The sequence below is a fragment of the Gracilinanus agilis genome, chromosome 2 (genome assembly GCF_016433145.1).
Source record: "Gracilinanus agilis isolate LMUSP501 chromosome 2, AgileGrace, whole genome shotgun sequence".
NCBI classification, from domain to species: Eukaryota; Metazoa; Chordata; class Mammalia; order Didelphimorphia; family Didelphidae; genus Gracilinanus; species Gracilinanus agilis.
Window position 1 is genome coordinate 720957389 of NC_058131.1, and position 65406 is coordinate 721022794.

The 65406-nt window shown below is 46.8% G+C and overlaps 2 protein-coding genes across 2 annotated transcripts; one reads left to right on the forward strand and one right to left on the reverse strand.

The window, feature by feature from the left end:
- The first annotated feature begins 2943 nt into the window (after positions 1-2943).
- ZRANB1 (zinc finger RANBP2-type containing 1) lies at positions 2944-42436 on the forward strand. The gene is made up of 9 exons (XM_044659235.1): positions 2944-3790; positions 24622-24809; positions 30540-30693; positions 32848-32919; positions 33521-33719; positions 38601-38721; positions 39901-40030; positions 40349-40578; positions 41072-42436. Exons 1-9 carry the CDS (start codon positions 2974-2976, stop codon positions 41288-41290), a joined length of 2130 nt encoding a protein of 709 aa, XP_044515170.1. The 5' UTR covers positions 2944-2973; the 3' UTR covers positions 41291-42436.
- A 303-nt stretch (positions 42437-42739) lies between these two features.
- Positions 42740-55469, reverse strand: CTBP2 (C-terminal binding protein 2). Its single transcript, XM_044660348.1, has 9 exons — positions 53888-55469; positions 49618-49772; positions 49156-49300; positions 48851-49057; positions 48182-48396; positions 47953-48083; positions 47518-47645; positions 47292-47409; positions 42740-46498 (listed from the first exon to the last, which is right to left on the reverse strand). The coding sequence occupies exons 1-9, from the start codon at positions 55467-55469 to the stop codon at positions 46318-46320; spliced, it is 2862 nt and encodes a 953-aa protein (XP_044516283.1). The 3' UTR covers positions 42740-46317.
- Between the last annotated feature and the right edge of the window lie 9937 nt (positions 55470-65406).

Sequence of the window (65406 nt, forward strand, 5' to 3'; positions counted from 1 at the left end):
GCCTTCCTGGAATTCAGCATGATTTTGGGCTGCCTTTCTCTACTGACACTTGATGTATTTCTATTTTTCCCCTCCAATTAATGCAGATAATCAGTTGACCTACCACTATTCTATTAATATTTACTATAATCCTAAATCCTACCTATAAATAGATATAATGCCGAATTTAAAGACATCTTGGCATGTCTTAATTTTGTTTGACTATTATTTAGTCATGTTAATTTTAAATAAAAAATATAGCAGTTCATTATTAAGAAAAAATGAATAGATTTAATTTGAAAGTGATGGTAAGAGGAAACCTTTTCTATAAATTTAGGTCTACTTGGAGGTTTGAAGTAAAACTCTGCTTTGGTTCTCTTTGCAGAAGTATCTTTTCAGAATCCAGAAGGATATTTGCAATGCCTTCATGAGAAAATCAGGCTCTGAGCTCACTTGAAGATGTAATCTTATCTTGCAGAATAAAGTAAGGTTTATAAATCAAACCACTGAACAAATTGGAAGCTATAGTTTAGACATTAAAACCAAAAGAGTAACTATCTTTTAAATAATCTTTTTAAAATTTATTTTTTCTCAGTTACATGTAAAAACAAATTTTAACACTAATTTAAAAATTTTTTGAATTCTAAATTCTCTTCCTCTCTGCCTCACCTTGAGAAGGCAATTTGGTATAAATTATACATGTGCATTTAGAAATAGTTTTTAATATAATAAATGTGGAGGTGAGGGGCATAGGAAAGGGCATGGGAACCCCTAGAGTAATTTCTGGTTTATTCTTCAAGCCTCTGGAAGGAAAGGTCAGGAAATCCTTATTTCTCTGTTTGTTTTTTACCTCTAGTCACCTTCCCAGCCATAGACTGGTGGCAGAAGAGGTGACTCAAGATGGATTTAAGGAGCTCTGGGGATCATAGATGGGGTCACAGATTGAGATCTCTCAGGGCCCTTTGAGATCATCTAGTCCAACCTTCCTCTTTTACAGAGTAAGTAGAGGAAGCAGGGCTGGTATTGTGTGGCTAGTGTATAATTGCAAGTTTTCATTACATTTCCTGCATAGGGTACTATATCTTATAAATTATAGAACTTTACACCTGAAAAAGGTCATTCTATACATTATATCTATTCAGTCTTTTCAAATAGCTTTTGAGATAGGGTAGTACATGGCCTGTCCTCATCCCATTTTGTGGATGAGAAAACAGCTGAGATCATGAGCAATGAATGATTTGACTAAGTAACCTGACAGGGTATTCAAATTAAGGGCTTTTGACTTAAAATTCAGGGCTTTTTCTGTTACAGAATTAATTGTCACTCTCCTTAAAAAAAAAATTCTTCATTGCTGAGACCCTTTTTTTCAAAAAATGAATGGTTTACTTTACTCATTTATTCATGAATTTGTGATTTCAGAGGTGTCAGATTCTCCACTGACATGTATTACCACAGCTTTGCATCTTAGTAGATTTTTGCTCCTTGTGACCAAAATGGGGATGGCTTTTTTGATGAATTTTGAAGTAGCTCTTGGACATAGGCCCTTATTCATGAAGCCTTTCCACCTTGGGAGAGAGTGTGCTGGGTTTGTTTTCCCTTTGAGAGAACCTAGGAACTTTTTTGGGGTTCTTAGTAAGCATCAGAGTAGGACTGTAGTGGACTGAATGTGTTTTTAATATGACGTATTTAGAATTATTTAGACTTGACACTATGAAAGTAGCATCAATTTGATAATCCCAGTGGAGGTAAGTAACCTCCCTATGTGGTCATCAAGCGATTCTGAGTTCACGTAAAGGTTAGCTCTCAGATACCAAGTTCCTTTCTTGGTTAGGAAGATTACTAGAGTATTAGGGACCCCTCTTTCAGATTTTACTATTATACTTAATAAATGGCAGAGAATTACATCTTAACACAAGCTACATCATTTTACAGGTTAGGCTCTATATTTCTTGCCCTCCTAATCCGATAAATAGAGGTTTCATACATTATTATCTTAGTAAGACTCCCATTGCCTTAGGCAAATAAAAGACTGAGTGGATTTAACTGAAATGATCTGAAGAAATAATAGAATTGATTATATTTTACTTTTTTAATTGTTAGAAAAATGGAATCATGTGATTGATTATCTGTTCTGAAAAGCATGTGTGTTTGTGTGTAGCGTGTATATTCTCTCCTTTTGGAATTCACTTTTAATGCATTTTCCCTTTATATCAAATTGCCTGCCTTTTTAAGAACTCAGTGTTTCTAAAGGAGTTATAACTTTTGTAATTTATTGTTTCATTATGAATTTTACAAGCAAAGTTATTTTAGGAATGGTACTTTTTAAAATGCTAGAGGAAGAGCAGAATGCAATCTTTTTGGAAATGAGAGGAGTAAGTCCAACAGAGGAGGCTGGTGGGTGAGCTAGCTTTTGACCTAGGAAGCTTTGGAAACTGTTGCCGCTTTACATTATTTTCAAGAGAAATATCTGTTACTTGTATGTGAAAAAAGGATAGTTGATAATAATTGGCTTTTCATTTGTTTCCAGGCATTGTTTAGAATTTTTTCACCTTTCTTTTTCCATTCCTTGGTTTCTGTATTTTTTGTTTCTGGAAATTTGAAATTGTGTCTCAGTTGAAAACTGTTCCTCTTTTAGCATATTCCTTTTTTAAACCATTCCTTCCTGTGTAATTTCTATTGAAAATTCTTCTATGTACACTTTTCTTTCCTTCTTTTTCTGTTCCCATAACTAGTTTTTTAGATGTAACTTTTATTACATTTAGAGCCAAAGCTTTCCTTAAAACTTAGTCTGCAATTTTATAAATGAAATATGTGTGTGTGGGAGGGGGTGGGATTTAATTCAAATTTTAAGAAACTAATTTTTTTCTTGATATACCTGTAACTTGTCAGCATCTTTTCAAAAGTGAAATTGTTTTGCAGTCATTATACTTTAATAACCATATCCTACTTATTTATAGCTTCCTGCCTGACATAATTCACTTCAAGAAGTGCACAATGTCAGAACGTGGAATTAAGTGGGCTTGTGAGTATTGTACCTATGAAAATTGGCCATCTGCAATCAAGTGTACCATGTGTCGTGCCCAAAGACCAAGTGGAACAATTATTACTGAAGATCCATTTAAAAGTGGTTCAAGTGATGTTGGTAGAGACTGGGATCCTTCTGGTACTGAAGGAGGAAGTAGCCCTTTGATATGTCCAGATTCCAGTGCAAGACCAAGAGTTAAGTCTTCGTACACTGTGGAAAATGCTAATAAATGGTCATGCCATATGTGCACGTATTTGAACTGGCCGAGAGCAATCAGATGTACCCAGTGCTTGTCCCAGCGTAGGACCAGGAGTCCCACAGAATCTCCTCAATCCTCAGGATCAGGCTCAAGGCCAGTTCCTTTTTCAGTTGATCCTTGTGAGGAGTACAATGATAGAAATAAACTGAACACAAGGACACAGCATTGGACTTGTTCTGTTTGCACATATGAAAACTGGGCCAAGGCTAGAAAGTGTGTTGTTTGTGATCATCCCAGACCTAACAACATTGAAGCTATAGAATTGGCAGAGACTGAAGAGGCTTCTTCACTAATCAATGAACAAGACCGAACTCGGTGGAGAGGAGGGAGTTGCAGTGGCGGAAATGGCCAGAGAAGGTCTCCTCCCATACCTCAGCGGGACTCTGAAATGAACATGGATTTTCAGAGAATAGAATTAGCTGGTGCTGTTGGCAGCAAAGAGGAACTTGAAGTCGACTTCAAAAAGCTAAAGCAAATTAAAAACAGAATGAAAAAGACTGATTGGCTATTCCTCAATGCTTGTGTGGGTAAGTGCCTGTTTCTGCATTATTTGAGTGGGCAGAGAGAAGGAGAAGAAGGAGAGAAAAAGAGAGGAGAGAAGGAGAGAGGAAAGGGAAGTAGAGCAGAGAGTTGAGGGGGAAGAGAGGGAGACAGAGAGAAAAGGGAGAAGGAGATTAAAAATGACATGGAAGTTGTTCACTGGGATCAGTTTTCTTCAGCATTTCTATCCTCATTAATAACATGCATGTGCAATTAAATATTGCTTTCACCAGCATGAATGGACCTGGATTTCTGAATCTTTCTTTGTTCACAATCCTCCTTCCTCAATAAACTTTATCTGAACTTATTTGTAATTGAATAATAAATGTCTGTTCCTGTTGAAGTACCTTTTTAAAGAGGAAAGATTTAAAAAAAAAAAATACCAGTATCAGATATTTACCTGTGTTCAAAATTGCTATGTTGTTTACTTTAGCAAGATGTGACTGTGGAACACCCCAGCTGCAAGTTTGGGAGTGTTTGTAAACAGTGTGAGCATCTTGGGATGATAGAAGCTTTAGTCAGATGTTAAAAATAACACAAAAATGTGATTCAAAGATGCTGTATGCACAATAGTGACCTTGAAGAAGCTGATGTTAATAGAATAGGAATGTCTTCTTATAAATATTTACAAGCTTGAGGAAACTACTTTTTTATGGCTACTTGATTTCATGAAATCAAATTCTGATTCGTGTTTTGTTTTTAGTGCTTTCCTAAGGCATTTCTGGGTATTGGTCCCAACACTAGCTCAGAGCTGTTTAAAAAAAAAAAAAAAGAATTACAAAAGCAGGGTTTTCTCCATTATTGACCTTGTAAGTTTGTTCTTTGTAATGAAATTTCATAACTGCAAGATGCATGAGTCCTGTGGGTTTTCATGGAGCAGATGAGATATTTGAACTTGATAATGCAAATATTTTGAGTAGGGGTGACTAGAAATTCTGTTTTTAAAAAAATTGAGCCTCCATTTACTTTACATGTAAAGTGAAAGACAAGTCCTGTGAGATGGTGTCTTCAATATTAATTCCCTTTTTCTAGGACTAATTTAAAATATTATTGTTTCATTCCACGAATATATTTTAAAAAATGGAAAAGATGGAGCTATTTGTATATGTTGGGTAATACACATTTGAAGATATTTTACATTTTTTATATGCTAGCTTTTGATCTGAAAGAAAAGACCTTTTTTAGGGTTTGGGATCATCCAAAAAGATCTTCTTTTCCATTTATCTGTGCTCCTCCCTCATGTCATTGAGATATTTTCTTTGAAACATGATAAGGACACACCATACTTATGGGCAGACTTAAAAATACACAGTAAGAAGAGGGCAGCTACAAAGACAATGCTCTTTCCTTTGAATTAATCCTATATCTTTCTAATCATCTTAAGAAATCTTAGTGATTTTTGCATACTTTAATAATCAAAAGTATTTCTTAAAGTGGATATAACTTTACAAATGGAAATTACTTGAGCTCTATAACTGTGTTGTTTCCTGGAATCATGGAAACTAAAAGATGTGCCTATTTCCTTAACTAGTTCTAGTATCCTGCTTACCTTCAGCAATCTTTGTTTGGTAGTCTTGGTACTTCTTACCAAGTCCTGTTTCTGGCTCTGTTAAATTTATTTTAGTTCCAGGATTTATATGAGGCTTCCAGATATTTCCTACTCCCAGATGGGCTAGCTGCTCCTTGAATCCATTGAACCCTGATTCTTAGTCTTAAGTTTCTTATTTTTAGTACAGTGTCTGATATTGTCTCCTTGTTAGTATTGTATTCATTCAACAAATATTTTGGACCTGTTAGAGTAGTGTGTTCTGAGCATATTGAAGAAAGAGAACATCGTTATTATTTAATTGGCACAAACAATTCCATCCTGCCCTTAGTCATTACCTAGATACAACACATTTTTAAGTCCTTATTTCCACCAGTAATTGGCTTAAGCAATGTAGTAAGTATTCATAGTAGTAAAGAAGTCTGAGATGTGGATGAGAAAATCCATGTTAATTTCAGTTTTCATTTTAGGCTCCTTTTGTGCTCAGACAGGGGAAAAGAGTTCACTGTTAGGAGTGTGGGGCTTGCTTTTGATGGAATCGTGGGACAAGGGAGATCTGCACCATGTTTGGAGAATGCTCTGAATAGGAATCTCAGACCTAATCTTTCCTGCCTTTCTGTGTCTCTTTAGCCAAGTCATTTTACTTCTAGGCTCTAGTTTTCCTTTTGTTAGACTATCTATTTCCTAGGTCTGTCTTCTATAAATGTAAGCTATACAGCCTCTCTCAAATGTAGGACTGTGGAACTTATGAATCTGAAGCCATGAAAGAAACTTTTGCCAGATTCTTAGCTAATTAATCTGAAACAAGGAAGACTCATTTGTCCAGGCACCAACATTATGTAAAAGTGCTCAGAATGAGGCAAATTTCACTTAGGTTCCAGGATGTATCATAGCAATATATTTGTATAGCTTCTAGCTGCTTTGTACATGTAGGTTTTTTGTTTTGTTTTGTTTTGTTTTTTGGTGGTGGTGGTGGTGGTGGGTGACTGATAGAGGGAAGTACATGCAGTGAAGGTCTTCAGAGCTTTCTGTCTCATTAAAAATGGTAGAAATTAGATGATTTTACTTAAGAAAATTAAAGTCTAGATTTTAGAGTTGAACAGTTTCTTTCCTTTTCACTAAAGAAGTGATGATACCCACCACAGACCCCACATTTCTCAAATAAGTATACACTGGGAGCTATTCTCCTGGGTTGTTAGATTTTGCACCTGACTGTACTCAAAGATTACAGGTGGGTATCTTGAAATGAGGTATTGAGCCCCAAATCCTATTTCTGTAGGAGTAATCCCTGATAGCTATCTCCCTTTTCAGACTCCTGGATCTTTTGAGATCTGCACTTTCTTGTAGTGCTTGTTTCTTCATCAACTCCCAAAACACTGAGTGTCCCAACCTAGCTGAACCATCCCAGCTTATGCTTTATCTGATTAGTTTATGGAAGGTATTGTCTCTTGCAATTGAAAAGAGCAGAGGGCTTTAATATGACCTCAGACACTAAGCATTCCATTGGTAGTAAGTCTTGTTTAAATACCCATACTCTCAGCAAGTCCCCGTGTCTCACTTTTGTTGATCATAAAATTATACCTTTAAAGCTGGAAAGGGGCTTCCAGTAGTCGTTATTCATTCTAGCTAGCTCATTTTATGGATGAGAAAATGAGGTCTTGAGAGGTTAAGAGATTTAGCCCCTATCACATAGCTAGTGTCTGATGCAAGATTCTACCCCAAAGTTCAGCCCCATATCCACTAGACTCACTATATCCATCAGCCAATACAAAATCTCTCTAGTGCACATGGTTCTGCCAAAAATAGACTAACCCAAACTAGGTACTTTTACTTGAAATTGTACATAGTAGTCATTGAATAGATTGGATTCTAGTAGTAGTTTTGACTTTTTTGTTGTGAGAAACCAAAGAAAGGTGGAGAGTTTTCTCTTCTTGCTTGTCTGCTTTTGCTCTGTGAGATAGATTTAAAGGTGAAAGAGAGGGTGTTGTGTGCATGTGCGTGCATAAGTGTGTGTCAGTGGTGTGTTAAGACTTTGAAGAGAATAGATTGAACTTGAGTTTTTTAATCAGGTTGTCTTAAAAGGCAGGATTAATTGATGCCTTGATATATGGTACTACTAAGCTGCATGCTGACAGGATTATTGTATCAATCATTAGGAAATTTTGTTTTCTTCATTTAAAAATCTTAACATGGTCTGTAACATTTGTGTCCTTTGTGATTCTTCCCTCCCCCAGTTATAAAAATATTAGGGAGAATATGGTATCGTTAAGTAATTGTTAAGCAACTCTGATGTGATAGGATCATTATAAAGACCATTTGACTATCCTCTCTTTTTTATTAGTTTTTTTTTTAAAACAAAATTTATGATTCTAGAAAATTGGACATGCACATAGGTTACAAAAATGTAACCAAGGGGCGGCTAGATAGCGTAGTGGATAGAGTGCCACACGTGGGAGTTTGGAGGACCTGGGTTCAAATGTAGTCTCAGACATCTAGAGCTGTATGACCCTGGGCAAGTCACTTAACCCCAGTTGCCTTATGGCCAAGCCCTTGCTGTTCTTGTCCTAGAATTGATACTAAGACAGAAGGTAAAGGTTTAAAAAAAAAGGAAGAAAGAAAAAAAGAAAAAAGAGCACAATGTAACCAGTAGTTGTTTTTGTGGTAAAATAAGGTGGGTGATCTTCAAAACTCCAAGGAACCGTACTTCCTTCAGTGTAAGTATTCCCTCTTTGGGCCTCTTTGTTTTAAGCCAATAGCAGTTTTGAGTTACTGTATCTAAAAAAATTAATCACCTTAGATTTACATCCTCCCTCCCCCTCAGGACTCATTTTGTTTTTGTAATCCTAGCAGTGCCACAGTGCCTGGCATCTAGTGTGGGTGCTTGATAAATATTTATTATTTGGTTGGCTAACCTTCTGATGAGTTTCTGGACTGATAGCAAAGATGGTGGACCTACAGTTTGTGCTGCCTGGGGCTAGGGCTATTCTTGAAGGTTGACCAGCATAGAACAACAATAGTTGTTGTATCCCATTAGCAAAGCCTTCAGTAAGCCCAGGGTCTTCTTTACTCTGTGATAGGAGATGTTGGTCCAGCTCTTTAAAGGCAGACAATATTTCTAGCTTTTAAAAATGTCAGTTTGCTCAAAATTTTATCACTTTACTTTTCCATGGTTAGGCATTTACCAAGAATATATCTTATTGGCTGTAAGCATTGAGGGAAAGTCTGAAAAACACATTATTAATGGTGTGTATTATTTTTCAAACTTTAAAATATTTTAAAAATATTTCTGCTTGCCTTCCATTTGATTTCCTAGGGTTTTTTTTTTTTTCCTTACAGTGGGTCTTGCTGATTTTCTTGGCCAATTTTAAATATCATGCTACTTGGATATTTTTAGCAGAATTACATTTAATCCTCAATATGTTGAAAGCTGGGATTCTTAACCTATTAGGGCCTATGAATCAACATTTTTTAATAACTATTTTAGTGCACATAATAGCTTTCCATTGTCATGTTAGATGCTTTATTGTATGCACTTAAAAACATGATCCCCAGAAGGGCTCTATAGGATTCAACCAGATTGTCAAAAGGGGTGCAGGACACACAAAAGGTGAACAAAACCTCTGTCCTAAGGGAATGTTAGTGGTAGTTTCACTTCATATTTAGGTAGATTGAGGAGTAGAAAGGTTAAATGACTCACTTGGAGGCTGCTCTGTGGAGTATCTGTTTGTACTTCCTGGGCAAAGAGGTGAAAGATAGGACACACATGAGTGTTGAGGCTTAACTGCGAAGGCATTCTGTGCCCCACATTCTCTCCTATGCTGCTCAGTAGTTGTTTAGTTTAGGCTTATGGCTCCAGTTAATACCTGTACAGTTGTTGGGTGGACTTGGGGATGCCTTTCAGACCACACGGACACCTATGATGACCATTGGCTAGGATCGTTGTATACTGAGTTCTGTCAGTTGCTCTTCCCCAACATTTCTTCTTTTGGAGCTTCATTGCTGTAGGTGCTTTCTGAGCCTAGTCTAGCAGCCTTGCTTTTGACAATATATAAAAATCAACCTACTGGTCTTATCTAGTGAAATTGGTCTTCTGCCAAGTAACTCTTAAGGACTTTACCGTCCTGTTATTTGTGTATCTAGTTTTTATGCTTTTAAATGTTATTAATCATAGCTTCAATCAAGTAATAAGTATTTATTAAGCACTTACTACATCAGGCATTGTGCAAAGCCCTAGAAATACAAAAAGAGATAAAAGATAGTTCCTGCCTTCAAGGAGCCTATAGGCAAATGAGGGAGACAGCATGTGAACAGATAGACATGAAACAAGCTATATATTTGAACAAATAGGAATTTTTTAACAGAGGGAAAGCACTGGAATGAAGAAAGTTGGGCAAGTTTCATGTAGAAGATGGAATTTTAGTTGGATCTTAAGGGAAGCCAGGGAGATCAGTAGTAGAAATGGAGGAAGGAGAACATTCCAGGAATGGGGGACAGCCAAAGAGAATGAGAATGCCCAGAGATAGCATGGCTTGTTCATGGCACAGCCAGGAGACTGGTGTCACTGAATCAGAGTACATAATAAGAGAAGGGGCTGAGTTAGGGTTTTGAACCTCAAGCAGTATTTTGGATTTGATTCTAGAGGGAGCTACTGGAGTTTTTTGAGTAGGGAGAAATGCTGTGTGTGACATGGTCAGAAGTCTAGGAAAATCACTCTGGTGGCTAAATGGAAGATGGATTGTGGTGGGAAGGAACTAGTGGCTGGCTGGACCCAGCCTTTTATGTGGGATTAGGGTAGCTATAGGTGGTGCAGTGGCTAGTCAGGAAGACTTATCGTCCCCAGTTCAAATCTGATCTCAGACATTTATCAGCTGTGGGACTCTGGGCAAGTGACTTAATCTTGTTTGTCTTGGTTTCCTCATTTGTAAAACGAGCTGGAGAAGGAAATGACAAACCACTTTAGGATCTCTGCCAAGAAAACCCCAAGTTGGGAGGGAGTGGAGTGTACCACAAAAAAATTAGACACGACTGACTTGTCGTTTTGATGAAAATACTCTCAAAAGGTAGGTTAGTTGGCTGGGACAGGATGATTAAGTTGTTGTGGGTGTTTAAAGAAAAAAGGGGTAAAGATTGTTATGTTTTTTAGGCTTTGGCATTATTTGCTGCTTCCAGACTAAATCTCCTGAAAGTCATTGAGACTTTCTGATTTGCTTGGGCTGATAGTGTAGCAGATGAATCATTGTTAAAGCATGACAAAGAACCTATAGGCCTTATGTAACTTTTTAGGCATTGTTATTTTTTTAATCTAATTAGATTTTTTTCCTCTTTAAATAATATGCTCCTGTCTTTTTCTTCAAAACTATTGAATTGCCGTGCTGAGATAATAGAATTATTGGCAAGAGAGGTACTTGCATCAAGTGGAAGGCATACAAAGAAGGAAGCAAAGAATGAATGTAATTAGTGACTTTGAAATCATGGGAAAATTCTGTATTTATTTCCAGAATTATGTCTTAAAATAAAGCTGTAGGAGACTAGAGACTGGAACTGTGATTTCATTGGTATAACAAATTTCTGAATGAGGAAATTCCCCCTACTAGTGCAGGTAGGCATCTCAGTCTCTTAGTTTCAGAGAGATTCAGAGCATGGAGTGAAGTGACTTGCCCAGGCTCACACAACTGGAGGACAACTATGTGTCAAGAGATGAACCTGGGGGCAGGGGAGGGGGGGGGGGTAGCTGGGTAGCTCAGTGGATTGAGAGCCAGGCCTAGAGATGGGAGGTCCTAGGGTTCAAATCTGACCTCAGACGCTTCCCAGCTGGGTGACCCTGGGCAAGTCACTTGACCCCCATTGCCTACCCTTACTACTCTTCTGCCTTGGAGCCAATACACAGTATTGACTCCAAGACGGAAGGGGAGGGTTTTATTTAAAAAAAAAAAAAAAAAAAAAAAGAGAGAGAGAGAGAGAGAGAGAGAGAGACATGAACCTTGATGGCCTTGTTGACTTTCAAACTAGCTCTCTAGTATGCCATAATTCCTCTCAAAAAGTAGCAGTATTGGGGGCAGCTGGGTAGCTCAGTGGAGTGAGAGTCAGGCCTAGAGAGAGGAGGTCCTAGGTTCAAACCCAGCCTCAGCCACTTCCCAGCTGTGTGACCCTGGGCAGGTCACTTGACCCCCATTGCTCACCCTTACCACTCTTCCACCTATGAGACAATACACCGAAAGTACAAGGGTTTAAAAAAAAAAAAAGTAGCAGTATTTGAGAGATATAAAAGTTATTCTAGGGTTTGTTTGCTGTCAGATTTCATAGTATTATAAACCTAGACAGTTGAATGTCATTTCAACTTTTCTTTTGAGTTTATTCTCACATATCATTTTCTTATTATTTGATCTGATCTATATAGTTCTGATGGGAAAAACCTTCAAATAAAAAGAACCTGATGTGGAGCAGGGAGAGAATCTGACCAAGGGGTAGGGATTGTGGGGCAGCTAGGTGGTGAAGGGGTTAGAGTGCCAGACTTGGGATCAGGAAGACTCATCTTCCTGAGTTAAAGTCTGGCCTCAGACACTAGTTATGTGACCTGGGGTAAGTCAACTTATCTAGTATCTTTTCTAAGAAAATCCTAAATGGGGTCACAAGAGAGTTGGGGCATCCCTGAAAAATGACTGAACACAATAGGGTGGAGGAAATGACTAGTCAGCCATGTAATATTAATGTCTGTTGGCCTTTCTCCTTAAAGATGAACCTGACAGGAGCTTGCTGATATCCACTCCTCCCCTTCTCCAGCCAGAGGGACAGAGTTGGTGACTGAGGAGCTGTGAGGTTCAGAGATGAGTTTGTAGAGACCTTATGAAATTCCCATGAATTTTGTGCCTTGGTATCTTAGCAAAGGATGATGCACTGACTGTTCTTTCTTGCAATGTGTCATTTTCTCCTGTACTTTACTCTCCCAACACTCCAGTTTACTTGAATTATTTTCATAATTTGTCCTTTTGGAAAACCATGCCTTGTCCTACATCTTGGCAACTTGGTACATTAGATCTTAAATTATGAAATTTAGACTACATAAAATCCCATCTTCTCTAAAAAGCCTTTCCCAACCTCTTTTAATTTCAGGGTCTTGCCTCTGTTAATCATTTCCTATTTATTCTGTCTGTTAAACTTGCTTTGTATGTACCCAGGTATCCTTTCCACGTCCCCATCAAGATTTTGACATATCCCTTTGGCTTAAGAAATGGAATGGGAATTTAGGGGGAGTTTTGCAGAAACCGCAGATGATATGTGAAGGCTAGCAGACAACACAGAAAAAGCTTAGAAACTCAGAAATGCATAAAGTATATGTATAGTATTATATAACACACATATTTTATCTTTTAATAGACAGTTTCATTTTCAAAGTTAAGATAAGTAAAAAGTTAAAGTTTGCAAAAAGAATGTACAAACCAAAACATTTTACTTGGTTGTTCCAGGTCACAGGGGGGCTGTGCCCTTAACCCTTACCATGATGTGTAAGGAATGCCTATATTTGTTTGCATGTCATTTCTCCCATTAGAATGTGAGTTCCCTGATGGCAGAGACTGTCTTGGGCATTTTTGCATTCCCAGTGCTTATTAGCATAGTGACATAGTAGGTGCTTATTTTTTTTTTTAATGACATACAAAGTTTTGAATGTTCCTCAAAAAGTATCTTTAATTCTATTCACTAGTGAAGACCTTGGGGTTCTCTGCCTTTTCTCTTAGTCTGTTGTGCCTGTTGCTACTATGATTTTTTTGGGATATGGGTGAGAAAACTTAACTGATGGTCCATAGAAAATGTTCATGTGGCATGGACCACAAAGTGTGCACATAAGCTGACTGTATACTAGTGTCAAAAAAGAGTTTCGGTGGCCAGTATAGAGGCAGTTTTTTTCTGCAATAAATCACTGCCAGTGTATTCAAAGGAAAATAAGCTTTTAGTGTACAGGCAGTTCCTTGTATGTCTTTAGTTAACTTGTTATTACTCTTAATAGATATATGAGGAGTATGTGGGTGTGGTATGTGCTTTGGCAACTTGTAAAAAAAAACTCTGAATACCAAGATGAACAAAAATAGCACTTATTGTATGCCAGACATTGTGCTAGAAGGGCTTTACCATTTTATTATGTCATTTGATCCTAACAATAACCCTGGAAGGTAGGTGTTGTTATAGCCTCATTTTTTAGATGAAGAAACTGAGGGAAACAGGTTAAATGACTTGTGTAAGGTTATACATCTAGTAAGTATTATGTGAGTCTGGATTTGAAATCAGGTTTTCCTGATTTCAGGCTTAGCCTCTGTCCATTTCATGAATACCTTGCTTATAGTACCTCCTTCCTGCCCAAGATGTATAGTTTAATTCTTCTGATAGCTTTGCCTAAAGGGACACCTTTTAGATTGTTTTTAATCTCAATTCAAAACAAAATTTCTCTGTGATGTTTGTTTCATTAGCTAGCTTTGAAATAACACCTGGTGTACCACAAATAGTTTTTATATCTTTGGTACAAATCTTTAGCCAAGCACGTGTGATGGACTACTATATCTTTTTGTTCTCCATCTGTTCAACCTTCCATCCTAAGAAGTTTTTGGAAACACTCAGTGTATATAGTTTTCTGATTTCAACTAAGGAGAAAATGAATCTCTAGAAATCATCTGGCCTTTTAAGACTTCGTTGATGTTGGCAGCAGAAGTGGACCTCTTCCTCTCAACACAGTGTTCCTTTGTAAGTTTTCCTTTAAGGGTTCTTTTGACTCTTAAAAGACCTCACTGCTGAGGTGTGCTGTGAATAGTGTGCTGGCCATGGTCTAAGAAGGAATAACCTGTAAAAGAAGGCACAAGCCTGGTAGCTACTAAATAGAATTTGGGACTTGGTTTTAGAATCTCCCACTTAGCCTTTGGGAAAAAGAGTGGTCCTTGAATGTAGGTTCCAGAGTGGCCATTGGTCTCTTGAAGGCTGAATTGTAATCTCTTAGAATTTTTCTTTTTTGATGTCTCATTCATATCACCACAATTGTCCCCCCTCTCCCTCCATATAGTTTCTTTTCTTTTCTTTTTTTTAAAACCCTTAACTTCTGTGTATTGGCTCCTAGGTGGAAGAGTGGTAAGGGTGGGCAATGGGGGGGGGGTCAAGTGACTTGCCCAGGGTCACACAGCTGGGAAGTGTCTGAGGCTGGATTTGAACCCAGGACCTCCCGTCTCTAGGCCTGACTCTCAATCCACTGAGCTACCCAGCTGCCCCTCTCCATATAGTTTCAACTGCAATTCCTTCAGATCAGATCTTTTGCCAAAGAACTTTTTTTGGGAGGAAGGAGTTGGCTTGATTAATATTCTAGCATTCTTTATAGGGCAATGGATACCATGTCTAATGGCAATCAGAAACAAATAAATTAAAGTCAATTTAACAGCAAATGTTTTTAAGCCATTTCTTTGTGCAAGTACTAGACTAGATGCTTAGGATACAAAGACAGAATTGAAAATGAAACTGTCTCATCCTTTAAGAAATTTACATTATACTTATTTGCCCCCTTCCTCTGAACATTTGGTGCATTTTCCTTCTGGCCAAAACAAGGGTGGGCAGTTAGGTGGCAAAGTGGCTAGAGTGCCAGACCTCAAATCAGGAAGATTCATCTTCCTGAGTTCAAATGTGGCCTCAGACATTTTTGAGCAATGTGACCCTGGGCAAGTCACTTTATCCTGTTTGCCTCCATTTCCTCATATATAAAATGAGCTGGAGAAGGAAATGGCAAATATCTTTTTGCCGCTCCAGTATCTTTGCCTAGGAAACCCCAAATGTGGGGTCTCAGAGAGTTGGGTATGACTAAAATGACTGAACATAAAGCTTGATACATACTGAAAGGGCTACTGGATTTAGAATTAGAGGGACTCGGATTTGAAAGCTAGTTTCATCAGTACTAGTATGGCCATGGGCAAGTAAGACACTCTAGGGCCTCAGTTTCCTCTCCATGTTCAAAGTAAGATACTTAAGCCCCTTCTAACTTAGGGCTCCTATACTGTGGGACCTGCGAATGACCATGGGCACATGGGGGAGAGGATGGTTGAAGGAACTGAACTAATTTTTCCTCTAAAGTTGATCCTACTTGATTGAGAGGAATAGCAATAGTAATTTCTCCTTTTAAATTTGAACATGATAAATACTCAAAAATTGTTTCTATGAGGACTTTGCAGTCCAGCAAATGAAGTTTTTGCTCAAAAGACAGGAAAGCTAATATGAAACCTATAATTAATGAAAAATAGGATTGCCGATAATTACTCTTTAATATAGATTTTGGAAGACATTTCTGTGTTTTAAAGGCATTTCATCCTTTCTCAGTTATCTACTTGAATGTTGGTGATCTTTTGTTTTTTGTTATTGTTCAGCTATGTCAGTTATGCCTGACTCTTCAGAATCCCTTCTTTCCCCCCATTTGGGGGGTTTCTTTCTCCAGCTCACTTTGTTTTCATCTGTTGACAAGGAAACTTGAGGCCAGCAGGGGTTGCTCAGGGTCACACAACTAGGAAGTATCTGAGACCAGATCTGAGCTCAGGAAGAGCAGTTTTCTTCATGTTACTGAAGATTCTGCTATGTTGATCTGAATAGGTTCCCTTTCTCCCCCCCCCCCCCCAAATAAGACAAGTACCCCTATAACGAAGTCAAAAGGAATAATGTAGAAGTAAATACATTGAAAAAATTATGATGATGATAGGCTGGTCTGGAAATAGCGGGCTATCCTATTTCATATTGCTATGTTGAGAACAACCTGATGAGCAACATTATTAGGAAGTGAGAACTGAAAAATATCTGTTAAGCACATGGCACAGTCAATTTTGATTAAGAGATTTCTCTTGCCTTTCATTGTACCTCTTTTCAAAGCAGATGTTTTAAAATAGTTTGTTTATTAATTTGAATTACCTAGTATTAGGATATATTTTTCTCGAAATTTGACTGGAATTAGATTAGAATCCCTTCACAATTGTTTTGGAATATCTTTTTTAATGCAATCTCATTCCAATTGCAAGACAGGATGATTTTAACTTAGTAAAATCTCTTCTTGCCATTGAACTATGTGAAAAGTGTGGATGAGAAGTAAATTTCTTCTCTATTTCTGAGTTTGCAGCTTCTGGTGCTATTTAGCAAGTTTTCTTAAAAATAAGAGACTCTTGCTTCTGCTTAATATTTTAAAATATTCTTTAAAAGTGTTTGTTTTTTTAAAAAATCTTGAAAAAATCACTCTGCCTCAGCAAATGTAAGTTGAGGCAGCAATTTGTTTTATCTGAAATATATAGCTAAGTAGCAGCATAAAAAAAAAAAAAAAAGACCATTGGATAGTGTGATCTCCTTCCTATTTTAACCTGAAAAGGAGTTGGTTGACTAGATGAAGAAGTAATCTGTTGAGGGAAAGCATCCCAGGGACCTAGCCACATCTGATTCTCTCTTCTAACCATGCACAAGGACATTTTGAACATTACCACTTAAAACTAACTTTTCTTTTCAAGGGTTCCTGAAATTGTGCCGCTGGCTCCAGGCCCACCCTGACCCCACAGCATAAAGCATACTGTGATATCACAGTTATCATAGAACTCCCGTGTAATGTTGAGCTGGCCCATGTGGGCTCAGGTAAGTCCCAGATTTTTTTTACCATTTGGCATTCTTTTCAAAGTTAGTTGCCATGACAATTTTATGCCATAAAGGAAAAACAAAAGAACCCACAAAACTTTGAAAATTGTGCCATACATGGGGGAAAAAATGTGTTACCTAAAACACCTGTGAGCCAGCTCCATGTTCCACGGAGTTCCATAGTAACTGTGGTCTGAGTAGAGTCTTCAGTCAGTACAAGAGGATCAACGGTGACTGTGAACTAAGACCTAGTTTATAGAACAGCCAAACACACAGTTGCTTTCTTATTCCATGGTTAAAGGTCAGCATGTCAAGTGGGGAAAATCTGTAGTTTCTGATATTAAAGCTTTTAATGTATCCTTATTTCATTCATGATATTTTTTAAAAATCCTGTAAATAATGGGAATTTTCTCTGGTGAACATGGCCTAATAATGCTGCTTTATTCATACACTGTAGTGTGTGTGTGTGTGTGTGTGTGTGTGTGTGTGTGTGTGTGTGTGTGTGTATCCATAGTTAAATTCCTAAAGTATAAATCAAACTATAGGCTACTTTTTTATATGATCTCTTTTTTTGCTTGGGAGTTCAAATTGTTTTTAATTGCGCTTCTCCCCCTCCCGCCCCCCTTGCTTATTTCCCCACTATCTTTGGGAGGGAGGTAGTAGGGGCAGATGTATGTAAAAGAAATTTGTATTATGTAATAGAAATATATAATAGAACATGTTTTAAAATGTCAAAGTATGGAATTTTTAAAGAGAGGAAAAGCTTCAGATGTTAAGGTTTTGATGACCTAGAAAACCTTTATGGGCCACTTTTTATTTCTATCTAGAACTTTTCAATGTCCTTTGGGTAACTTTTCTGCCTCTTGAAAGTAGCCAAAAAAATATCTACAGTTGTCTGCAAAATTCTGTGACCTAATTGGAAATGGCCTTCTGGTATGTAAATTGAAAATCTTATTGGTATTTTTGAAGGAACATTGCAATACCATTTTATTTGCAGGATGATTTTTTTTCCCCTCCAGACACTAGGATGTGGTTACTATCATGAATTATAGGGCTTAAAAATTATCAAGAAAATATGTCTATAAAATTTTTCAAATTCTCTTAAGTATCCTGGTTGTATAATGTAAAATGTGTGACTGGGTCTTCTGAGTTGGTTCTAACAGGATTTAACCTGTAGCTTATTTGAGGAATCATAGCCTAAATTTTGACAGATTATTATTGAGTTGATGAATTATTACTGTGTAATCATTGATAACATCAGTAATGTAAAAAATAATTTGTTTGGCTTTGGAATTTATTTTTGTTGCTTTTTGTGTTATTTATATATCTTGTATCTATTTTGTTCTTGAAGGGTTACAAAATCATAAATGTGTCTTTAGACCTGATTCAGGTGCTTAAGCTTCCCTGCCCTGCTCACCCCTTTCGTTTTTCGCCTCCTGCACATCTCTGTTGTCTGGTAATAGATGAGGTCTTCCTCAGTGCTGGTGCACAGTCTTTGTGAGAGTTCAGAAACAGAGTAGTGGACTGAATTCTTTTGTCCTTGTCTTATTTTCTGGGACTAGAGATAATGAAGTAACTAAAGTATCTTCTGGTTCCTGTCCTCTTAAACACAGAACTGGTTTACTACTAGTAAAGCAGAGTGGGAACAGTGTAAGCCAGGGACCTCCTACAGCCATATTTTTTAGGCTTGCTATGAGTTCTTGGGCTGTTTTTTTTTTTTTTTTTTTTTTTTTTTTTTTGCTGGTGGAGTGGGGCTGTTTTGTTTTTGACATGCACACATGGTCATTATAGCTGTATATTTAAAATAAGGTTGTAGATATGAATGCCAAAATGAGATTCTTCTAATCTAAAAAGCTTACTAGGTGAAAAATAATAAAAATATCTCCTAAGGCCCTAGAGATAAAGTGATCAACAAGAAAAACAATTCACACAACATACTAAAGGCACCTAAGGAGAAGATTCACCTAATAAAAAAGAGAGTGGATGATCATAAGAGATCCCAGTTTGGGGTATTTTCTGCACTGGGATGCCTTGGCCTTTTTGCTTTTGAGTAGACAGTAGTTGTATCATGTGTGTAGTTCCTTCTTTTGGGGGTTGGAGAGAGAGAGAGAGTGGGAGTTTGCAAGATCCTTGAGCTTTCCTGTTGTGGGCTTTGTGAAAAAGTCTACTAAATCTATCTTGCAATCTAGTATAATATAGTAAAACTTTATTGAGTTGGAATTAATCATAATTAATAATTAGTATCAGTTAGAATTTGATTTTTCCTTATGGAAAGTATCTTTCTAAGGAAATGATATTGAAGAAGTGGTGGTAGTGGTGATTTTGGAGGAGAATTGGTGGTGGTGGTGGTGGTGGTGGTGGTGGTGTGTTTATATTTTGGCAACTTAAACAGATATTTTAAGCGTTTGCACAGGATAGTGCACAGTGATAAAAACTTATTCAAATGAGATACATACAGCCTGTGACCTCAAAGAGTCTGTTTTAAAGCACTCTTAAAAAACAGCGTTAGAGGCAGCTAGGTAGCAGAGCAGATAGAGGTCCAGGCCTGGACTCTGGAGGACTTGGATACATATGTAGCCTCAGATACTTCTAGATATGTGACTCTGCAAATCACTTAATTACATTTGCCTACCCCTTGCCTTTTTGTCTTAGAGTTGTTATTTAAGACAGAAAGTAAGAGTTAAAAAAAAACACCAAACCAATATTAGCATTGAAGTACAAACTATTAATGCACTAATTAAATTCTCAACAATTTATTAAGCAAGTTCAGGAGGATTCCTGGAGTTCCTCAGGGACTTGAAAATAATAAAACTGAGCTTGCAAAAAAAATTCTTTTTATTTAATTAACTAATTTAGAGTATTTTCCCATGGTTACATGATTCATGTTCTTTCCTTCCCCTCCCCCTTACTCCCCTCCTGACTGATGAGCAATTCCACTGATTTTTTTTAAACTCTTACCTTCCACTTTAGAATCAATACTGTATATTGGTTCTAAGGCAGAAGATCCATTGGGTTTTACATGTATCATTGTTCAAAACTTATTTCCATATTATTATTTGCAGTAGCGTGATCGTTTAAAGTCAAAATCCCCAATCATATACCCATCAAACCATGTGATCAAACATGTTTTTCTTCTGTGTTTCTCCTCCCACAGTTCTTTAGATGTGGAGTGCATCTTTCTCATAAGTCCCTCCAGATTGTCCTGGGTCATTACCTTGCTGCTAGTAGAGAAGTCCAATATAGTCGATTGTATAAAAGCATATTTTCTCCTCTTCCTATTTCAGGGTTTTTTTTTTTTCCTTAAACCTCTTACCTTCAAACTTAGAATTGATACTAAGAATACTAAGATACTTAGAAAAGATACTAAGTAAGATACTAAGGCTATTAAGACTGTTAAGGACTAGGCAATTGGAGTTAAGTGATTTGCTGGGGTTAAAAAGCTAGGAAGTGTCTGAGAACAAATTTGAACCCAGGTCCTCCAGAATCCAGGTCTGGCTTTCTATCCGTTGAGCCACCTAGCTGCCCCATATTCCTGAAGTTCTTAATCTGAAGCTTGAGAATTTGTTTTTAAAAATATTTTGAAGACACTTCCCAGCTGTGTGACCCTGGGCTAGTCACTTGACCCCCATTGCCCACCCTTACCACTCTTCCACCAAGGAACCAATACACAGAAGTTAAGGGCTAAAAAATAAATAAATAAAAAAATATTTTGATAACTGTATTTTTGTGTAATTGGTTTTCTTTGTAATCCCATGTACTTTATTTTATACATCTTAAAACATAGTTTTGAGAAGGGGCTCATCGATGTCACTGCCAAAGAAGTCCATGAACCAAAAAAAAAACCAACAAAAAAAAAGTTAAGAATCCTATGTCTGTGCTTCTTCCTGTATTCCAATTGAGAGTGATGAAATCATAGCCTTTGGAGCAAAAGGAGGCTTTAGGGAAAATCTTGTCTAAATTTCTTCCTTTTATAGAGATTATTTATTAAAATACCTTTTTGGGTAAGTCTCCAGTTTCAGAATCATATATGATAGATCCTGGGACCACCCTCCCCCCCCCCACCCCCAATCCAAGACCAAAGGACTGCCAAGATTTCCCTGTCAGGCCTAGACAGATGACCTTCCACATCACTGACCATCAGGCTCAGGAACTTCCCATCCTTAGAGACCAGGGTTCCCAATTGCCTTAAGGCCGTCTAATGAGCTTCACCCAAGTACCCCAGTTTTGCCCAATAGAGACAAACCAAATTACTTAGTCCCAGACCACCATCCTATAAAAGATTGCCCCCACCCAAGTGGAGACCCCTAGCTATCTGTAGGCTTGCAGGCTTCCCTGGCCTCCCCCCCCACCCTGCAAACAAACAAACGACTTTGCTATATTACTCAATCTCTCTGTCTCATTTACCTCAGGTCAGGCCCTGTTAGCCAGATCTGAGAATATGTATAATATTGGGACTCTTTAACATTTTGCTGAGTTGTGGACCCCTTGGATGATCTGGTAAAGCCCGTGGACTCCTTCTCAGAATCATGTTTTAATGCATATGATAAAAACACAGGTTGACAAAAAAAAAACCCTAATTATATTGAAATATAATAGAAATAGAAGACAGAAGAAAGTTAGGAAAAAATTGTTTATGGACCCAAGGTTTAGAACCCTGAATTAAAGACAGTCCTACTAACAGTTTTCTGAGAAGTATGACATATGGTATACTTATAGAGCATCAAACTTGAAGTAAGGAAGATCTGAATTCAAATCTTACCACTTCAAACCCCTTGGCTTTATGATTGTGAACAAGTCATTTTAGCCTCTCTGAACCTATTTCCTCATTTGTAAAATGAAGATAATGCAGCTTGTTTCTCCAGGTGTATTGTGAGGCTCCAATGAAGAAATGGATATAAACATATAAGTGTCATATAAGAGTTAATCATCATTGTTATAGCAGTGATCAGATGCACATACTTATAATTAGGTAGATTTGAACCAGGCACTGATCTAGATTGAAAGTTAGATCATTCATTGGTGAGTTCATTAGCCTGGACTACAGAGAAAGGCCCTCATTGTGAAAATTCACTTTTGCATTTTGCAATTTTTAAAACACACAGGCTCCCCCCACCCCCAGGCAAAACTTTAAATAAAATAAAAGCATTATATTAGCTCTTCTACTATTTTGTTTAAGGAGCTGGGGGAAATTGTTGCATTATGGCCCTAGTAAATCGTCTTTCTTTAGAATATTTGTAGTTGGTCTTTACAAATGTTTTCCTGGATAGATTTAAAGAATGACACACTTAGCCTGACACAGAGCTGGCATGTAATGAATATCTATTGACTATCGATCTATTGGTCCCCTATAGCAGTGTGTTGGGGGGATAAGGGGAACACAAAAACAAAGAAAATGAAAAAATCTTTGTTTCCATCCAGAGTTCATCACTTCTTTTCCTGGAGATAGAGAGCATTTTCCCTCATGAGCCCTCTGGAATTGTCTTGGATCATTGTCTTGAGCACAGTCTCTGAGTCTTTCACAGTTGATCATCCTTATAATATAGCTCTTACTGTGTACAGTGTTCTGGTTCTGCTCACTATTCTGTGTGAGTTCATGTAAATCTTTTCAGGTTTTTCTGAAACCATTTCCTTTGTCATTTCTTATTAGCACAGTCATTTTCCATCACACTCATATGCTACAACTTGCTCAGAATCCCCAGTTGATGGGATTCCCTTAAATTTCTACTTCTTTGCCACAACAAAAAGCTGCTATATAAATATTTTTTTACATATGAATTCCTTTCCCCTTTTCTTTGATCTCTTTGGGATACAGATCTAGTAGTGGTAGAAGTGGGTCAAAGAGTATACATACTTTTATAATCCTTTGGGCATATTTCTAAATTGTTCTCCCAGAATAGTTGGACCATTTCACAACTCCACTAATGGTGCATTAATGTACCCTTATCCCACATCCCTTCCAGCATTTGTTATTTTCCTTTTTTGTTATGTTAGCCAGTTTGATGATAGGTGTGAGGTGGTACCTCAGAGCAATTCTTTAATAGTGATTTAGAGCATTTTTTCATGTGACTATTGGTAGCTTTGCTTTCTTCTTCTGAAAACTAACTGTTGGGGAATAGCTCTTATTTTTATAAACTTGGCTTTAGTTCTCTATATAGTTGAGAAATGAGGCCTTTCTCAGAGACACTTGCTACCCTCCCCCCCCCCCCCAGTTTCTTGCTTTTTAATTTTGACTGTATTAGTTTTGTTTGTGTAAAAACATTGATTTTACATAATAGTTATCCATTTTACTTCTATGATCTCTGGTTTGGTCATAAACTCTTATCCACAGATATGACAGGTCAGTTTTCCCATACTCCCCTATTTACTTATAATATATCTCTTTATGTCTTAAGTAGTTTACCCATTTTAACCTTATTTTTGATGACATACAAAGATCACTTGAAGAAACTGGAGTGGAGAAAAATGTAGGGAGGACATGATGATGAGAACTGTGCTCAAATCTTGGAAGATCTCATTCCGTTTGGCCTCCTAGGCCAAACCAGCATAATGATTAAAAGTTAGAAGAGGCCAGTTTCCTTGTCAGGGAAAAACTTAAGATCTATTCCAAATAGGAATAGACTCTTATGTTCTAGTGGGGATTCCTTTGGTGGATAGATTGGACTTCTGTGATTCTGTGTTTCTAGCTAGTGCTTTTTATGACAATAACACCATTTGATGTCATTTTGAAGTTGGCCTACAGCCTCGTCCTGTGTGGGTAATAGTGAATGTAGTTATTGTCTTGTACTTGTAACAGAGGTGAATATTGATTCTGATAGTCAAGTGAGGCAGATGACAAGAGAATTGGGGGCAGAGAAGTGGATAAAAGCTCTGCCCTAATCACCTTCTCTCCCTTTCCTTTTATAGATTTGAATTAAGCCTTTTGGCTTTATTTTTCACTGGAAATAATTCAGAAAGAAATTAGTAATTTTTCTTTTGCCATCTCTCACATTGGTATCTGGAACAAAAAATAACATTACCTGTCTCAGACCAAAACCATCTCTAAAACAGAAACAATTTTAGAATGCTGCTGAAGGCACAGTAAAGTCAACATTTGTTTCAACCCAGCTTTAAAAGTGAAGTTTAAGTTAGGCAGTGACATTTTAAACAAAACTTCTTCCAGATCAGTGAGTTGGAGCACTGGGGCTTGGCCAAGCCAGACTTGGACCACCAGTCTCTAGGCCTCATGGTATTAGTCCCTGCATCACCAGCCCTACTCCTACAGCTGCTATGACCACTGTGTCAGTCTTGTGCCAGGCCATGACCTAAACCTGCAAGTCCAAGGGCAGGTATAAGAGGGTCCCTGCTTTTGAGGGGTTTTTCCTCTTAGAGTAGTAGATAACCTCTAAATCTTGCTGGAGCTTAGAAGTCAGCCTAAAGTGGGTAAGGTAAGTATGTCATCAGAAAAATCTTACTTCTATAGACTACTTCTTTACTCCCATCTCTGTTTACCTTTTACTCTTTAGAAATATTCAGGAAGGCCCTAAAACAGAGTCTAGAGAGGATATTGGGGGAAGGGGCACACAGGGGACTTAGTGTTGAAATAAATGGTATAGATTTATGCCTTCTTCAAAAAAGAGAATTAATCAGGTTTCTATTTTGTTACCTTTTTAGGAGTTGTGGAGGGTGATTTAGCGGCTATAGAAGCGTATAAGTCATCAGGGGGAGACATTGCACGTCAACTTACTGCAGATGAAGTCCGCTTACTGAACCGCCCCTCGGCCTTTGATGTTGGGTACACTCTGGTACATCTGGCGATACGTTTTCAAAGGCAGGATATGCTAGCAATACTGCTTACGGAGGTAAGTAGAAACTTGGATACTTGGAGTTTTGTGCTTTTGCACACCATCATCTTCAAAGAGTTAAAGTTATAAGTGACTCAAAGACCAGCCTGTAAATAATAGTGATTTTGGTGGGTAGTACCATCTTTCAAATGATATTCTGCCTGTTCACAAGAAATGAAACCAGAGTTGGATCTCTTGGATTAGATGTCTGATCAGAATCAGCAGTATTTGGTTAGGAGCCTAGACTTGTCAAGTGGCCAGAGTATGAGGGAGAACAGAACCCTAACCTGAGCACTACAGTAGTAGAATCCATGAAATGTCATATATAGCAGGCAGATTGGGTGCCAGGGCAACTCAAGAGAATCTTAAGAAGAGAGTATGTGCCCAAACTGCACATAAGGAGAAAGCATGTAGTCTCCATCAGCAAGCATTCATTAAGCACTTAATGTGTACCAGGTTCTGTGCTAAGCTCTGGGAATACAAAGCCAGAAAACTGTTCCTGCCTTCAAGGAACTCACTTTAACATGGAGGCAACATGGAAACTGCTATGTACAAATTATATATATATGGGATAAATGGGAAGTAATTTCAGAAGGAAGGGACTAACATTAAGAGGGCTGCGGTAGAGCCAGGGAAGCCTAAAGGTGGAGATAATGGGAACTATAGGCATGGAGGGATGGGAGGCAGTTGTGAAAAATGGCTGGAGTTGGGAGATGGAAGGTCTCGTGTAAGAACGAGCAAGTTGAATTATAGGGCAGAGAGAGAGAGAGAGAGTGGGGCGGAGAGGGAGGGAGGAGTGTGTTGGGATCCTGTGAGACTGGGAAGGAAGGTATAGTGATAAACGATAATTACTTCGTTTTTGGACATGTTTGGACATGTGAAGTTAAAAGATGGGAAGAAGGGACTGGGACATCCAATCTGACATATTCACTAGGAGAAGACAAGACTGGGGATTAGGTGAAAGGTTGGGGTACAGACGGTGAATGCTAAGTGCTAGGGGTGCTAAGATCACTAAGTGAAATAGTTGAGGAGAAACCCCAGGACAGAACCTTTAGGACACTTACAGTTATAGGGAATGATCTATATGAGGATTTGGAAAAGGAGAGATAAGGGAGTGGTCAGAGACAAAGGAGGAGAATTGGTGGGGGGAGAGAAGAGTTGGGAGAACTTAGTAGGAAGAGAGGGTCATCAGTTATGACAACTCTGAGCTGCCAAGACAGGAGGATAAAGCCTGAGAAAAAAGACCTGTCTAGGTTGTGGTCTGTACTGAGGTAGATCCTGGCATGGGGGAAGTCCTTAATTCTCTCAAATGCTGGAGCAGATGTTGTGGAACATGATTATAGAAACAATTGAGGGACAATTATAGGATAGTCCTTTGTTTTGGTTCTGTAACCAGCTTCTCAAAACATGTCTTCAGCCTTTGGCAATAAGCAGTGAGAGAAAACCTCGGTGGTGTTTGGAGAGAGAGACTGTGGCTGGTTCCAGCTCTTGCATACACTTAGCAAGGGGTAAGAGGAGGTTCTTGGGCAGTTATTCTCATTCTTTACCTTTTTAAGCACCTGCTGTGGGTAGCAGCCAGTGCATGTGAAGGGAGTTACAGCATAAGAAAGAGTTTGTCCTTTAGATTGAGAAGGAACCCTAGCAGTCATCTGGTCTGACTTCACTTTACACCTGAGAAACTTGAGGCCTAGAGACTTACATGTTTTGTTGGAGGTCTCAGAGATCCTAAGTGGTAGGTGAGAGATTTGAACCTAGCATTTCAGACACTTTTATAGCCCGTAGTCTTTAACATGGTCACTAAGAAGATACTTGACCTCTTCTGTAAATATGGGATCAATCTGTATTCTCTAGCTCAGAGGGTCTTTGTGAGGAAAGACACTTCTAAATCTCGTAAGTGCTTTATTTCTGGGAAATTATTGTTAGGAGAGGCTGTAACAGGCAGAACTATTTAGAGAAATAGTCTCTTTGGAGGAGCACATGGCCATTTTTGTTAATGAACCCAAATTACTTTAGGGCTATTATTTGTAGCTTTGTATCTACTTTGAACACCAGTAGCCTTCTGGCCATGATATGATTAAGCCATGGGATTGCAGAGTCTCCAGGAATTAAAGTCGAGATCCCCTTTAGGGCCGTGAGGAGTCTAATAATCAGTCAGAAAATATTAAGTGCCTACTGTGTGCCAGGCACTGCCCTAAAGTACCAAGAAGAAAAAGAAACAAAAAACCATCTCTGTCCTCAAGGGGCTTACAGTCTACGTGCAGGCAAACCTATACAAAGCAAATAAATAGGAAAGAATTATCTCAGGAAGACACTGGAATGGGGAAGACTCCTATAGAAGACCAGATTTTACTGGAGTCTTAATTTCCCTCATGAGTCATCAAAATTAATGAATTCCTTCATGAAAGCACTGGTATAACCTATTTTAGGCAATTTACCACCTTATGAGCAGGTGGGGAAGGAAGAGGGGAAGGAGAGAGTCTGAATTGTAAAATGTCACAATAGTTTTCAAAAATTGTTGCTACATGTAATTAAAAAAAAAATAGAAAAAGTAAGCTGATTTAAAAAAGTGAATTCCTAGTGTGAAGTTGCAGGGTCAGATCTTATTTTCTCATTATTTTTTCATTTTGAAAATGGAAAAAGATGTATTGCTTTGGAAAAAATTGAGGAGCTGGAATGATAGTGGAAACAGATTGGAGTAGGGCAGTGATGGACAAACTATGGCCTGCGAGCCAGATGTGGCCCCCTGAAATGACCTCTCTAGCCGTGTGACATTATTCCTAATCTGACCAATACAATGAGTAGGGTATAATACAATGAAACTTTGAAAGAGTTGCCTTAGAAACAGACTGACAGATGAGCATTTCCTTTCCTTTGGCCCCCTCTTAAAAAGTTTGCCCATCACTGGAGTAGGGGATGGGCTTCCTTGAGAAGGGCTGATTCTAAGAAAGAAAGAAGAGGTTCAAAGTTGGGTCCTTTCAGGCAACCTGAATTAATATGACTGTGGTTCCCAAGGAAATAGGCTAGGCCCTGGCAAAAATCAAAGAAGTTTCTTTTGCCTGCAAAGGACAGGGTGGGTGATGGTGATGAGGAAGACCATCAGTGATGCTTTCGGGGTTGCATAAATTTTATCTTATTGAATCCTCATAACAATTTAGAAGTTAGAGTGTGAGAGAGGAGGAGAAAGGAGAGGAATCCATATTTATATAGCACATTACACTGACTCCTAGCATCATTGTCATCATAGAATTTATACAGTGCCTCCAGTGTGCCAGTGTGCTATTCTAAGCATTTTTACAAATAGCTCATTTGATCCTCAGAACAACCTGAGAGATAGGTGCTGCTGTCACTGTTCCCATTTTATAGTTGAGGATACCAAGGTAAACAAAGGTTAAATGACTTGCCTAGGGTCAACCCGACCCAACCCAATCCCATTCAGTTCAATTCATAAATACTTTTTAGTTGCTTATGATGTGCCAGGCACTGGACAGAGTTGAAAGTGTTTTTACAAATATCTCATTTGATCTTCATAACAACTCTGGGAGGTAGGTGGTATCATTATGCCCATTTTATAGTTGAAGAAACTGAGGTATATTTGCCTAGGGCCTCAAGGCTAGTCATCGAGGCCAGATTTGAACTCAAGTCTTCCTGATTCTAGACTCGGCTTGCTGTCCTCTGCACCAACTACTTGACAAGACTTTTAAAAGGGTGGTCGCATGGGGGAAGCTGGGTAGCTCAGTGGACTGAGAGCCAGGCCTAGAGACAGGACGTCCTAGGTTCAAAGCTGACCTCAGACACTTCCCAGCCGTGTGACCCTGGGTGAATCTACAATTTGGGGGTTGGGTATTCTTTCCCCTGATGTGAATTGCAGCCCCTTAAAAACTATAGATTGTCTTCAGGAGGTATTGTGGACAAAAATGGTATCTCCTTGCAGCCCACATGGTGGCAATGTTTTAGCTTAGGGAGTCAGAAAACAGAAAAAGTCCAACATTAGACTCGGCCCCATCATTTCTCCGGCTTGGAAGGACCCGTGAAAACCTAGATTCAGCTGGCATTGCCTTTGAGAACTTCCATCCCCAATTCATAAAAAGCATGAAACTAGGGTTAGAGTCAAAGAAAATTGGTGACTTTGTTGAAAGGTGATGGTCGAACCTCATTTATTTTTAGTCTGGATGTGTGTGGTTTCAGTATGGGAATGCCCTGCACTGATAGGGATCAAAGCTCGGCTCTGACTTGGGACAGTTTGCAATGCTTCACTGGCTCTTCTGGGGTGAGGTTAGAGCAAGGTCTTCCTGGCCCTAGGCCTCAGTACATGGACAGATCAAGAACGATACCTCATCCTAGGTGAATTTTGTGAAAATGTCAGTAACACTGGGCAGGTTCGCTAACATTTGGCCAAGATTCCAAGTAAAATTTTTAGTTCAGTCTTATATTAATGCAGAGAGTAACAAATAGGGGCAAGCTAGAGAACAGGGAAGCATCCATCCCCAGGGAAAGGCTTAACTACTCCCAAATTCCAGGAGAGCTCTAGGCACCATTGTTCACGGACTCCTGTTGACCTGAAAAGAGATCTAGCCTGGTCTGGCAGGAGAGAGGTGTCAACTGAATAGCCTCATTCTTTTCTAACAAGTAGTTTTTAATAATCTTCAGTTTGCTTCTCTGCAAAAATAGGAACTTTGAACAAAAGGATCTCCAAATTCCCTCTCAGCAATATCTTCTCTGGTCACACCTTTCCTTTATTTTCTCAGAAGCAGAAAATACATCCATCTCTCTTGTTCTGGCTTCCTTCTGCCTTTGACAGGTACACATAAGAGAAATCTTTCCTTCTGTCAGATGAAGATCTCTGAATAATCCCTGGGATTATTAAGAATCCCTGTGAATCCATAAGTCTGATATAAAGTATATCACCAGGGAGGAATGTCCCCATCTCCCTAGTATGTCACTGGATTGGAATATAGTGGGAGAGCATCGTGCAAAAATGGCGCTTTGCCCAGTGCCTATCTATTGTGGCTCATCAGGCTTTTGATCTCCTGCATCCTTTTCCCCATAAACTGGGCAGCCCCAGGAATTTTCTATCTTCCTCATTCCTCTGTTGTTTCTGTAGAGATAGCTCCTCTGATACCCCCCCCCCAACCCACCGTTTCCAACCTCTGGATAGTGGAAAGAGAGGGAAGAAGAGAGAAACTTCTCTATCCCTGGTAGCCAAACACTCCATAGCTGACCAACAAGTAGAGTCTTACCCAACACCCTAAGCCCTGTTTCCTTCCACCCTCAGTTTAACTTAACTTAGTTCAGAAAAGATTTTCCAGGTCTCCAGGAACTGTTTGTCTCCTGAATTTCTCCTGCAATAAGTAACGAAGAGGCAGAGTGAATAGAGCACTGGCCCAGCAGTCAGGAAGACCTAAGTTCAAATCCTTAGACACTTGCTAGCAAATCACTTCGCAACTGCCTGCCCTGGTTTCCTCATCTGTAAAATGGGGATAGTAGCACCTACCTAAGGGAAAGCTAGTGGTACGGTAGATAGAGTGCTCAGCCCTTAGACCTTGTCACTTAACCTCTGTCAGCCCTTCCTTGTGAAATGGGGATAATAGTAGGTGCTGCCTCTTGTGGTCATCACGAGAATTGAATGAGATTCTCTGTAAAAAGCTCTTAGCAGGGTTCTTGGTATGTAGTAGGTGTGTATGGGCCCTCACTGCTGTCATCGTCCTGGTGACATGAAATAAATGCCATTCCAAACGGTCTCCATTTAAGGTGTCTCAGCATGCAGCCAAGTGCATCCCAGCAATGGTGTGTCCCGAGCTGACAGAACAAATCCGGCGTGAGATTGCGGCCTCCCTCCATCAGCGAAAGGGTGATTTTGCCTGCTACTTTCTAACAGACCTTGTTACGTTCACATTACCTGCAGGTAACTATGAAACCCTTTTCTCTCCTATTGATTGTTTTTCTCTGATGGTGCTGGCTCTGACTGGCAGAAAAAGAGCAGCTTTCAGAGAACAGAGGGGTGAAAAAGCGAGTCCTTTCTAACCCTTAGCTCTTTGACATTTTGGGGGCTTGTCTCATTTATGCACAGAATCGGCCTTCTGGGAGTGCTGTGTGGGGAGTTTAATAAGAGAATAGGAGATTCTCATCCCTTGCTTTGCAGCCTGTTTTCCATTCCTTTCCTTCCAGATTTTGCTGGTGTCTTCAAGTTGGAATCATCCAGGGTAATCTCCTCATGTTGTAGATGAGATCACTGAGGAGCAGAGAGGGCCTTGTCTGCCTGGGAAGACTCCCTGGGCCACCTCTGGGTCTTATAAAACAATTATAACTCTGAAAAGGAAATTGAGTTAATGTTTGCTACTTTCCTCTTCTGTTTCCCCTCACAGCGTGTTTTTCCTATAGAGCAGTGGTTCCCAAACTTTTTTGGCCTACTCCCCCCCTTCCAGAAAAAATATTACTTAGCTCCCCCTGTCACATACTATACCGCCTCCTTACAGTTTATTCACCGCCCCCAAATGCACCTGTGGCCATCACCGCCTCCCTGGATTGCTGCAGCACCCACCAGGGGACAGTGGCACCCACTTTGGGAATCACTGTTATAGAGCTTTTGCTTTGGGAATTATTGGTGTTGTTTTCTTCAGACCAGGATATGTTAAGAACTGGTTAGATACTGGTTCTGATAGCTGGAGGATTATTTAAATAGCCAGTAGGAGTAGAGTCTTTTTATAAAGTCAGCATTAAATTAGCTGAACAAACCCAAAATAGGAGTTTTAAGGAATCTACACTTAACATTTATGAAATAGCTTTTCTTGTTTCAGAGCATGTTACATCATCTCCAGGATTTTTTTTTTTTTTGGCCATTTGTCATTGAAGAACATCACCAAAGACCATTTTTAGAGAAAAGATTCTGCCTGGAGATTTAAATTAGTTGGGCAGCTTATGTCCTGGTTGAAGAGAACAGCGTTTACTAAGGGATAAAGGGAGAAATTTTTCAAATTGGAAAGTCAATTGTCATTGAGGCACCCTTGCAAAATAGCAAATGATTTTTCCAATTCCCCAAGGAAATCTGGGGGTTGTTTAGCATTAATTAAGGCTAAAAAAGTAGATTTGAGGGGGCAGCTGGGTAGCTCAGTGGAAGGTGAGGGTTTGGGGGCGGGGGAAGCAGATTTGAGGTCATCACTAATAATGTAAGCTTAATCTGAAAAAATGATTTCAGTATATTCTTTTTATACTTAACTGAGGTCCTGGCAGTAAGAATTTATGTGGACAACACAGTGGTTAGATTTTCCTTTTGTTCCTTCCTATGTTGAGAGTAATAATTCTTTATACCTTTTAAAGGGTTATCGAACTGGTGTACATACAAGCAAATGTCATTGTCTCTTGTTAATTGAGCATGTGAAAATCTGAGGGTAGGTGAAGTTATCTTGCAGGACTGGGCAGGACACAGGGTGACAGATGGCTGGCTGCCTAGGAGCCATAGGAGTGTTTTTTTTAAACCCTTACCTTCCATTCTAGAACAATAGTATTAGTTCCAAGGCAGGAGAAGGGTAAGGGCTAGGCAATTAATTAAGTGACTTGCCCAGGGTCACACAGGAAGTGTCTGAGGCCAGATTTGAACCCATGTTTAACAACTCCAAGTCTGGTGCTCCTAGGTACCCCTTTTATATATTAATGATCTTATGAGAAAGTGTTGGACTTAGGTACTGAGTTTTGCCTTTTAAACTGAAAAGAAGAATAAGAAGAAAGATATGAAACTGAGATTAATGAATGAATTTAATTTTGGCATGGGGAATCCTAAAACATTAAAGTGAGGGCTAGAAGGGAGAATTCCTGTAATGGAACTGAATGTGGACAAGTGGTAAGTATGTAGAATGTTTTTTTATTTAACATTGTAAACTGGAATTTTTGATGGTTTACAAAATAACTGCATGTTTTCACTATTTAAAAGCTGTCTGGGAACAGTGAGTAAAAACGGTGAAATTTTAATGATATTTGATACTAGCATCAAGTTTAAATGTTTCTAGACAACATATATTCCCATTTGTATATCTCCCTCCCCTTTTGTTTCTTACTCTTCCAGACATTGAAGACTTGCCTCCCACAGTACAAGAAAAATTATTTGATGAAGTGCTTGACAGGGATGTTCAGAAAGGTAAGCAGTGAGGTAATTGTAGTTAGCTTTAATTATATTGAACCTATTGCTTTGTTAATAACAGCCAGAGATCATTGGAAGAGTTTTTGAATGACAGTTTTAGGGACTAAGATGCACCTTTTATATTTTTGATCATGAAATAAATACTATTTCTGTTTTAAAAACCCTGTGATAAAGTTGTTCAGTGTCTGTCTGGTTAAATGAGAATGAAAAACTCCTGTCTCTCAGGTCTTGCTAGGATAGAAGAGACAGTAAGCAAATTGGTGAAACAGCCATTCTTCCAGCTCCCAATGGTTAATTCTTAGTATCATGCATATAAAAAAAAAATATAATTTGATGAGGTTATGTGATTTTCAGATTAATTTAATTCTTAAATAGCATTTTGCTTTGGATCTTTTAATATAGTTTTTTAATTTGTGAATCCTTATGATGTTTGGGCAATTCAGAAGGATTTTCCCCCCATTTTTCCAGTTTATTTATGTGACCACTAGTAAATTATATACTGTCCCATTTCTTCTCATTGGTGGTAAATAGACTTTCCCACTAAAATGTTCCTTAATTGCACATACACAAAAATGAGCATGTTTTAAATGCTTCTTAGAGTTAGAAGAAGAATCTCCAATTATAAACTGGTCCTTGGAATTGGCTACTCGCTTGGACAGTCGACTCTATGCACTTTGGAATCGGACTGCAGGGGACTGCTTGTTGGACTCAGTGCTGCAGGCCACATGGGGCATCTATGACAAGGACTCAGTGCTTCGGAAAGCCCTCCATGACAGCCTCCACGACTGTTCACACTGGTGAGATGGAACGCTGCTCTGGTTAAGTTCAGGAATTTCTTTTGCCCTGTTGGTGACTGTTGGGCAGGGATGGAAGAAAGTTTTTTCTTGGTTATCCTTTTATAAGGGGAGCTTCGTATAGTATGACAACTTGAACATTTTAATAGGGTTTTTCTCTCCACATTTTTGCTGAGTTATGAAATGCAATCATTTGAAAGTGACCTTTTTAAATAAGCGTTTTTTTCTTTACATTGTAAAGCAAAGTATTTATAAACTCTTGGTGCCTGTATTGAACTCTTTAAAAAATCTGCTATTAGACTTGATGAATGTGCCTGCTGATCAACAGACTAGAAGCCAGTATTGAACTAGCTAAGATGTAACTAAAGTAGCTCATTCCTCTTCAAAAGATTTCCTTTTTTTTTTTTTCCCTATAAAACCAAGAAAGAAAAAAAAAATGGTAATCTTAAGGCCTACTGTATGCTGTGTTTATTACTAGCTCTGAGGATACAAAGAAAAGTGAAAGCAGCCCCTGACCTCAAGGAGCTTACAGTCTTTATTCTTTACTTCAGAAATCTCATAATTTCACTAAATTGCTCAGGAAAGTTACATTGCCCACAAAAATACATCATAGTATCCTGGGAAAGAGGCCCTCCAGGATATGGAGTTAGAGGACCTGAAGCAAATCACTTAATGCTTCTGGGCCTCATTTTTTTCATCTGTAAAATGAGGGGGTTGGACTATATACTAGCCTCAGAGACCTCTTCTAGGTTCTGTCCTCCTAGGATTTCCATCTACTAGTCAGCCCTTTTAGTGATGACCCTCTCTGAGCTGGTGACCCCAGGACTCGATGCCTGTAGAGCTTATATTCACTTGGTTTGGCCTTCGGAACCATGGGGTCATCTCTGTTTTAGGATGAGGATTTGGAATAGGAGGAGAGGCTGTTAATATTACTCCTACTCATTATGGTTTGGGATGTGTTCATATTCAGGTGTGTGTGTGTTCATGTTGCAAGTAGCTAAAAATAATGAAAAATCATCATCTTTGAGTGCCTGAAAATGGAGGAAGAGGAGGACCACTCTGTTAAAAGCTATCCTTAGGGCATTCCCCCACCTTAAGGGGCTTTATTCCCCCAATTTTGGTGGCTACACAACTCCTGCTTTTACTGCCCAGAGGAAGTGCCATGGCTTAGGTTGTGGGTAGTGAATAGCCTGCTTCTGACTCTCTTGCAGTTCTTTTGTGCACACTTGTTTGTTTCTTGGTCCTTGTGCTGGTAAAGACAAGTTAGCCTCAGCCAAGGGTGACCAGAGTGAGTGCTGGGCTCCTGTGAATGTCAGCAGGAAGTACCAAGCCCTGTGTGATGCGAACCCTCCATCAGAGGAGATGAGCTAGAGGAATGCGGAGAGCAGCCCAGGGAGGAAGAAGCACAGGGCTTTCTTGGTTGTCATGGTAGGGCTAGCTGTGCTCCTTCCAGACTGTGAAACTCCGAGATTGGCCTGCCTTCCTGCCTGTGTACAAGTGCACCTTGTTGTTGGGCATGAGGGCTGAGAGTAGGCAGAATCCTGGGTACCAGCCAGCAGGGTCTTCTTCTCTCACTGCTCAACTTAAAGTCACTCTGTTTGTGGGAAGGATGTGGAAGGCAGGCATTTACAAACACCTTGACATCTCCTTAGCATGTTGAGGGCCAGATAGAAATGAGTGGATCCTCATTCATGGAAAGAATCAGACACCAGCTCGTAATCAGTAAATCTTCCATTATCTCATTGGCATTGATTCATAGCAAGTTTATGTTCTTCTTGGCACTTTGTTTGACTGTTGGGTCTCTGTGTTAAGTAGTAATGCCATTCTGTCCTCACACAATAGAAAAGGTTTTATTTGAAAATCATTAAAAAAAAAAATTGCCAGCATCGTATGGACTTTCAGAAGTGTTTTTACATTTTTTCTTTGTTTTTAATGTTACTTTTATATCTAAAAAAACATTTCCCTCATCTGATGTTGAGAGCTGTCTTTTGTAACAATGACTTAGGAAGAAAGCAGTTGGTTCAGTAAAAATAACCAATACATAGATTGTGTGCTATTCCAAACCCATAATCCCCACCTTTGCAAAGAAAGGAAATACATTTTCTTTGTAAAGAAGATTATTGAGACTGCTACAGTGGATAGAGCATCCTGGAGATGGGAGGACCTGGCTTGTATGACCCTGGGCAAGTCATTTAACCCCAAAGTTAAGCCTAGCCCTTGCCCTTCTGTTTTAAAATAGATATGAAGACATTAAGACACACAAGGTAAGGAAGGATTTTAAAAAGAAAGAGTATTATCCTGTTGTTTTTATGAACTCGACAGATGCTAACACACTACCAACATTTCCTTTTACAAAGACAGAAAAGGAAGATTACATATTAAACTCCAAATCTGAATGATGATATATCCCTTTTTTAAAAAGGTGTAACTTTTATTTGAGCATTAGTCACATAGAAATAGGGCAGCTTGATGGCACAGTGGATAGAGCGTCAGGCCTGGAGTCAGGAAAATGTGAGTTCAAATCTGGCCTCAGACATTCACTAGCTGTGACTCTGGGAAGTTCGCTTCACCCTGCTTGCCTCAGTTTCCTCTTCTGTCAAATGAGCTGGAGAAGGAAATGGCCAACCCCTCCAGTATCTCTGCCAAGCAAACCCCAAGCAGGGTCACAAAGAGTGAGATGCAACTGAAACAATCAAACACAGAAATTGAATAGAAAGTTCAGACCAGCAGTTCAAAAGTGATTCTGCTCTTTACTTCTTCTCACTTCTCTTCATTAAAAACCTGTTTCATTGATGCTCCTTTTGGGGCATCGGGGTGAGCCCCGCATTTTCTTGTTTCTTGTGCATCTTGTCTGGGTTTTTTTCACTTTGCCTCAGTCCATCAAGAGTTTTCTGTGGTGCTTTGTATCCAAGTTGGGCAAGTAACCCCCAAGACATTCCTACTCGGGTTTCTTTAGTTCTTCCTCAGTGGATGAGTCCCTAGTTCTGGGCATCTGTGTGTGCTGCTGTGACATCACTAATTATCTTTGACTCTCCTTGGGATTGTGCCCAATGGATGTGGACAGGTTCATTGCCTTCTTGGAAAATTTCACATGCTTCCCAGAATGCTTGGGCCAATTTGTAGCTCCACGAACAGTCTTTTCACACCCCCTCCAACAGACTGTTCCCAGCTTTGGCCATATTTTTTTCTCCTGTGTTCACGTAATTAATGTGTGGTAATTGTCCAGTGAACCTTGCTGAGTCAAGTGCAGCAGTTGTGGTCCTAAAGCTACTCGGGGTGATAGTTCAGATAGGGAGAACCTACACTCAAATTTCTCATTGGGAAACCCACAGTTTTCTTTATCAGAGACATCTACCATCAACCTGGTAGACTCAGTTGGAATGGAAATTTTTAAAGCAATGCAAAATTTAGCTTTTTAAGGCTCAGTATTTATTTTGTGAATTTGGTGTTTTCTTTTAGATGATAATTATGAAGATAGATAATATTTTTCTTTAGGCTAAAACACTGTTTTCTTTACAACTTATATTTATTGACATTTCAGAAGTTTTGGGTGATAATTTAACTTGTGACATCTAGCTTTGATCTGCAGCTCCTAGAACATAAGAACTCAAGTGCCCAACTCTTGCTTTGTGAACAGTCATATCTATGCCTCTACTTTGAACTTTCCAAATTAACTTCAAAGGCAAATTTATTGAAAAAATTAACATAAGGATAAAACTACATAATTGAAATACTAGAATTATTGTTTGGGTTCGATTATGATTTACTAAAGGCCAAAAGACTCCTTTTGCTTGTAGTCTTTGTTTCTACTTCTAGACAGGATGTTTATTGAAAAGGGTTCAGGTCTTTACTTCTTGTTCTAAGCACGGCTTTGTCAGTGGAGCTTCACTGTCTATTAACCCTCTTAGTCTGATTTCCTTATGGTCAAATGGGATGTTGAGATGTTGATTTTCTGCCAGTCATTCTGCGTTTGATGGTGGCAGACCGAGAGCTACTTTAATTTCTGACTAGATCCTTAGCATCCAGTAGAGTGTTTTGAATAGAGTGGGAACTTCATAATTGTTTGAATTGAATTTAATACATGCTTTAATTTGGTCCAGAAAACTTTTTCTATAGATACATGATGGATTTCATTATAGCGTATTAGCAGAATAAACCAAAACAAAAAATGCGGAAATGATTTAGGCATCTCTCTCTTTCTTTGAGAAAGATAACCTGATGTTTCTGAATTGTTTCAGCAAGAGGCCTATCATTGAAATGTGGGCTGATAGAAGAAATATGGCTTGGACATTACAGATCTACCAGGCCAGGGTTCCTCTTGACTTAACTTTTTCACAAATTAGTAAGTAGGTATCTACTTTTTGAGCAGGTTTGAATGATTTTGTTGGAATTCCTGGTGAGGAAGTTCCCTTTCTGCCAGTACAGAGCTGACTGCTCTGTACCCTAAACAGAAGAGAGTTGCCCAGGGGCACTGAGTGATTAAGTCCCATCCAGACTGTGCTCAGCTCTCTAGCCACTACACTCTGCTGCTATCAGTATCAAAGTGTAGAGGGTATGAAAAACAAGAAAGTGTGTAGGAAGTTGTGACTGAAGACCCTTCTGGGGCAACTTTGCCTACATCTGGAGACTCAGAGGTGGCGGCGGCAGCAGCAGCATATGCTGGCAAAGCCTCAGTTTCCCCGCTTCCTCATTTCACTTCCTGGGGTGGCAGGGAAAGCACTTTGCAGTCTGTAGAGATGGGAGCTCTTCTCATTGGAGAGTCTCATCCCTTCCCATTTGGGAGAGAAGAGAAATTGTAGATGCAGCTTATAGCGTAATGAATATTATTACTGTGCGTGACTGACAGCACAGGCATCTTTCTAAAAGCTTTGTTCATTGTTTTAGGTTTTACACGCGTTGGAAAGAGTGGGAGTCGTGGTATTCACAGAGCTTTGGTTTACATTTTTCCCTCAGAGAAGAACAGTGGCAGGAAGATTGGGCATTTATCCTCTCTCTTGCTAGTCAGGTAAGAACAGACGTCTTGTTGTCATGTTTTATGTTGTCATAGATGTTAGGAGCAGTGCTAGAGCCAGGAAGACTGGAGTTCAGTCTCTTTAACGTGGGGGGGGTCCCTTACCTCCCAGAGTGCCTCGAGGACCAAATGACATCATAATTGTTGAGAGTAAGCCCTACTTAAATATCAGCTATTACCAGACCCAAGGCTGACTGCAGTATGCCGTCTTGGTGAATGAAGGCCTGAAGTTGTAGGCTGGTAGTTACAGCGGAACCAGTGCATAGTGGAAGAGCCTCAGTAATAAGGTTTTAATTAGTATGGAAATTCTTGGTAAGGTGGTGGCTTTTCTCTGGAGGGGGAAATATGGGGAAAAGAGGTACAACTGCTGCTTTTTTTTTTTTTTTTTTTTTAAGAAAGTCTTCAGACATTTGTTAGTAGAAATGAATGAATGTAATGGGTACAACTTGAAGTCTTACCAACCTTCATGCAGTTTCTGTTGGACATTTGTTAGTACTTCAGAAAGAATATCACTTAAAAAAAGTTTTTTATTGCCATTTATTTTAATTTCATAGTTGTTTAAAAATCTGCCAGCACAATGACCACGAGTGACATAGAATGGTCCATGTCGTCATGAGCCTCCCTCTCCCAGCTCCCTGGTGAACATTTCCTCTTTTTTCTGGGTCCAGGATTGTTACATTTTTATAGTAAAGAGCATAGCTTTTTAGCCTTCTCACACAGAGTAGTTCTAGAGTTGTAGAATCCTGCCCTCTCAGTGGCATTGTCATGGGTTGATTTGAAGCCCTGTCATTTTGCCTCCCTCACCCCCTTTTCCAGGCAGTACAAAATCTGACTCATGCGTACCTTTGAGGAATGGTCCCAGGGACCCCTTGTTCCAAGCTCTCCCCCTTCTAGTCCTTGGGAGTTTTGTGCCTGGTGGTGTGTACTGGAAGAGGTCTCAGCAGTGCGTGCTGTGTGTCGGGCTTCTTCATGCCTCCCAGCAGGCAGGGGTCACTGGCAGCCTGTCCATGGCCTGCTGCGCCTGCCGGCGCCGTCTACCTTAGTGCTCTCATCGATGTCCTAAGACCCAGTCTCGAGGCCTCAGTGCCTTCAGATTCTCCTGTTGTATTTGCTTTGCCTGGTGTGCTCCAAAAGCCTGAAAGGAGAAATTGTTCTTCTTTGTGTTTTGCATAGCCTGGAGCAAGTTTGGAGCAGACACACATTTTTGTACTTGCACATATTCTTAGACGACCAATTATAGTTTATGGAGTAAAATATTATAAGAGTTTCCGGGGAGAAACGTTAGGATATACCCGTTTTCAAGGTAAGCCATTTGGTAATGTCTTGTTATACTGTCACTTGGGGCCCAATCACTTTGTCTTGTCATGTTCTTACACGTTGATGGATGGTGGGAAGCTCTCCCTCTTGTCTTTCCTTTTTTCCCACCAGTCTGGAGTAGCTTAGGGTGGAGGCAGTTCTAGGGCTCCTTTCCTCAGTCTCTCGAGAGCGTGATTTGTACTAGGTGAGGCAGGACGTGGGAGCGAGACTAGCAGATGACCTAGCGGGGATGGTCAGGGTGACATCGCGGTGTTTCTCGCCCTTTGGCTGGAGGGCAGCCCCCTGACTCTGCCTTTCCCCCTAGGTGTGTATTTGCCTCTGCTCTGGGAACAGAGTTTCTGTTGGAAAAGCCCCATTGCTCTGGGCTACACGCGGGGCCACTTCTCGGCCCTGGTTGCCATGGAGAATGACGGCTATGGCAATCGAGGCGCTGGTGCTAACTTGAACACAGATGATGATGTGACCGTCACTTTTTTACCTTTGGTTGATAGTGAGAGGAAGCTATTACACATACATTTTCTTTCTGCTCAAGAGGTAAGAAGCAGGTTCCATGCAAAGAAGGGGTCCCTTAAGCTGGTCAAGTTCCCCACTGTGGGCTGAGTTCAGGGTAACCCCCCCCCCCCCATTCCCTTGTCCACTGGGAGGGGCCCCGTTTCCTGCGGCTCTCGTGGCAGCAGCTTAGTGTAGCTGCACTCGGGGGCCCAGAGCCTCTGCCACGACCCCGGGCATGGCAGAAGTGTTGAGGCTGTTAGACTTGGCCCTGAACGTTCCATGGAATCTCATGGCTCAGAGTATTATTTTAGTAGCATAAAATTCCCACGACAAACCGGAACAGGTTTGTCCTCGTTACTCATTTTTACCATCCATAGAAAGTCGTGTAATGGCCCGTGTGCCCACGTGCACGTACCCTGGGGATGGGCAACCCACGCTTGTCTCTGGTGTGCCCAGTGGGTAGTGCCGGGTGTGAGGACGCTGTCCGTGCTTGGTTCTAAGCGCTGCTTTCTGTCTCCCCCCACTCCTCCTGAAGCTCGGCAACGAGGAGCAGCAAGAGAAGCTGCTCCGCGAGTGGCTGGACTGCTGTGTGACGGAGGGCGGCGTGCTTGTTGCCATGCAGAAGAGCTCTCGCCGGCGGAACCACCCCTTGGTCACGCAGATGGTGGAGAAGTGGCTTGACCGCTACCGACAGATCCGCCCCTGCACGTCCCTGTCGGACGGAGAGGAAGACGAAGACGAGGAGGACGAGTGATGCGGTCGGCGGCCGGGGAGTGAACTATCCACGCCAAGGGATTGGTGAATGCCCCAAGCTTGGGGTCGAGCCGCCGTGCGAGCGGTCAGTCACTACGGGATGAACTAGTGGCGGCCAGCAGACCGACCCCTGCTGCCGTCCGTCCCAGGGATTTTCTGATCCAGACACCATGGAGAGAACAGAAGTGCTCAGCTGCTGTGCGAACAGAGAACTCTGCTTGGACTACAGTTTGTAAAAAGCTAATTTTATTATCAAGACAGAACATTTTGTTTTTTTCCTTTCAAATTGTAAATCTGTCTATAAATGTACCGCATGTGGTTGTGTAATAGGAAAAGTTGTACCAGCATCTTCAAATGATCGAGAAATTTCTGTTCAGTAAGGGCACTTACAAAGCACACAGTAGAGGAAGTTGTTCCTTTTATGGTAGAATTGACATTCTACGTCACTTTTTAAACATTCTGACACACTAAAAGGCCATTTTGTGTTCTGTTCTGCTGGTGCCACAGTCAGATAATAGGAGGATTTTATTCACACAGATTATCCACAGCAAAACACAAATAAGTTGATTGGATTTTTTTTTAAGTTCCTGCTGTGCCCAGGGTAATAAATATAAATCCTTAAGGAACTATGGAAGAAAAGCCAAATTCCCCATGGACTGAACTTTATACAATATCTCCCTTTCTCCAGCTTTCCATTCTTTCATTGTTTTCAGTTTTCTGAAGGAGACATTTTCCCCCTCCTCCCCCACCCCCCTTTCAGTCTACACAGTACTTATTTATTTGTTTGGAATAGTGACCTAAAATTAGGGTTCTTATTCCAAATGTTTGGGAAAGCCCCATCATTGAATTGGCTCATCCCTGAACATTAGGCAAGCACTTGGGAAATAGCCAGTCCAATGATGGGCTGCGGTCCATTGTGTACCCAATGAATTGTGTGAGGTTTTTGCTAACTCAGACTCAGTGGAGGATTTCATGCCTCTCTGATCGGCACTGTAAAATGCACAGCAGAGCGTTTTTTAAGCTACCCTGATTCTTCCTGTCTTTTACCCTCTGGGGCTCTAAGGTAAACCTGTTGGAAACGGGGCATGCCTTTGTCTAGGCAGGTGGGGACACTGTTGGCAGTTGAGAATAAAGATTTTTAAAAGAGTCAGATGGTTGAAATGCACTGTACGATGAATTTCTCAGTAGAGACCTCTGGGATGGTCTTGCATGTTGATTGATGTGCCATTCCTTTTAAGTTTTCTTTTAAGTATAAGTTCAAAGTATATTCTTTAGTAGAAAACCCTTGTAAAGGGCTGACACTTAGCTATACAAATAGTATTGGGTCAAGTTTCGTTCCAAAACGGCTGGAAAAAAAAAAAAAAGGTTAGTGTTATGAGCACTTTGAAAACTGGTGGTGGTGTGGGTGATTGTAGAAGATCTTTTAAATTAGAATTTGGAAAGAAGCCTCAGAGGAAATTCTTCTTCCTTCCCCTACCCAACTCTGTAGCTTAAAGGCTGTGAAAACCCTCAAGAATTTGCTGCTTAGAAGGTGTGGAAATGTGTACGACGGGTAGGTCCTATCGACCAAACACCCAAATGAGATTCTCATGTTGTACTGCTGTTTCCGCCAACCCCCAACTCCATTCATTTCTAGTCACTACAGTTTTTTTTTCCGAATGAAATGTGTGTTCGCACGACTAATAAGTCTCCTTTGGTGCTTGCTTGAAACCACAGGCAAAGTGACAGATGCTTCTTCGCAGGACTTGTGGCTTCCCCAAGTTAAAGGACGCAGACATGGGACAGGCTCCGACGAATGGGCAGTCTTGCCCTTTTTTACTCCAAAATGGAAAGGATTAGTTTTCTTACAAAGCAATCTTCACATGCAACCTTGACCAATGGCTAGATCGAAGGACAAATGCTTTCCCTACTACGTTGAGCTATTCGTTGGTAATCCAAGAAAGCATTTTTTCCAAGGACTTTGTTAGTCATTTCTTTTCCTCCATAGGATCAGTGTTCCTTATCTAAACAATTAGATGCCTAACATGACACTTAATGGTGTACTCCTTCTGTAGGCACACCTCCAGCCATCCTGATGCTGTCTTTGTGGGAAGCAGAGACTACCCTCCAAATTGGAGATGCCACAAATAAAAAGTTTTGAGAAAAAAACTGTGTTATCACTGTAGTTATCTCCTCAGACCTATCGAGGACAAGCTAGGTCCTGCATGGCTCCCAGCACCGCTAAGACCTGCCAGATTGGCTCTGGCAGGCTTTTCTGCTGGGGAGTCCATTGTTTACTCTTTTATTACAGATTAATGACCCTAAAAATATAGCTAGCATTGCTAGTACCACATGTAAAGAAATTTCCCTATGGGAATTCACTGCTGGCTCTACTGTTCCATGCTTCTAGCTTGTTACGGGGCTTTTAGATGGCTTTTCCACAGTAGGTTGGCTGATTCAGGGTAAAATGTTTATTTTGAAACAATGAAAATGAACCCTGTGGGTAAATTAGATTTATGCTAACTAGCTTATTTCTAATAACCACGATTTACAGGATGAGCTTTTTCACTTTGTGAGATGTGTGCTCTCTCTGTCAGCGCTTCCCTAAAGGGCCCCTTCACAGAACTAGCCGTGGTGGCTTCCTCTCGTCTCCACGGCCCCCCGGTCCCCCCTGCTTGCTCACCCCCCGCCCCCGCTTTAAAGACTGTGTGACTTTGGCCCTGGGAGGAGAAGCGTGCTCCTGGGCGGTCCAGAACATCGAATGGATCCTCCCGTAATACTGCTCATGTGATTGAACAGAGGTGCTCGGGAAGCCCGACCGAGAGGAGATTCTCCATGCCCGGCCGGAGCCTTAGTTTAGTGGCTGAGTAGGTGCTTCCTTCGGGAAATTATCTGTGAACATCCCCATGTTCTGGGTTTCCTTTTGCAATGAATTGCCAGTCGTATCTATTGTCAAGGACTTGGAATTCGTGTCTGTATTTGTGTTATGGATGTTACGCTACAACTCCCCAGCGTTACAGCGGGTGTAGACTGCAGGGATGATTCTGTAGCTTGATTTTTAGCTTGGCATTTTGACAAAATGTTTCTTTTGAGGGAGAAGCACATTAAAAAAAAAGTGTTGTATGTACTGAAGGGAAGGTACTGGGATACCTGAGGTCACTGTGTAGGGAGCCACTAACACACACCGTTCCATCAATGCCATGTTGCTTCCCTAAGTATTTAGAGATCAATTTTCCTGGAAGAAAAATGGCCCCCAATAGATCTTGAGTCATTTTGATAATAAATGGTGGATGATAAAGTACTTTTTCCATGTCTCTGAATCTGTAAACTTTTTAGTGACCAAAAAAAAAAAAAAAAAAAAAAAAAAAACTCGACCTTCTGTGTTGCTGCTTTCTAAAACATGTCATTTTGGGCAATTTTTAGATTCAAAATTAAATTCATGAGTATTATTAAAATACCTTGAAGATTTCAGTGATGACACATTTGAGAGGTTCATTTGAAATGCTCTTAAGGTAGTAAAAGTTTGTTAGCTAATCATCTGCATAGGGAATGGAGTCTCTGGGCGGTCTTATTTTATCTGTGTGTCCTCCGTCCTCACAGCCGATTCCAACAGGGACAAACACCACCAGCATAAAGTGATGGCCAGGAGTCACCGGAATGCCACAGCATCACGGGGATGGTTTTCTTAATAAAAAGTTGCCAAAAGGCCAAGTCGAATGGTCTGGGCCAATGCCTTTCTTAACGTTAAGGGATAGGAAAGAGCTGGAACGTCAGCGGGCTTTTTTTCCCCTCCAAAGTTAAAATGGCCCAAAGGGACTTGACTTGCAGAATTTAACAGAAGTTTTGATCACTTTTTATTGAAAACTGCACTGAACGCTAAATGTCCACCTTTACAATAAACAAATACAAGAACGGGGAACACACTAAAACAGAACATACTGCTGATAGCCATGATTGCTTTTCTGTTTGGGGACAGTTTTAAAGATTTCTTTTTGTCACAGAAACAGGAATGTACCTATACAAAGGCTCAAAATAGGCCATCTTTTAAAACAAAAAGGCGATGATTCACAAAAGACTATGAATATAACATGTAACTAGTTGATACAAATCTAATAGGATTTGTTAAAATCAGTCACACCTAATAACACATCTGAAGTGTTCTTGTATAAAATATCACGTGAAGAAAAGAAGACTTTTTATCAATGTCTAAAAAAGTGGGTTTTGTTCATAGACAATCTGACAAATTACCATAAAAAGTGTTTCCTGAGACATAAGGAAATGCAACATTATTCTTCTTGAACTCTTTCGGCTCAAGACTTTCCACTCAATAAAATAGCTGAGGATCTGAAACTGAGAAAATATATTTGAGTACAAACAGCTTGTGAAATTTAATACTTTTTTCTTTTTTTTTTTCTTTTTTTTTTTTTTTTTTGCATCATTAGAGGGTTTTACGTAGCTTTTACAGCCAACCGCTCAGGGGGTGTGTGTGTGTGTGTGTGTATGTGTGTGCAGAGTTCGGACGAGGCAGCCGTAGGTTTCGCTGTCTACCCAGGAACCTCGGCCGTCTTCTCCTCATCTTTGCCACAGAGTTCTCCTCCTCCTAGCCGGAGAGGGAACCAGCCACGAGCGGACAGAAGAGGCCGAGTCCTACGACGAAGGTTTCCTCTCGGCATTTCCTATTCTGATGGTTGGATCTCTTGATGCAACGCTCTAACGCAGATGTTCGGGACCTGCCGTTCCCGAGGGGTTGAGAAAGGAAAAAGATCGATTTATTCTTGTGATTGGTGCACAGATGAAAAAAACGTAACACACAGTAACAGAAGTTGGGTGTTCAGGTCAGCACTTGGAAGCAGAGGGGACGATTTCCGGGCTTCCCCCAAGTCTCGCCTTTGGCTTTCCTCGTTTAACACTGCAACGTGGATGGCGTTCTCCGTCCAGGCCCCGCGTGGGGGTTCTGCGTCCAATTCCTTTCCTCGGAGTTCCTTGTGGATTGTTCACTGTCTCTTGGTCCCAAGTTTGTGAGAATGATTATTCGGGTTAAATTATCTGCTATTGCTCATTGGGGTGCTCTCTGTTGTCCCCGTGTTTGGTGGGCTGGTTAGGAGAGGGCGCTTGGGAAGGATGGGCCACTGTGGGGAGATTGTGAGTCACAGGAATACCTCCGGGGATGATGCCCTCCATGGCCGCGGGGATGCCTCCAGGCGTGACGCTGACGATGCCAGGCGGGTATCTGGGAAGCAAGGAGAAGGGCTCCGGTTAGGGAGTGTCCTGACCCCCCACTCGGGCCCTTCTTGTTGGGCTCTTTTGAGGGGAGTCTGCACAAGGCACCTCCCACCTGGCCCTGATCCGGGCACGGCCGGTGTCGGGAGGCCCTTTAGGAGGGAATTCTAGTTTGGTGCAGCCGGAGATGCCGCCTGAAGCTCTGAATGGATAAACTGAACCCAGACGCATCACGAGGCCCTGCCAGGAGTCGCTCCTGCCCTCGGCATGAAGGGGGGGGGGGAAGGGGGGGCGGCTCCCAACCCAGGCGAACAAGCGCTCCAGCTCCTCCCCATCGTATATCCTTCCACTAACGAGGATGATGTGGTGTCACTGCTTGCTGGACCAGTTCTGGTTCCGGAATAGCCCGACCCTTGGGAACCCGATATTGTTCTCTACCAAATGGGGAAGAACAGCTCACTTCCCCAAGGTGACCCGGGGAGGCCTCTGCTTCTATAGAGACGCTGCCTCCAGGAAGCACCACCGGATTTAATGGATAATCAAAAAGTTTAAATGGAAACCAAAAGCTTTTGGGAATGATGGGCTTTAGGTGCAGCTCTGGCCCAAGGGGGCATGAGGAAGAATTGGGGTTTGTCCAAGGAATCCCCCCATTAGCCTGTGTCTCCCCCATCATTCTGTTTCCACCTAAAACGCTTTGGGGAAGGCCAGCCAGGCCAGGGGTGGGATTTAAAAGCCTCTCCAGGTTTTGGGGGGGGATGAGCATGGGGGCTCCCGGGCCAGGCGGCGCCCCTTCCCCCACTCACCTGTAGGTGGCGCCATTGAGCTCTGGATGGATGGCCTGTTGGTCCATGACGGACCAGGGAGCCGAGGTGACAAAGAATTCCTTGTTCACGCAGTTCCTCAGGCTGTCCGGGATGCGGCCTGGAACCCAGGAGGCGCGTTAGGGTGCCCCAGGGGGAGCCCCCACCCCCAGTGTGTGTGGACTGCGGTGACAGCCCGTCCCCTCCCCTGCTCCCCCCAAGGCGGCACCTGTAATGGCACGACGGATCTCGGTGGCAGCCGCCTCCCGCATCTCCAGTGACGCCTGCTCGCTGTACCAGGCTGTGTGCGGGGTGCAGATGAGGTTTGGGGCGTCCTTCAGGGGGCCCTGAGCGAAGCTGGGGAGTTGGCGAAATGGGGGTCAGCAGGAGGGGCACTGCCCGGCTCATGCCCCCTCGGGACTCCCTGCAGGGCTGGCACTGGGTTGCCGGCTCCTCGGGGCCCACCCTGGCCCGATGCCACCCAGAGAGACCAAAGAGGTGCCCCTGGCTGCTGGCGTGGAGCACGGCCCTCTGGCAGGACGGTGGCATAGGTGGGGGGGCATGAAGGATGGGGAAGGGGCCCTGGCACAGTCAAGGAGAAGAGCCTGAAGGACCCACCCAAGGGAAAGGGTGCAGGGGGGGCTCGGTGGTCCCCTAGACTCACCTGAACGGTTCAGACTCGTGCACGTCCAGGGCGGCCCCTCGTATCCTCCCCTCCTTGAGGGCCTGCGCCAAGGCCTTCTCGTCCACCAGTCCACCGCGGGCCGCGTTCACCAGGAAGGCCCCCTGCCTCATCTGGGGGGGGAAGGGCGGTCTGAGAGGCCTGGGGGGGGCAGGGGCCACAGGGGGTGGAGGATGGGAGGGCCCCCCCCCACGGCCGCCCCCGCCCCCACCTGCTTGATGGTGAAGTCGTTGATGAGGTGGTGGTTGTGCTCGTTGAGGTTGCAGTGCAGGGACACGCAGTCGCTCTGGTAGAGCAGGTCCTGCAGCGTGTAGATCCGCTGGACGCCCAGCGAGCGCTCGATGCCGTCCTGCAAGTAGGGGTCGTAGAATATGACACTGAAGCCAAAGGCCTTGGCTCGGACGGCGACGGCCTGCCCGCTGCGACCTGCGGAGACACAAAGGGCCGACACGGTTCCTGCGCGCCCGGCCCCTCCCCCTGTGCCCCCCCCTGCTGTGACCAGACACCCAGAGGTCAGGCCGGGCACAGAACCCCCGAGGCAGGAGCTCGAGGGCCCCCGGGTGTCTCTGGGCAAGTCCCCGGCCTCAGTCTTCCAATCTGTGAAGAGGCCGGCCCCTGGCCCCTTCTCTAGGACACAGAAACGAGCCCTCGGTGGTCCCGTCACAGACCCCTCCAGCCTTCACAGGACATCCCCGGAGCCCAGCAGCGGGCGGAGACTCCGGAAGGTCCCTTCTGCTCCTTGTTTGTAAAGGAAGAGGAGGGGCTCCGGTTGGAGCCGCCCCCAGACCCCCTGCCGAGGCCACGCCCTTTGCACCTGGCGCGGCTGACCCCGCCTTCCTCCCCGCCCTCATTTCCCAGCAGCCTCAGCAGCAGCACTTACCGAAGCCTATGAGGCCCAGCGTCTCCCCGCGGATGCGCGCGGCCCCTGAGGCCACCTCCCGGATCTGTTCCACGCTCTGGACGCGGGTGCCCTCGCGCAGGGCCTGGTACAGCCACGTGTTGCGCCGGTACAGGTTCAGGATGTGGCACAGGGTGGAGTCGGCCGTCTCCTCCACCGCGGCAGACGGGATGTTGCACACGGCGATTCCTGCAGGGGAGAGGAGGGCGAGGCTGGGGGGACCTCGGGGGAGGGGCGGCGTCTCCCCCCTCCGGCCCTTTGCCTGCCCCCCGGGACCCCAGCCATACCGAGCTCTCCGGCCGCCTTGATGTCTACGTTGTCGTAGCCGCTGCCGATGCGCACGATGACGCGCAGCGCCTTGAACTTCTCCAGGTCCTCCCGCGTCAGGGTGATCGTGTGGTACATCATGGCGCCCACGGCCTCGTTCAGCACCTGCCGGGGAGGAGCCGGACCCATGAGGGCGCCGGGGGAGGCCGGAGCTCAGCCCTCTCCGCCAAGAAACCCCCAAACGGCCCGCCTGAACAGGGACAGGCCCAACCACAGGCGAGAAGCCCCAGGAGGGGCCCCGGCGGCCGGGGGAGGGGGGAACCACGTGGGGGGGGCAGTGCCCCTGGGCAGAGGGGCCCCTCAGTGGGAGGAACAGGACAGACACGGGGTTAGACGGCCACTCCCGGCGCCCACTGTGTAGATAGGGAAACTGAGGCCAGAGTGGGAGGGGAGGGGGGAGAGCCACAGCCCTGGCCGCTCACCTTCTCGTGGATCTCCTGCGTGGACTGGGCATCGCAGAAGGCCACGGTGGCCAGGTCCTTCAGGATGGGCATCTCCACTGTGCAGTCGCGCCCGTCGAGCAGGGCCACCAGGGGGCGCGGGTGCAGGGGGCCGTTCATGATCTGAGGCCGGATGCCTGCGGGGGCACGAGGGGGCGCCTCCGTGAGAGACGGGCCTTTTATTTTTTAGTCCCTGGGCGCGCGCACAACCCGCAGGACCCCCATCAGGGCCATTTCACAGTTGGGCCATTTGCTGGGCTGACACAGGTCTGAGGAAGGACCCGAACCGGGGACTGACCCCACCCCCAACCCCCAACCTCTCCAGATGTGAGTGGGCCCCTAAAGGGGACGGCTGAGATGGGCAGAGCCCCAGCAGCATCGCCCCCCCCCTTCTCCCTAGACTCAGACCCACAGCGGCCCTCATAGGACAAGATGCAGGGCACCCTGAACCCAGGACCTGGGCCCATGCCTAGGAGGTGCCACTCATGCCATCTGTGTGCCAGGCTGCAGGGACAGGATGGAGGAAGAAGCCCTGATTCACCTCGTGGCCTTGGCTCAGTCCTTTCCCTCGGGGGAGGGGAGGTCTCATGGCCACCAGGGGTGCCAAGTCCCTCAGCTGGGGCCTCAGCTGGCACTCAGGATGCCCACACTTTGGTGAACCTGAGCTTAGCTCCTGGCCTGGCACCGCATGTCTTGCCAGGCTGGGCCACCAGCCAATCTCTATCCCCATTTTACAGATGGGCACACAAGGAGGGCTCTGGGCCCTCGTACCCAGCCCCTGCACAGTCTCTTCTATTACAAAGCTTCTTCGGCCCCCTCCTTGCTTTCCCTAAGGCCCACCTAAAATCCCGCCTCCTACAGGAAGCCTTCCTGGTTTCCAACCCAGGGCAGGGCTCCTTGGGAGTGCCATCTGCCTGCTACCAGACATGGTGAATGCCAGGAGGTGCCAGCATGTGGCCCTGGACAAGAATGACCCAAAACAGGCGGCGCTGGGCCCTGTCAAGGCTCCTCTTTAACTTATTTGGGCCCCAGAGACCAAACACCTGCTATGGCAGTGCAGATTTGGGGGGCTCTGCTCCCCCAAAATGGATGGGGCCCCCCAGTCTGCCACGGTTTGCTCTTCTGGCTTGGTACGTCCGGGTTCCCCAGGTGGAGCAGAGAAAGAGGAACCCCGCGATGTCTGGGGATGGGCAACTCCCCAGAGAACTCCCCAGGACCCGAACAGAGCCTGCCCCGAGGCCTTGGGTGGGTGTCCGGCACCGGCAGTGGGGACGGAGAAGGCCGACGTGAGGAAGATGAAGCTTCACCAGGGGAAAGAGGATGGGCCTGGTACTGCCTAGCCATAGTTCTGGTACTGTAGACTGTGAGCAGGAAGGAAGGCGCAGGCGTGGGGGGGGGAAGGGGGGCGCCATGAACTCCCAGGAAGTTCCCAGAATCCCACTGGGGTTCACACCGGGATGACAGCCTCCCCGAGCTGTCCCTCTCCAGTGGTCGGCTGTGTCTAAAGTTCAGCCTCAAGTCCTGAGTGTTGGTGGCACGAGAGCCCCCACTTCTCCCCCCGCCTCTTCTTCTCATGGAAGGTGCTGAGACATGAAGTAGCCTAAACGGGTTCTTGGGGAGGGGCGGGTGACGGGTGAAAGGAAAGCCCAGGCCCAGAACCGCGTCTTGGGGCACCCTGGAGGCACGGGCTGGCTTTGGCTCTTCAGATCCGTGTCCTGGGCACATGCTGGGGACTCCGCGACGAACCTCCCCCAGATGGTCTGGAACGTCTCAGAGAATTCTGCTTCCGCCCAGGCCTCCTCGTCACCGGTTCTGAGAAGAGCCTCTGGGCCTGGCCAATGCCGTGTCCAGCCCCAGGTTCTGGGTGGGAGAAGTGACTTCCTCTTCCTCCTCACATGCCTTGTACAGATCTGAGCCAAGGAGGGCCAGCTGGAGGCTGTCCTTTGTGCAGGAGGACCCGGGGCCTGGCCTGTGGCAGCTCATGGGGACAAGAGGAAGCTTTCAGTAAGACCCAGCACGCCTGGGGGACTCGAGGGGCTCAGGAGGAGGACCCGGCTTCGTCCGGACCGGCCTTCGACTCATGCAGGGGAGGAGGTACCTCAAGGAACGGTGTTCAAGGAAGACATTTCCAGGGTCCCTGCCACACTTTGAGCTAGGCACGAGGGCAGCTGCAGAGCTTCAGACAAGGAGAAGGAAAACCGACAGAACGGGCTGCCTCTGCCAGCACCCAGAGCACCCCTTCCCCAGCTCTGGGCCAGCTCCAGACTTCACTGACAACCCCGGGCAGGACCGTGGCAGCCTCAGTGCTCTTCCCGCCTCTGGTGCCCCGGGAGGGGTCAGGTCTGCGCTGTCAAATGGGCAGAGGCAGCTTCCTGCTCCCTGCATACGGCGGGAACACAGAAGTCCATGATTTTATTTAAGGGAAAAAAAACACACACAAAACAAAGGTTCAGGGAGTTCAGGAAGAACGGAGAACTTTTTAAAAACGCCCAATTAAATTCCCTGAGAAAAGCGCCAAGCCCCCCGCCATGAGCCGCCACGGAGGCGGAGGGCCTCGGTTTTATGGCTCCTGATCCGGCGTGACTCTCCCCCACGATGAGGCCCAGGATTCGTGTCCGCTGCATCCTGCCCTCGGACCACAGAACCATCCAAAGGGCTGGCCGGCATGAAAGCCAGCCTCAGGATGGTGCCCACCATCGCCGGGTGGAGAGGTCCCGGCGGCCCCCTTGGGCCAGGGCTTTCGGGGAGCCCCGAGACACACACCCAGGCCGGCTCAGCTTTAAAACTCCTCGTTGGACGGCTGAGAGTGGAGGAAGAGGACGGAGAGCCGGCCACGGGAAGTGGAGGAGCTTCAGGGGGGCTCCCACACGGATTGTTTTCCTAGTTGAATGGTCTGAAATTCCTTGAAAGGGATCCGGAGCAGGGAAGACCCCCCACCTCCCACTTTGGACTCTGAAGGACCGCCGCCCTCCTGACCCCGAGCGGCCAGCTGGGGGGGGGGGGGAGGGGAGAAGGTAGCCTCGAATTAAAACAAAATGAAAGCAATTTTGTGGGTCCTCCTTTCGCTCAACCTTTCGGTGACTTCAGTGAGGAGATAATCTTTCTGTGATTATGACCAAACGTCCCCGTCGCCTAGCAACGCATAATTAAGGAATATGTTTTCAGATCCGCTTTGCAAGCTGCCCATTATCAGGCGAGATCGCTACAGCAACGAATGTGGTCCCCATGCAAATGAGGCGGCTGGGCGGGGCAGGAGGGGCCCCCCTGAAAGCCAGGGGGAAAGTGGGCACACGAAAGAGCATCCTGGAGCCCCCAACCCTCCCCCTGAGCCGGAATGTCATTTATAAGACAGAGACATCCCCCCACCCTGAGGCCCCCCAAACCCCAGTCAAGACAAAACGAAGTAGGAGGACAAGCGATCTCGTCAGGGCCCTGATGCTCCCCGAGATGCCGGGCACAGCCAACGGTCACCCCCGACGTGGCCGGCCTCTCTCCGGCGTCCCCCACCCCAGATGGGGCTGCAGCTTTCTAAAAAGAGGGCGCTGCGGCCTGAGTGGGGGGAAGGGAAGGGGATGGCTCCAAAGAAGGCCTCCATTGGGCTTCCAGGGGCCGTTTCTGGGGGGCCGGCGTCCCCGGGGGAGCAGGTTTTACACCTCAAATGGCTCTCTTGGGGCTGTTCCCGTCTCCTGAGCACATCGCAGGAACCCGCCCTCCCTTCTTCCTTCACTTCTAGCCCCTGAACCCTTCGGAGGGACCCTCACTTAGCCGGACGGAAGGCCACCCCCCGGGCCAGAGGAGCACCTCCACAGGGCCTGGCCAGCTCCTCCCCTCCCCGTCTAAAGGACGCTCTCTCTGAAGTGACCCAGACAGAACGGTGCTGCTTGGCAGAAACCAGAGCAGGCTGCACCTTCCCTCAAAGGCAGCCCGTAGAAGGCCCCAGTCTTGGGGGGAGACAGAGCTGACCCCCGACCCCCCAGAGACCAAGGCCTGCTGGCTCTGGGCAGACACCCTGGGAACGTGGGGGCACTCGCCACCCCCCATCCTCGAACGCCTCTCTGGCCCCGTGTTCCTGACCTGGGACCCCCGTTAAAAAAGCTCCACTAGAGTGAGCTGCATGGACTGACCGCCCCGGGAGCAGCCCGAGAAGCTGGACAAGGAGGTGGAAGCAGCAGCACCCCCACCCCGCGCCCCGGGAGCGGATGGACACACGAGGGGAAGGCGCCAGAGCGCAGGGAAGAGGGGGAGCAATTACTTGGGTCGGGGGACATCATGGTGGACACGATGATGGGGGCTCCTGTGCGCCGGGCCACCTTCTGGTAGGGGGAGTGAGGCGTGTGCAGGCTCTGGCTGCCCTCCATCGGGGTCCCCAGTTTCCGCAGAAGCTGGGGGCTGCCGTGGGGGCTGTGCACAGGAGACGCGGCGGCGGTGGCGGTGCTGCGGTCACGCTTCATCAGCTCCATGGGCACGGTGTACGTGGTGGAGTAGGCCGTCTTGGGACTCGGATGGACGTTGGGCTGGGCCGTGGTGGTCATGGCGATCCCGGCCTGGGGGGAATAAGAGGGTCCCAGGCGGGCGCCGACGGGGCCCGGCACGGGAGAGCCGTAGCCGGGGTTGGGCTGGGCCATGGCAGCGGCCGAGTAGGTGGCCGTCTCGAGAAGGTGCTGGGAGGGTGCGCTGGAGGGTCTCCGTGCTGCCTCCGCCCGGGGAGAGGCCGCCTGCAGGGGGAAGACGGGTGCAGGCGGCACGGTGGTGCCCCCGAGGGTGCCCAGCCCGGGTGGCCCTGCGTAGTCGGATGCCAGGTCGCTGCGATGGCTGAAGCTGTTGGAGCGGGTCCTGGGACGGGGGGCGGCCCCCGGGCGGTCCTGCCTCTGCAGCTGCAGCTCGGCCCGGCAGTGACTGGCCAGCCGGGACAGGACACGCGCCTGGCCCAGGTTGGGGGCGACGGACTTCACGTCGTTCTCCTCCATCACGGCCAGCACGTTGGGGCAGTCGAAGCCCTGCTGGAGTAGCGCACCGATGGTGCTCTCCGATACCCCTTCGGTCCTCAGCAGGGCCACAAAGCCCGGCTCCACAGCCCGCTTACCGTCCTGCTGGCTGGGCTCGTAGGGATCGTAGGCCATCTTGGCGTGGAGGGGTTCCTGGGCCTGCCCGTAGCCCCGGCCTCCCTCCGCCACATTGGGGTCCACCACCAGGCACGTTGGTGCCGTCTGCCTGGCCACGTCATTGAGCAGGGGCCGGCAGGGGTAGGCTGAGGGGTCGTGGCCGCGCGCCCGCTGGCCCTCGGGGATCATCCTGCCCCTGGCGTCCCGGTAGAGCGGCCCGGCTGTGGAGGCGCCGGGCGACCGGCCTTGGGGCTGCTCCCAGGCCGAGTGGCTTCCGGCTATCCCATAATGCAGCCCCGGCCGGCTCGCTATTGGGTCCCTTACGTAGGGAGGATCCTTTGGAGATCGGCCTGCCGCCAAGGGGGGGTCACCATAGAAGTCCTGTGAGGGCAGAGACGTCCGGCCAGACATCGCCACCTGCCTGCTGTCGTAGAACACGAAGTCGGGGGCAGAACTCTTGCGGGGGGGGCCGGCCCCAAATGCTATGTCCGGGTACAGGTAGGGCTCCGGCCTCAGCTCTGGGCCCCCCTGCGTGCCCATCTCCGGCCCCCGGACGTATGGCGGTTGCTCGTACCAGGCAGGCTGGCTGCCGGGCGTCAGGGAGCTCCTTCTGCTGGGGGAGGGTCTGGGGTACTCCAGGGTGCCATTGTGTCCCCAAGTACCGTCATACCAGCCGGCGGCGTCCCAGCTTTGAGAGCGGCCAATCCCGACAGGCTTGTTGGGGACTGGCATCGGGGGAGGAGGTCGGCCGGACGCCTGCTTGGGGAAGCTTCAGCGACACGGGCTGCGGTGTGGCGGGCTGCGGGCGAACCCCTGCGGGACGGCGCACCAACCCACTCGCGGTGTTGCCTTTCAAGGTGTTTCCTGAATTATTAATTCTCTGAAACTGGAGGAGCCAGAAGGGAGAGAGCCAGGAACTGGCCTCCCTCCCTGTGTGGACCCTGGCGAAAGGAGGGGGCGCCCTGCCTAATCCGGCCGGCCCGGGCCTCCCCCCTCCAGCCTGGGCAGCCCGGGAGAAGGAGCTGGGAGGATTAGTGGAGCTAAATAAAGCCTCCCAGGCTTTGCTTCCACGTGACAGCCACGGAATTAGGCCGGAGAGGAGGGCAGGCAGGGAATTCTGTGAGCTGTGGCTGTTCCCTGGAGTCCCCGCAGTGCCCCTGGCCCGGCCCCCCCCCCCAGCAGTGTCCCCAGTCCCAACCCCCCCAGCTGTGCCCCCGACCCGGCCCCAGCTCTCTGAGGGCGGCCCGGCCCGTTTTGAGGAGGGGGAAGCAGAAAGGCAGCCTCCTCAGTCAGAACCGTCCTAATCCTCCCCGATGACATGTTAATCCACCGGACACAGCAGTCATGAAATGGGAGCGGCCACATGGCACCCCCAATCCAAAGGGGAACGGAAAGAAGCTGGGGACCCCCCCCACTGTTTACAAACCAAACCCAACCCAACCCAGGCCAGGCTTCTTCTCCTTGTCCTAAGCAGAGACATTCTAGGGAGGAAAATGGTGGCAGGGACACCCAGCCTGACAGCAAAGGTCATAGGGAAGGAAGGAGGGAAAGGAGGGAGGAAGCTCTCCTTGGCATCCTGCTTCTCTTTCAATATTTTTGGGCAAAGACTGAGGGTGCCCAGACTGGAGCCTGCCCGCAGCTCCTGTTTCTTCAGCTAAAGGCTGCTGGGGGCCAGATAAGGGCGACGAGGGAGCAGCAGCGAGCGGCCGCACCAATACGCAGCCACTTGTCTTTCTTCTGTTCTAATTAAGAGCGTTTCTGAGGAGCGAACGTCATCTTAAAGCAGAAATCCTTTGGAGCAAACGCGCCGCCCGTCCCCCTGCGCCAGGCTCCGCCATGTTTGTTGTGCTCATGCCTGTTAACGCCTGCCTCGGCCTTTGCCAGGAGGGGGCCGTCTGTGGTTGGTCACCACTAAGAGGGTGCACGAGGGGCGGTGGTGGCGCCCCGCCGTGTGCTTGTGCTGATTCACACCAACGTGAGTCGGGCCTTGAGAGGATGGCGAGCGTCTCCCGGGTCTTGTCACGGCCGGGAGAGCGCCCTGGGCCAGCCAGCCTCCTCCAGCTCCCCAATTCCCGATTCCCGGCCGCCGTCTCAAATGCTCACCGAGTGAGTGCTGGCCGCAGGGATGCTCTCCTGGGCCCGGGCTGATTTGGCACTAAAAACCTCGGATCATCCTTCCTTGGGGGGGGGCCTGGAGGGAGGAGACCCCCCGGCAGAGATTTAGAAGACTCGGGCCACGGCCCAGCTCCCTCCCCACGTCCTGCGGTCAGAGAACATCAGGCTGGAAGGTGGCTGTGCTAGAGACGAGCGTTCTTCGGTGCTGAGGCAGAAGAGCAGTCTTCTAGTCTCTAGGCCTGGCTCTCTGTCCACTGAGCTGCCCAGCTGCCCCCCAGGTTGGAACAGTTTTGTGCATCTGAAGCATCTTGAGAAATCCTTCTTGACTCGGTTTCAGGTGCTAAATTCAGCCTGAATCTCTTTTTGTATCATGAGGAAACAGTCATCTAGCCCATGCCTGGAGCACTCGGGGTGGGGGGGGAACCCCAAGAATCTCCCAAGAAGTAGCCCATCCCCCCACCCCAGGCATTCCTACGTTCTGGCCCTGCTCCCTTCCACAGAGCCAACAGACCACTCTGTCTCAGGAATGTTTCCCCACCGCTCGGGACCCTGCTTGGGGGAAAGGCTGAGGCCAGAGGGGACGCCGGATCCTCTGACAGGAAGGAACGTGGCGGGGCGGGAGGTGGGAGGGCGTGCATGCCCACACCGGATCCGGCGGAGGCCCTGAAGGACGAGGGGAGACCTGGGTTCTGATTGCTCCTCAGCCAAGACTCGCCAGAGGACCCTGGGCGACGTTCCAATGAGCCGGATCCTCTCCCCAGGCTGGGAGGCGTCCCTGGGACGGAGCGGGTGTTCGGGACGGTCAGCCGCCTCAGAGGATGCAATGAGTCCAAGGCCTACGAGAGCCCCGAGAGGCAGCTCGAGCCAGCCCTTAGAGAGCACCCCCTGTGCCCAGCACTGTGCCGAGGCCTGGACCAGAGGCCCACCAGTGGGTCTGATGCTAGCTGCCTGCCTGGGGGCGCCTCAGTTTTCTCACCCATAAAATGGGATAATAACGGCCCCAGCTCCCACCACAGCTGCGAGACCACGCGAGATCCGACTTGTGCCGAGGAGGCCGGAGCCCAGGCCGGAGCCCCGTTCTTCAGCCGAGGGGCCTCTCTTTCTGCCGCTCGAGGGCCCACGATGCTCGGAGGAGCCTCTCCCGACGGAGGCCCCCAGGACCTCGCGCACGGCCGTTAGCACACACGTACATCGAACAGGCACTGCTTGTGCCAAGAGGCCGCTTCCTTGGGGTCTTCGCTTCTCCAGGCTCCAGGGCCGCCATCTTGGGAGACGAGGCGCGACGTGTCCTCCTGCTGGGAGAGCCGAGGCCTTTCCTGGAAACCCCTCTCTGGGGGGCCTGAACCCAGGCACACCACGTGGGCCCGCTTCCGGCACGCGCTCCCCGCTGTCCACTGTGGTCCGAGACTGCTCGGAATGTGGCTGATTCCGCGTCGGCCCTTGTTCAATCTCACAGCGGGCTGCAGAGACGGTGCCTTTGCTAACACCGGCGAAGAGGAAAAGGGGCCTCCTGCCGTGGAACAAAGCGGGAATGAGCGGCGCGTGCAGGGGCAGGAATTGTTCTGGCTAATCAAAGGCCCGGCACAGCGTCGGAGAGCCCCAGGCCAGGGTCTCCGAGCCCTGAGGAATGCGCCGGGCGGCCACGTCCGGCCAACCCGTGTCAACTCCCGGAGCCGGGCCGAGCTCTACCTGGATGTGGCGCCACGTCGAATTTACCCCCTTCCAAGGCAGGCCCCCGAGAGGCAGAGGCCACCCTCGTGATCCGTCTCCGGGACGACGGGAGCCCCAACGCTCACTCTTCCATCCCCAGAGAGCCTGCTGGTGAGAGGCGACGTCTCTGCGCCCCCCAAGAGCCGCTCCGGGCCGCCTCCTGATGCACCAGCACTGAATGCGCCGTCCCTCTTGGACCCGGCATAGGCAGGGACGCCCAGCAGCATGGTGGGGGCTTCCTTGGTCTGCCCAGCATTTAGCCCAGGACCAGGCACTCGGGGCCTTTCAGGGGGGATTCGGATGTGGCACTGCCTGTGCCACGCTTCATGGAGATGTGGGCGGCCCCGGCTTCCCTCATGGAGGATTCTAGGAAAACGTAAGGATTCCGTCTGTAGAAGCCGCTGGATCTGCCGAGACCAAAGTGTGCCCGACCCACGCCTAGCCCCGGCCGGCCACGACACGCAGGACAGACGGACCTCGGAAGCGCCGTGTCATCGGCCAGAGATGTCAGATATCGCGAGGTTGCGGCAGGCGGTGAGGCCCCCCCGGGCGATCTGCGCCTCCTGGGCTCGGAAGAGCAGCTTCTCCCGGATTATGGGCTGGTTTGTTTTCCCAGGAAGGAGGCTCCGTCCCTAGTGAATCCCCGTCGAGGCAAACTGCGGCTGAGGCTGGCCCCGTGTGCCGGGGCCCCGATATGTGCCGAGCACCGAGCGAGAGGCACCAGCCAGGGACACCTCTGAGGTCCGAGGCCCTGCCGGCCCCGGGAGCAGCGGCGACCACCCTCTCCCCACGGATGGGCATCTACACATAATGCCGGCTTCCCTTGTGGAGCCCGTGCAATGGGAAGGATGCCCGTGCCGTGCCGGGGAGACCCCCCAAGCTGTAGCCATATTGCCGGTCTTCCTCCGGCTCCAGGAGAGCCACGGCCGGCCCGCTTTGGCCATTCCAAGCCCCCGTCACTGATCCCCCCCAAAAGACTGACAGCTGCCTGCAGAAATCTGGCTGGGCCCTGGGTGAAATGACCAGAGAAGAGGGGGGCCTGCCCGGGCTTTGCCAGCAGAGCCCCAACACGGGCAGGGGCTCCGGGGCTGCGATCAGCCCCGAGGAAGGCCTCACCTCCATTCCTGCACCTTCAGAAGACTCCTTGTGTCCTCCCTGCCTCCCCAAAACAGAACCTGCCCAGCGTCCCCTGGTGGTGAGAAGTGGGGAGGCCCAAAGGCCTGTCGGATGAGCCCCAAGTTCGGGCTGGCTCTGCTCTGCTCGCGGGCCGCCCCCCGCCTTTCTCGGAGCGATCCTGTCCTCTAGTCGCCTATTGTATATTTATAGAACTAACGCAATTATGGCCAATCACCTCATTAGAGGAAGCCTACATAACTGGCTAATTGGAACACGCCGTTATGACGTAGAGCCAACTACAAGTTTGGGGGGCTATTCTGAGAGACTTAGAAGTAACGAGCTGCTGGCCCGGTTGGGTGTGGAGGGAACACTCGGGTTTCTTTCATGCTTGTAAGAATTTCAACGTTTTCCACTCCAAAAGAAAGGCACGCCCGCCTCTACATACATATGTCCATGCGTATGCACATGTGTGTGGACACTCTTATGTACTTCAAACCCTATTTTAAGAAGGGAGAAAAAATCCAACTCACACGCTTAGATTTCCTGGAAGGCTCTTTGGCCCCCAGAATTACGGCCTTCCTGGTCCCCGCATGGGAACGCTGCTCCGCCGACGATGCCTCCCTTCCTTTCGCCCGGGGAGGGTCTCCGGGCAGCTGAGGGAGCTCCGCGCTCCGGGACGTGGGGGGAGGGTCCGAATGGCTGCACCAGGATTCCCACCCAGGCCCAAGCGACCCCTCCTTCTGTGATTCTGTTTTCTTGGGAAGCGGAGGGTGAAGGAGAAGGAAGAAGACCGTGGCCAGAAGGCCAGCTTGGAGTTAGGGAGGGCTCCTAGGGACGGGCCGGGGAGCCCGCTTTCTCCTAGGGTCGAGAGGGCGCTGGAGAAGGTTTCGAAGCAGGGCAGAGGCAGGTGTGTTTGGGCTGAGGAATGTGGGGGCCAGCCTGGAGGGGGAGAAGGGCAAAGCCGGAGAGACTCCGAGGGACGAGGGACCGTCTCAGACACTTCCAGATCTCGGCCTTCCAACGTGCCAGGACAAATCTGGAGGCCTGTTTGGGGCCCTCAGATGGGGATGACGTCCTGCTTCACGAAGGCGCCCGGCCTGCCCCCAGCGAGGCCCCACCAACGCCGGAGGCCACCTTCCACGCAGGCAGATGCTGGCCCTCAAAGACTTCCTGCACCCAGCAGAGCCTCACGAGGAAAGCCCTGGAAAGGCCGGGCGCTCCTCGCCCTGCTCTGGCAGAACTCCAGATTTCCCCCGGTAGAGAAGGCGCGGCGCCGTTCGGGACGGCTTTCGTGTCCTCAGTGGGCTGAAACGTGGCTTTGCTCCAGTTCCTCCACGCTGTTCCCGGGGAATCCGCAGCGCAGAGGAGGGGGGGTCATCCCTGTAAAATGGGCGCCCTGTCGGGGAGGAAAGGGGCCGCGCAGCCCCGCGGAGCCAGCGCTTAGGCTGTGGACGGTGCTGGGGCTTCATCAGGCTCTCGTCCACCAGAAGAGGTCATCGGCGGGCGGCGCGGCCAGAGCCGGTCATTCAGCCACAGAGAATTCTCGCCCCTTCAGGAGCATCGAGGCAGTGAAAATTAAAATCATGCCCGAGGGAAGGAGGGTCCGTGCTTGGGCTGGTCAGCCAACAGGGATCCCCATGACTGGCCGAGTGAACATCAGGGCTGGGACGGTGCCTTCCTCTCGAGTCTGCGTCCGGGGGACATTTGGGGCTCAGAAGCACCTGCAGGGGCGGCTCTAGGACGGCCATCGAATGGCCTCCAAAGCGTGTTCCTGGAGGTGAAGGACCTCCCCGGGAAAGGACCCGGATGGCCTGTGGACGAAGCTCGAAAGGGGCCCCATCCAGGCCGACGCGGGTGTGCAGCGAGTGCTCTGAGGGGGCGCCGCAGCTGGGGCACCCGCTTATGAAGGGGGGGAGGGAGCGAGGCCAGGCGTCCGGTCAGAGGGCTGAGACTGGACAGGCCCCGAGGCAGCCTCGAGCTGGAAGTCTGGGACCTGGCAGAGCCCATCTCTGGGAAAGCCTCGCCGCGCCGAGGCATCAAGGAAGGCCATAACGTGAGGAAGGAGAAGCCTGGCTCAGCCCCAGCGCAAGCTCGGAAGCCAGCCCGAAAGGGCGCCTGCGGGAGGACCAGGGCCCAGGGAGGGCCGGGTTTGGCCAGCTCAGACTTTTCTGTCACGCGGGGGGGCGGCCGTCGGCCGTCGCTCAGGCTCTCAGAGGTGCCGGCGGGTGGGATTAGGGGACCCACCCCAGAGCACCCCTTCCATAGCCGCTCTCGGGGCGCAGACACAAAGTGGCGGAACCAGGACGGGAATCGGCCCGTCCAGGCATGAGCGGCTACGAAGGACCCACCGCGTGCCGGGGAGACGCGGACTCAGAATGTGCCGTCCTGGCCTCGGTGCTCCCGGGGGAGACATGGGGTTGGCACGATGCTCTCCGCCAGCAAAGACCCCGGCACGGCGGAGACCCCCGCCGGGAGCCGTCCCGAGAAGGAGGCCGGCCCATGAGGGCACGACGAGAGGCACGAGCCGCCGGGTCAGAGCAGGCCGCTTCCGCCCGAGAAAAGCTCCCCCACGAGGTGTGTGAGTGGAATCCGCTCCCCCTCACTCGTTCTTTAGACTTTAGCCACCAGGAATAACGTCGCCCCCCCAAGTCAGGATTCAGCGGGGAGGGGGAGCTCTGTGGCCCACCCAGGATAGTGAGTGACAGATCACAACCAAGCGGCCCCCTCTGCCCCCCCCCGGCACTCCAAACAGGGCTGGTAACTGGAGGTGGACGCCGGAAGTGACAGGCCAGTAACTTCCTGTGCAGGGCTTCTGGCGCTTCGAACTTGGCCGGCGAGACCTCGGCTGGCTTCCCTCTGAATTGCCACGTGCCTAGGTTAGGCTGACTCCTCCTCTTCCCTTGGCGTTTCTGGAGGCTCCGGCCTCGGGGAGGCCTCTCTTGCCTCTTCTTGGAGGCCTCGTGGCTAGAAGCCTTGTTGAATTCACCTCTGCGCCCCTCTGCTGGGGCCTCTGAAGCCTCCTGGTTCGGGCCTCGGGTCCGGGCCGGAGTTTCTCTCTCTCAATTCCCTACCTTCAACCTTCCTAATTGTAAATAAACCACCATAAAAGTCATCCCGACTTGGGTCTCTTTTATTTTGAAATCAAGTTTATTGATTTCTGGCGACCAACTACACATATCCAGTCCAACCATAATAATTGCCAATTTTCCCCTCTTACAAAGGCCTCGGAGACCATTTAAAACAGGCTGCCGACAGGCCCGGTCCGAGGGAGCCAATTCACAAGGAGAAGCTGGGCTCAGAGAAACGGTGCGGGATGACGGGGCTCAGAAGCCGAGTCCGAGCGCCAGGAAGGACAAGGGACCCGTCAAGCAGGCCTCTCGGGACTGCCGTCAGAGCAGTGCCATGAAGAAACGGGGTCTGGTCTAAAGGAGGAAAGGGCGGCGGGCAGCCTGGTGGCTCAGTGGATAGAGCCAGGCCTGGAGACAGGAGGTCGTGGCCGCGTGACCCTGGGCAAGTCACTTCACTCCAACTCTTCTGCCTTGGAGCCAGTACCAAGAACTGATTTTAATACGGCAGGGAAGGGTTGGACACAGGCAAGCCAGGGCTGAGGATGAGACTGGGAAAAGCAGGGCGGCCCCCTCGGTGCAGCAGGGAAGATGGCGGGCCGGGGTGGTCCCAGGACACGGAGTGGCCCCTCTAAGGAGCTGCTGCAGACCCCAGAATGGAACACGGGACAGAAGGAAGCTTTACAGTGACGGAGGTCCTGTAAGTGGAGGCTGCCATTGGTTGGAAACAGAAATCTGGGATGGACGGCAGACCAGAGACCGTCTGCAGAGGACTCAGACTGGCCCCGTGGCCTGAGAACGTCCAGTCCCCATGTGGCCCCGCTCCCAGGAGGAAAGGGAGGAGCCACAAGGTCCTGGGGAGCGGCGCCCCTCCCAGCCTCAGCTCCCTCACCTACAGGACCTCAAGGCTCCAAACAGGAGACCCACATTCCCAGATCGGACGGAGATGAGACCCCAAGTTTTATTTCACGTCCCTGGTGTGTTTCATGGACCAGCTGGCCTTCCGACCAGATCCAAAGGCGCAGAGCATCGAATTATGGATTAAGTCACTAAAAGAAAACGAGGGAGGCGGCGGCAGGTCTAAGTGAGGCTCCAGAAGGTGGGTGGATGGACTGACGGACCACCAGGCAGAAGATGAGAGCCTCGGGGCAGGTGGGTGGCTTGTGGTGAGTCCTTCATCTGGGCCCCCTTTGGGGCAGAGATTGTACAGCTATAAAGTCGGGGAGCAGCCTCGGGACCCCTCGGGCCACATGGAAAAGGACGGCTTTCAAGGGAAAGTCCTGAGAAGAAGGGAGAGCGTGGCTGCCCTTCCCACACTGACCCCTGATCTAACGGGGTTTTATTAGCACAATTAGAAAGTGTGAAGGGCAGCAGCAAAAACCAGATCTGCATGGGGCAGCTGGGTAGCTCAGTGGATGGAGAGTCAGGCCTAGAGACAGGAGGTCCTGGGTTCAAATCCGGTCTTAGACACTTCCCAGCTGTGTGACCCTGGGCAAGTCACTTGACCCCCATGGCCCACCCTTACCACGCTTCCCCCTAGGAGCCAATACACAGAAGTTAAGGGTTTAAAAAATGTTAAAAAAAAAATACAAAAAACCAGATCTGCACCCCGAGTTCAGTGTGAAATCAGGAGGAGGAGAGAGTGAAGTCCCCCAGGAGGGACGTCTCAGGACGTCTGGCCTGTGCCCCTTGGGGTGCCCTGGACCCCAATGCTTCAAGCATTCAGAGGTCCTCTTGCTTACAAAAACTTTGGGAAGAGACCCTTAAACTAAAAAAAAAAAAGCCAGGAAAAGCGTCAGGCCTAAGGGTTAGCTCTGAGAGGCCAGAATTTGGGGGGGTCACTTCATCAGGCAGGACCCCAGCCTCGGGCGGCTGGGCTGGCAGCTTTCCAGTAAAGAAACCTCCTCTCTTTCCATCCCGCCTGATGGCCAGGCCCGATCCAATCCCCGAGATGGCCCCGGCCGCACGGGCGTCTCTCCTTTGCAAGGGGAGCTTCGGGAGCAAACCCCGAACCAAGCACGCCCCAAAGCCTTACCTTCACAGATTCTGTCCAGTCGCTGGCGCTTGACTTTGTGTTTATCCACAAGGGCCATTCTTGACCGGACGCCGAAACGCTCTCACTCCAGGACAAAGCGGTCCACTAAGGCTTTAGGAACGCTCCCCGGAGGAGCCGGGGCACATCACTCCTCCGGAGACCCTGAAACGAGACAAAGAAACCCTCCTTTGAGGCCTTGCGGGGACACACAGGGACCACGGCCGCTCGCGACGGCCCTCGAGAAACAAGGCCTGGACGGAGGCTGGTTTTTAGGCATCTCTTTCCACCTTGTAACCAGACGACCCCAAAACGCAACCGTTTTTGAAAGCAGTTAATGGCAGCATCTGGGCCTCGGCTTTAGAAGTCGTGTCTGAGCAATCGCCTCCGAGCACGCTGGATGAAGGAGAGGCGGCGCGGGCCGGGCACCACGTTAGCCTCCACCGCTGCCTCCCCGGCCAACAGCCCCAAAGTCCCATCCAGGAAAACGGGAGGCTGATGGACAGGATTCAGGCTGGAGACACGGGCCCCTGTGAGCCCCTGTGAGCCCCCGTGAGCCCCCATGAACCCCTGTGAGCCCCCATGAACCCCTGTGAGCCCCCATGAACCCCCGTGAGCCCCCGTGAACCCC

Excerpts from the sequence above, each read along its gene's own strand:
- ZRANB1 (XM_044659235.1), top strand. The coding sequence starts at position 2,974 with ATGTCAGAACGTGGAATTAAGTGGGCTTGTGAGTATTGTACCTATGAA. Across the intron at positions 30,694-32,847 it reads TACGTTCACATTACCTGCAG|ACATTGAAGACTTGCCTCCC; the intron begins GTAACTATGAAA and ends TTACTCTTCCAG. Across the intron at positions 40,579-41,071 it reads ATTTTCTTTCTGCTCAAGAG|CTCGGCAACGAGGAGCAGCA; the intron begins GTAAGAAGCAGG and ends CTCCTCCTGAAG.
- CTBP2 (XM_044660348.1), bottom strand. The coding sequence starts at position 55,469 with ATGCCAGTCCCCAACAAGCCTGTCGGGATTGGCCGCTCTCAAAGCTGG. Across the intron at positions 49,773-53,887 it reads CATGATGTCCCCCGACCCAA|GCATCCGGCCTCAGATCATG; the intron begins GTAATTGCTCCC and ends GTGCCCCCGCAG. Across the intron at positions 49,301-49,617 it reads CGCAGGAGATCCACGAGAAG|GTGCTGAACGAGGCCGTGGG; the intron begins GTGAGCGGCCAG and ends CCTCCCCGGCAG.